The 72,089-nt window shown below is 39.5% G+C and overlaps 4 protein-coding genes across 6 annotated transcripts in view; 2 read left to right on the plus strand and 2 right to left on the minus strand.

Moving 5' to 3' along the window:
• The first annotated feature begins 11,014 nt into the window (after positions 1–11,014).
• rock2a (rho-associated, coiled-coil containing protein kinase 2a) lies at positions 11,015–48,754 on the plus strand. Of its 3 annotated transcripts, XM_058614847.1 has the most exons (33): positions 11,015–11,898; positions 31,075–31,156; positions 31,260–31,360; positions 31,515–31,652; positions 31,834–32,094; positions 32,930–33,074; positions 33,180–33,318; positions 33,529–33,620; positions 33,825–33,984; positions 34,113–34,167; positions 35,067–35,155; positions 35,244–35,292; positions 35,712–35,847; positions 37,162–37,253; positions 37,563–37,809; positions 38,881–38,987; positions 39,740–39,899; positions 40,401–40,561; positions 40,767–40,951; positions 41,055–41,124; positions 41,589–41,692; positions 42,010–42,196; positions 42,650–42,743; positions 42,821–42,915; positions 43,039–43,230; positions 43,369–43,537; positions 44,007–44,077; positions 44,164–44,252; positions 44,372–44,450; positions 44,539–44,806; positions 45,329–45,542; positions 46,206–46,335; positions 47,092–48,754. In XM_058614847.1, exons 1-32 carry the CDS (start codon positions 11,800–11,802, stop codon positions 46,267–46,269), a joined length of 4,194 nt encoding a protein of 1,397 aa, XP_058470830.1. In that variant the 5' UTR covers positions 11,015–11,799; the 3' UTR covers positions 46,270–46,335; positions 47,092–48,754. The 3 variants fall into 3 exon arrangements, with proteins under 3 accessions (XP_058470830.1, XP_058470829.1, XP_058470831.1); XM_058614846.1 differs by lacking the exons at positions 46,206–46,335; positions 47,092–48,754 and adding an exon at positions 45,957–46,199; XM_058614848.1 differs by lacking the exon at positions 46,206–46,335 and having other exon boundaries at positions 11,016–11,898.
• Positions 48,755–49,682: 928 nt separating this feature from the next.
• slc66a3 (solute carrier family 66 member 3) lies at positions 49,683–57,725 on the minus strand. Its single transcript, XM_058614849.1, has 7 exons — positions 57,453–57,725; positions 53,358–53,440; positions 52,544–52,613; positions 52,400–52,457; positions 51,452–51,572; positions 50,271–50,312; positions 49,683–50,158 (listed from the first exon to the last, which is right to left on the minus strand). Exons 1-7 carry the CDS (start codon positions 57,596–57,598, stop codon positions 50,058–50,060), a joined length of 621 nt encoding a protein of 206 aa, XP_058470832.1. The 5' UTR covers positions 57,599–57,725; the 3' UTR covers positions 49,683–50,057.
• Positions 57,726–58,826: 1,101 nt separating this feature from the next.
• c18h2orf50 (chromosome 18 C2orf50 homolog) lies at positions 58,827–61,274 on the minus strand. Its single transcript, XM_058615758.1, has 3 exons — positions 60,782–61,274; positions 60,662–60,701; positions 58,827–59,465 (listed from the first exon to the last, which is right to left on the minus strand). The coding sequence occupies exons 1-3, from the start codon at positions 61,003–61,005 to the stop codon at positions 59,268–59,270; spliced, it is 462 nt and encodes a 153-aa protein (XP_058471741.1). The 5' UTR covers positions 61,006–61,274; the 3' UTR covers positions 58,827–59,267.
• A 2,462-nt stretch (positions 61,275–63,736) lies between these two features.
• LOC131445171 (CAP-Gly domain-containing linker protein 4-like) overlaps positions 63,737–72,089 on the plus strand; it is a 27,467-nt gene continuing 19,114 nt past the window's right edge. The window contains exons 1-6 of the mRNA XM_058616076.1: positions 63,737–63,826; positions 65,753–65,899; positions 66,751–66,890; positions 67,399–67,492; positions 67,746–67,907; positions 71,536–71,654. Coding sequence (XP_058472059.1) covers positions 65,773–65,899; positions 66,751–66,890; positions 67,399–67,492; positions 67,746–67,907; positions 71,536–71,654 — 642 coding nt within the window. The 5' untranslated portion in view covers positions 63,737–63,826; positions 65,753–65,772. The remainder of the gene's footprint in view (positions 63,827–65,752; positions 65,900–66,750; positions 66,891–67,398; positions 67,493–67,745; positions 67,908–71,535; positions 71,655–72,089) is intronic.

Consider the following 72,089-nt stretch of genomic DNA (forward strand, 5'->3'; position numbering starts at 1 on the left):
AAGATGCACGGAGGTATGTAAAGGTAGTGACGGAGATAACATTTAGGACACAATGGATAATGGAGAATAAACGCTGCACTATTGCTTATTCACCTTGTTGTGTTAGGCATTAGTGAACAAAACAACTTTCCAAGTGGTAGTGCAAGTTATAGTCTAGATGCAGCACATTTTGATGCTTTTAAGCTAAGTTGCTACACCACCCAAATGGAGCTCTTAGCAAGGCTGGTGCTTTTGTCAGATTTGCACTAAACAACTGTGGACACCATGACGCCATTGTTTGAACAACATTAGCAACCTTTGCTACAGTATGTGCTACGTAGTCAGCCATCCCAGTCACTGCTAAGCTAACTTCCAATAGCAGCCTCCAGCACCAAGTGTCAATTTTTTCTTATTTTTCTTTTCTTTATTTTTTATGACATTTGTAGTAAATACAGAGCCACAGAACCGACAAAAAATACCAGACACTTCACTATCTTCTTGGCCTTTGCTTGCCACCATTGTTGTGCGCACTTTGTCCAACAAAAACATGACAAAATCCCCAGCCACAAGGAAAACGTCCTTGTCCAGGAGGTCTGTTTGGACAATGTTAGAGCTTAAACGCATAGATGTGATTTAATTGGATTGGAAAGGTGAAGATGTCTTGCATAATGACACAAAAGATCCACAGTGCAGTTTACCGATGCGTGATGCAGCCCCATTCAAAGTGAATGAGCAGCAACATTCATGTGGGTACAGCATTAGCGTTCAATTATTTCTCTGGTTATAGACAAGCAAAGGCAAGGAAGATAGTGAAGAGTGTCTGTTTTTTTTGTCACTTCTTTGGCTCTATGTTTACTACAAATTTCCTGAAAAAAAAAAAAGGAAAAAAATTGACACTTGATGGTGGAGGCTGCTATCGGAAGTTAGCTTAGCGGTGACTGTGATGGCTGAATTTGTATCACAAAGCAAATGTTGCTAATGTTGTTAAAACAATGGCGAGTTGTTGGGGACAGTTATTTTGGTACTATTCCTAATAGAAACGCAAAAAAACAATACGTACTGTATCAAACTGAACCGCTCCACTCAGTGGAAGCATGGCTTTAAGCAACATTAGTGTCTCAGCCATGTCATGCGCTGCTTTGGTTACTTCCAAAAGCTGCCTCCAGCACCAGGCATCGGCCGCACCCATCGTCAAGCATCAAGCATCAAAGCAACATTTGCCCCGTGAGTGCAGTGTAAGTGATGTGGGTAATTCTGATGAGTTGTAAAAACGAGCACAACAAGCACTGAGCAGGTCATGCGAAGCACAAATGGAAGAGCTGTTTCAATCAGAGGCTAGAAAACTGTCCTTGGACATAACATCATTAATTGTGTTCTTACTGAATCAGCAAACTGGAGGATAAAATATTTACCTTCACCATCAAATGACAATGCATAGACACAATGAGTCGCAACCCACAATCTCTACCATTCTCCCACAACATTGATTTGTTTGTTCATGAACTTGTATTGAACTTATTTTTAAAAAAAAAAGAGAAAGAGCTCATGATCATGTTCCCTCTCTCGGAAAAACAGCCTGAATCTGATGGTAGCTGTAATACAGACATCTGCTGTTACAGAACATTTCACTGCTTATACGTCAGCCATATAAGAAGTGGGGTTGCATGCCACTGTAAAAAAAAAAGCCGTAACAACCTGCAATAGGTTCTCACTACTGCAGGCTACCACTTCATCTTTTCTATAATACATTACCAGTGACGTCTCTGTCATGGACTAGTTTAAGACTGACTGCACTGAATTTAGAGGGAGCAAAGAGAAGCCAGCTCTTTCATAAATAATTCTTTTGGGATCTGGAGGGGGGGGAGAAAAACACTGCAAAAAAAAAAAAGACGACAGAAATGTTTCAACAAGAAACAAGGTTTATTTTTAACGGACACATTTCCCTTTGCTTGCCCACTGGAATGAACCTGCAAAGTCACGCTTCATTTGTCGCCAACTCTTAGTTGTTTCAAGCCAAATTGTCCTTAATTCAGTGTTCAGATTGATCTGATTCAGTTTCACTGTGGCTTACACCTGTGAGTTCTTACACCTGTGAGTTCTGACGCCATCAAACAAAGCCAGCATTTAGTTTACACTCCTATGGAGGAAGTGCATTTTACCAGTGCAATACAAGGTAGCCTTTGCCAATGGCCCCAAAAATCTCTCACCTCGTTTTCATTGGAAATTACATTTTAAACGCAAGATTTGACCAGATTGTTTAAGGTTGCCAAAGTAACAAGCACTTAGAGGATAGAGAACACAATCAGTATTAACCTTGTTTTGTTTTTGTTTTTTTTTGTTATTTTGAGTGACGTTTCAAATGAATCAATTCTCAATCATCTCATTTGTTAATCGCTCACTGTCACACTGAGCCACTGTGATCCATTTTTCATCTAAATGCGGCCTGATTACACACATGTGTGCATGATATGCATATACTGATCAGATGCAGACGCACAATGCACTAAGTTAATTTAGCTGTGTGCGTGTGCGTGTGTGTGTGTGGCAGGTGCAAGCAGAAAGCCCAGTTGAGATTACAAAGTGTTGACTCAGAATAAGCAGTGTGCAACTCTATCTGTTGCCTGTTAGTCAGGCATTTAGGCTTAGCTTGCCATTTGCCAAGACCCAGCTTTGGTGTCACTTTAAGTATTTTCTCCAGTGCTACATTTCGCTCCAAACAAAGGCAGTGGAGTGGAAAGAAATGCCCTTTTTAAACAGGTTGCTTTCGCCATTCTTTACCTTTTGCTGAATTGCATTTGGCCAAAAATAGAAATACTCCTTTGTGTAATCCCAGATTTCCACAAGCACTTCATTTCCTACATTTAAAAATAGAAACTGCGCGCAGTTACAACCCGCCCGATTCCCAAAGAATGATTTAACCTTTAATCCATGAGTTGTCTCACCTCAAACTTTGAAATTGAAAGCACAAATGATGTAATGTCGAAACCAGATACTGCACTGACAAATACATGTAACAATACAAAACACCCAGTACTATGACCAGTAACCATGTGTTTTATATCATTATTTATTTAGTGGGTTACTCTGCTACGCTTCTATCTAAAAAGAAATCACTTGAATGATTTGTCTGTAAAAAAAAACAAAAAACCCACAAATGTAAAATATCATTTTAATTACTTAGAACATTACTTCCTCAGCAGTTGCTGCAACCCTACATAACACATGACCCCCCCCCCCCCCCCCCCCATACAGACCTGTCTTTTCTCTGAAGGGTTAAACAGTAAGATTTTTGTAATTGTTAGTGTTTAGTGGTCTGCCCATTAATCTGTGCCACATTGTTTAAAACGTACGGTCAGAATCCCGACGGTCATCTCAGCTCTTGGGTGAAGAGAAAATCATCAGCTCATTTGTTTACTGCTGTGACCTGGTGACCTGCCAGCGTGTGCAGACGAGGCCGAGGAGTGAGGTTGAAAAGTTACTTTGTGGCATGCAGAGTGATCATTTTCACCCTGTTAGCGACAGAGATTAATGATGGCCGTGCGGTCAGGTTGCCATTAAATGTACTTAGCGCCCTGGTGCTAATCAGAGCATGAGCACGGTCCAGTGTGGACTCTCCATTAGCTTTTGTCTAGTGCCACCCTCAGGACAAAATACCAACTTGACTCTGTTAAAGTTAAATGAATCATTAAAATAATAAAAGGACATGCATGTGTTGCAGAGTGGGATGAAATGGTTGACATGTGATGGCCAACGGTGAAAAAAATGCATACCAGCACATCTGAAGTTCACTTATGACACCACATGTCTTGTCTGCCTTCTGTCTTTATGCTAAGCTAACTAGCTTCTGGCTCTATCGTCATAAGAATATTTCTCAAAATCCAGGAAATGTTTTTTGGTGACCTTTTCCTGAAAAGCTGGCTCAGGCTGCAACTGAAGATTATTTTCATGATCGATTAATCTGTTGATTATTCCCTCAATTAATAGAGTTCTTGTTTGTAATGTAAAATGTCAGAAAATGTTCATCCATGTTTCTCAAACATGGAAATGATGATGTGTCACCAAAATGATTTATTTGTTATATGGAGCAAAGAAACCAGAACATTTTTTTGAATAAAACTTGTTTTATTCACTCAAACAATTGATTATCAAAATAGTCAACGATTAATTTAGTAGTCGATTAATAATCCATCAATCAAATAATCGTTGCAGCCCCAAAGCTGGCTCCAGCTTTTCTTTCAAGTTTTCTTTAAAGAGAAACTGTCAAAAATTCATTACTGTGTCTGTTTTTTTTTTCTTGCTTGACAACGTTACACACACACACACACACACACACACACACAGACAAAACAACATGCACATTACATTCGTGTGCACCATGTTGTATTGACGTTGCAAACGGTATGATGTCGGAGACGGATACCGAGGATAAGAAACACGAGCGCTCACGTGGAAATCCTGGACCACTGAATCAGTCTTTTGAGAAGACGAACAGACTCATGACAAATCTCCAGCATTCCTTTTTTGAACGATAGACTACAGGCCTGGTTAGCAGCCTGAATTATGCAATGACAACTTACTCCAAACCTAATAGAGGCAAGTGGTCCACAGACAAAATCAAACATGAGATGATGATGATGATGATGATGATGATGATGACGACGTCATGTTACTTTTCAAAAACAACAGAGAAGTTGCCTTAACTCTTGCTTGTATAATCTCTACAGTTAAGACAATGATGCTTGCTTGTAAAGAAGAGTCTCCCTTCTTTGTACAAAATATGAAATATACCAGAAACAACAACTTTGTTATCTTGCTAGTGTCAATGTATAGATGATCAGCTTTTTCTGTAACTTGTATGGACATGTCACATTTTTGCTAAGAAACCTTTCCTCCCAACTTTCTTCTTCCTAAACATCCGTTCTGTTCAGCGTTTTAACTCGTGGTGGACTGTCGATCTTTTTGTGTACATTTTATAATATTATTTATTGTTGACAAGTTTTTTGCATTTGCAAATAATAATAATAAAAAAAAAGTAAAGATAGTTTGATCCGAACATTCTGTTCCAATGTTACGGCCTGGTGATCAGTGTACATGATTTTTTTTTTTTTTTTTAACTATTGAAATGAAGAAAACATGATCTTCGGTCGTTTTATGATGACACTGTAACATGTACATAACAGGTGGCCAAAATTGCTTTGGAAAAATGATATTTTTTTGTGTTGTAACAGTATTTGTTTTATCCAGTGAATTGCTCATGAAGACAAATAAATAAGAGGAACACACAACTCAGTTTCACATGTGTCATATCTGTTCTAATAACACACATGTACAGGTGAGATGCAGTGCGATAAGACTGAACTAAATCTTTTGGCACTGCTGTTTGACAGCTGTTCATTTTTTTGAATCATCAGATTTCATTAATTGATGTATAGGTTAGCACCCAAGAAGACCCGGGTTCGAGTCCCAGTTGGAACAAGGGCCTTTCTGCATGGAGTTTGCATGTTCTCCCTGTGTGTGCGTGGGTTTTCTCCACATTCTCCAGCATCCTTCCACAGTCCACTTTTCCCATTGATCCAATTAAAGAGGTTTAATACAATACATCATTTCCCCACGTAACTTAGAATCTGACAGACATGTGAAAAGGGGATTATTCTGTCAAAAATGACACATCTGTTTAACATTATTAATATAATGCTATAATGGCAGCCCATGGCCAAGTGGAAAGGAAATTTGACTTGGTCCCCACCAGGTCAAAGGGCTGGTGGGGACCCTGAGCAAGGTGCCCGGGCGCTGCTCAGTGGCGGCCCAATGCTCCTTCTAGGAAGGTTCCTAGTAGAGGATGGGTTAATTGCAGAGAAAGAATTACCCCAAGGGGATTAATAAAGTATATATATGTATATATATATATATATATGTATACATACTGTATATATATATGTATATATATATATATAAAAAATGTTTTATATACACCTTAAATGGCTATAGGATTTTTTGGGGGGAAGCGAGAGAAGAACTTGTAAGATGAAAAAACCATAATGACATAAGACCTACTGGCCAAACACTTACATGGTAAAATGTCATTAATATTTAATGTACATTAAGTGTTTAAACACATTTTAGAATACTGAATCATTCACTCAGTTAAGCTTTGGTTATACTATTTAAATATTTATTGCCACGGCTGAGTGAATTGGAAAAAAGGAAACTACGCCAGCTCGGGCTGTAACAGTTATTTTCATAAACGATTAATGTCTCAATAATTAGTACTTGTTTGGCTCATAAAATGTCAGAAAAGTGCGAAAAATGTTGATTGGTGTTAACCAAACTTGGATGATATTTAACTATTAAAAAATACATGCAAAATGAGTAACCAATTTAGTAACTAATTGATAATCAATTAATTGAATAGTCGTTGCAGCCCTAACACCAGCAATTACCTCAGTAATAACCACTTATTGATTTATTAATTATATTCATTTATCCCACTAGTAGTGCTGGTTATTGAGAAATAATTTAAAAGTTCAGCTAACATGGACGGATAGTGTAAAAATATGCTTTTTTTTTAGTAGAAATAAATCACCAGTGTGACAATGAGGTATTATCTATCAAATTATGTCATATTTAAGTAACTTTGCTGTTCATACAAAAGCACTGCAGACAAATTGTGTATCCATAAAATATGAAAATACAGAAAACACTTTAAAAAATCACGTCATCACAATTAAAACACTGCAACAGCAGTTGCATGACAAAGTGACAGTAATAAGGTAATAAGTAAGATGCAATTAAAAAATAATAAATATACACACTCTAAGAGATGCTGCCAGATGTTGTTTTGATTTCATTAGTTCATGTGCTAAATTGGAAGGATTTCTATTTTTCTGCAGATCAGGACTGTGAATGCAATGGTTTATTGCACCATCTTGTGACCGTTGCAAGTATTACCACTCTCTCCAGGAGGTAGGTCATGGAAAACAGCTACGTTGACTCATAGGTATGATAATACAAATAAGAGGTGCATGCAGTTAAATGCACTCACAATAAAACAACTCCCAACACAGCAGTCGCACAACTACAGAAAACAAAATTCCTCTTAATTTATCAAATATTTCGTCGTTATCAAGCCAAGGGCAGTCCAAAAAAAGATTTATCAAATATTTTGTTGGACTGCCCTTGGCTTGATTACGACAGGTATTCTCCATGGCATTGTTTGGTTAAGCTAATATGCAATGTCGCAACATTTATCTCAATCCACAGTTGCATTCATTTTCAGTCATGGTCTAAAGGTAAGAGTCTGGACTCTGTGGTGGTCAGTCCCTGTGTGGAAATGTTGTCTCATGCCCCTGAACTGTTCTTTCACAATTTGAGCATGATGAATCCTGGCTTTGTTATCTTAGAATATGCCTGAAACACCTGGTCGTTCAGTATATATGTCGTCAGCTGACCTCATCTTTTTGGCACACGGTGTTGCTGAACCTCATGCTGATCAACTGAAGCAACACCAGATCATAAAACTGCCTCCTGGTATTTTTTTTTTATGTTCCCTGCTCTCCAACTGGCTCTGCTGTTGAGAAACACCTTTGAGGTTCACCTCAGCCAGCATGTCCATGCTCCAAAATGGTAATATTTGGCCTGACAATATGGGTCCCAAGCGGGGTTTGTCCATAAACCATAAATGAACCTGAATAATTTGCCTACTTCAAGCCCATGCCCAGGTAGCCTGGAAAGGGTACTCAGTGGGCAAACACAGGTGGGGCCACCATGGAAACCGCAGACAAACCAGCTTGGGACCCACGTTGTCAGCTTCAAACCCCAGTGGACTGCTGTCCACTCTAAAACAAACAACAGCAAAACCACTCTGCTCCTGTCCCCTTTTCACTCAGCCACTCTGAAGACTGCTCTCTGTCATCCTCTGGTGGTGATGGGCGATATCACCTGAGAAGCTCTTGGCTGACATTAACGACGTTTGGAAGTCGGCTTCCTCAGCTGGCATCACCAGGTTGATGCAGAATCCTGGTCCACCTGGTCCCAGTAGACTCATGCCAAGGTGAAGTCCAAGCCATGAGACGAGGAGGACGAGGAGGACGAGGAGAACTGCAGCATGTCCAAGCCAGAGCTCTCAATAGACAATCTGTCATCCCACTTTAACCATTTTGACAACTTCACTTTCCTCCTCGACCTCTGGCAGCTGCTGACAACTCCACAACACCACCGTTCCCTCCTTCTCCTCTGAGCTGAGCTGAGCGCAGCAGGTTTTGGCGTTCACCTGTGCTTATATTGTCTTATATAGACAACATGAAAAATGTTCTAACATGATCTTTCATCGTCACCCTTACGTGTCCAGGGAAGTGAATGTACCCAGCTGACCCTGCGATGAGGTGAGGCTGGTGTTTGTTCTGCATTAAGTTCAGGTTTTCATGGTTGGGCCAGGATTGGTGCTGACTCACACAAAAGGCTTCTGTGACCTAACGCAGGACATCCTTGATTTTCTGTAGAGGTTCATACTGTATCCACAACGGAAGCGTTTGCAGCAGTGATTATTACCAGACATGATGAATGCAGTCTCCCCTTTCCCACTTCTCCTGCAGAGCCAACCCAAGGCCTATGGGAACTAAGTAGTTAAAATCTAGATATATTTAGATATAAAAATAGTGTTGAGCTTACGTTATTTGGTTTGATTTTGTTCATTTCATTTCACGTTTTTAAAACTTCAGTCATTAAACTGGTTCACTTGTTTCATTCAAGTTCACTAAAAACAACACAGTGACACTGGTTTGGTGTAAATTACACAACTATAATTGAAATGAAATTTATAATGTAACAGTTGTATAAATAACAGTCAAGCACTGGCTACTCTAAGGTGGTGGGAGGGGGGGAGTGCAGTCATTACAACTTATATTTGGGTGAGTACAAGGATCTACATGTGGTGTTGTGCTGGAGCCTCACAGGGTTAAATCAGGGGTGTCCAAAAGATTTCTGGGGGCCCAATGGTCCCTTCATACTTTTTTGTAACAGTAAAAGTTACATACAAATGCACTGTTTTGTAATAATTAAATTTTCATTGTCACAATTATCATTTTTAAACATCAATGTAACCCAATAAAAGTCATGCAGGAGTGGAAAAAATGAAAGAAATCTGACTTTGTTTCACATCTGGAGTCAAATAACAACATAATATGAGTTGAATGCATGAATCTGGCACAGGTGGGTTTTTAAACCCAGGACCCAGGTTTCAAAAGGAAACTTCTTATCAAACGAGCTAATCAGGGTGACATGTAGAAGAGGCCGATTTTCTGTCCCAGTCCCTCCCTGGCCATACAATAATACATTATAAATCCAGAGCTGCGGATGTATGTTTTTAAAGGTGTTTTAATAATTCCACTTTGAATTTCCCAACAAAATATAAAAGAATTACTCCATCTGGCTTTATTACTATTATTAGAAGCTTGTGGTCCTTTCCATATATGGATTATGAAGTGATCTTGCTTTTCAGGGGGCAAAAAGCTTAATGTGGGTCCCTTTTGCCCCAGGGGGCCCCTAATTTTTGTTGGCAAGCCCCTGCCCATCACATCTTGACTCATTGGGACACTAGAACAGTGTGGAGTCACTGTTACTGTAAGTGATGATGTTCCCACTATGACAAGTCACAATAAAATTATTCAAATCACCTTTCAAACAAACAGAACATCTGCTGCGGCACAGAGTTTTCCTTGTGCTGGTGTATATGTCTGGCTGTTGCTCCACATGCAAACAAACTGTTCCAAACAAAGAGCATGTGAAATGCATCACTTCCTGTAAATGACACAGAGATTTTCCTTTGAAGGACCGTGCACACAGCAGGCTGTGTTTTTCATGGATACAAGTAAAAGGACTCCTAAATTAACAAAGCTATTCATATTTAGATGCTGCAAAGGTAAAGTGATGCATCTGTGGTCCAACTGCACCCTCTGTTGTGTGAAACAGGAGGGGGTTTGACCACACATACTCCCACATAGACAAATATTTCACACCCACACAGTTCATCACATTCATCAGTTTTAGTTTTTTTGCAACATAATTCATTCATTCATATTCGTTCTGACTAATTCTGGTGAAATGCAACTGTACATTTTGTTGTATGGTGCATATTATCCTAAATATCATTATTACTGGGGATAGGGCATGTATTAGTCTCAATGTTATTATTACTTCTACCACTGTTTTTATGTTGATTATAATAATCAATCACCGTGGAGAATATAGCAGAAACAAATTGAGGAGATAATGTGGGCAAACTGTCTTTGGGCCTGGGAAATATTAGTTATTATGTATTTTGTTGATGATTTTTAGATATCATTGCAACTATAATTATAAAACTTATTACAATTGGACATCTCAAAATCCAAATGCTACCATTTTAGTTACATAGTAATTTTAAGGGAGTTTGGGGGGTCCTGGGGTTCCCTTATCAAACAAGACTGAATCCTCGTTCCGCCCCAAAATTTAGTTGTTGTTGTTTGATTTATCCCTTAGATATGATTTCAAGCATAATTATAAAACTTTTAACACTTGGACATTTGATCTAAATCCACAATTGGTTTAAAATGTAGTTACAGAGTCATTTCAATGATATTTGGGGCCAGAAATTGGGTGGTATAGCCCATATATTTTATGTTCTTGCATCTATAGTTAAGACACTAGTTCTTTTTCTGACAAACTATCTGTTGTACAGTAAGTATTTCACTGTGTACTTTTGTGGAAATTCTCTGTCTTGGTTCCTCAGGACAATTTCAGTAACTTCCTGCTTTTTCTACCCTGTGTGATTATAAGAATGTTTTGGAACAAACAGCCAGTCAAATAATTGTGTTATTGACTTCAATGCAGTCATATTAAATGATTATATCAGCAAATTGTTGTTTTATTTTAATATTTTTTATATTCATATTACACATGATGGGTACAGGTAGAGAGATTACAGAGAGGTACAGGAGGACAGCACCGGTGTCTTATGGGAAACTGAGTTCTCTGAGTGTCGATGTCAGGGGGAGGGAAATGACTTGAGACTCCAGTGTTTGTGTGGATGTGAAGTCTCTGAGTGTACAGACAGGAATTCGGCTGCTGCAGGACTTTTCTCCGCGACTCAGACTTGTGTCTTTTTGGCGCCTGTCGCGGACAGCGTAGATAAAACCAGCGTGACAGATGCGAAAATGCGAGAAGAAACCCAGGAAGAGAGCGTGTGCTTATTAAAAATTCAGCGCGGGAGAACAGACATTATCGCCGTTTCAGACGTGTGGCAGCACTGAGGAGAGACTAAAGCACTGGCGGACTTCAAACATCTCTCAACGGACGGAAACCAAGCGGGGTTTTTCCTCGAAAAGACGAGCTTTCTCTCAGCGTCCAAACCCCAGAGGGAAGGGGAGGAGAGGGGGGCTAAGAAAACGCCCTGCCGCCGCCGCTGCTGCTGAAGCCTGTTGCTGCTGTCTCCAAATTCAAACTTTGTCGCTGAGTTGTGGAAAAAAAAAAAATGCACCCTTCATTTACCGGGAGGTGAAAATTCATGTGTACCGTTTCGTGTTTGTGTGTTAGCTCAGAGTCGCTGGCTAACCGAAGGCCCCCTCACTTTTGTAAGTTTTTTTCCAAGTCTCTTCGCTTTGGGAATATTTTCATTGTGCACACTATTCCTGTTGGAGGCGAGTTGGGTGGGCTGAGAGCCCAGGGCTGCTCCGCTAGGCCCACGGCCATTAGCGACGAACAAAGAGGGTTCATGTAAATTCAAACACTTTGGAAACCTGCTCCGGTATTAGTCAACTGTTTAGAACCATCACTGCCGTCGCAGTCATGTCGCTGGGCGCAGAGAGGAGGATGGAAACCCGGCTGAAGAGGCTGGAGGACATGATCAGAGACCCCCGGTCCTCCGTCAACTTGGAAAGTTTGCTGGTAAGTCCAGTGAGATCCACCTCATAGATTATTAATGATGCCATGTTGTGAGTGTGTTCACTGAAACGCTATACACACACATCCCGGTAACGTTATACTATTTATATCCTTTTAATTCTTGTGTTCGAGTTGTTACCTGCTGCGAGCTGTTAGCTTTGTTTTTGTCTTTGTTTTTCAAAGGCAAAGTGAGATGGTGCATGATGCTTCCATTTTTAGATAGCATGCTATCGTGTCACCAGTTATAATAGTGTTTTGCAATGGCATGGTTAACTGTAATAAGGTATTTTTAAGGAGTTAAAGTGAGATCCTCATGGTGGACAGACTGCAGACAGGCCTGATGCACACGATGCAGTGTGGGGCTCTGTGAAGCGTGTCCACAGATTAGGATTAACTGGCCTCACTCAGTGTGTTTATAGAGACTAATATTTCTAATAATACACTGATCAGCCACAACAATGACACAGGTGATTGGTTTCAATGTTTTGGGTGCTTGGTCAGTGTGTTTTTGACTGTGTTATGTAATGGCGAAGGGTTTAAAGTTCAAAATAGATTTTGACATTGCAGATTTTTTTTTTTAAAATGGACTCTGCAAAAACCTTTAAACCACTGAGACAACTTTCAGTTCTCAGATGATTAGGATGATGTTGCTCGGCCCACTATCTAACAGTTGTTTGGATGAATAAAAACATCATTATATGAATATTTCTTGTCTCTTATGAAACCTGTATTAAAAAAGTATTCATGTTTACATATGACTAGGGCTGGGCAATATGGATAAAAATATTATCATCTAAAAGTTACCAAATTTATCATATTGATAATCATTGCGGTTAATGTCAGATAATTGAAGTTTTACTCCATAGTGAAAATTATGGATTTAAACCTCATCGTTAGTATAAAATAACTAACACTTGTTAAACTGAGAAACATAGTACACATTTGAGGTTAAAAAAATTCTCTACATATTTTGTTATATTACAATTGAAGAGATATATATTGTGATGTTTATGATTAATAAATAATTGCTCAGCCTTTTGTTTGTCATAGCTTAATGTGTTAATATTCAGATCTGTGGAAACTGTGACCACTTGGGAAATCGTCCAAATCATCCCAACTCTCATGGTTACTCACAAGTTTTGTAGATATCCCGACTGATGCTCACAGCATGTGAATCATGCTGGTTCTTGTGTAATGCAATGCATGACGTGAAAGGTCTCTCTGATGATCACAGTGTGGACAGACCAGTACTTTGAAACTAATACTGAGCTTTATACAACGCCTATATAGAATAGTGTATTTTGGTATGTAACATTATTTCCTGCACTGATACAATCTAATGACAACCTTTATTAGGGGAAATCAATCTTAGCTAATTTATTATCAGTTATGGAGAAAAAAAAGCCATGTTATTTGTCTTGATACTGCAGTGGAAGTGAGATTGTAATATTTAGTTTGAACAGTGTCTACAAAAGAAGTTGAATGAATCAAGTGCTTGGCAGGGAGGTGTTTTGATGACATAAAGGTAAACAAGGCAGTGGAAACATTCTTCCATTTTACCCGTCACCAATGACACTGGGATGAGCTAGGGAAGAAGATATTGGACACTGGATTACTGTTTTTCAGTAGGAACAAACCCATTTGACTTTGTGACTTTTGGAAAACTGTGACATGGATGAATGAGAATCTACACAGACAATTAGTCGGAGCATTTTCCTTCTGCGTGTGTCACTTAGTGCCCAATTTCTGAACATAAGCTGTCATAGGAGTATCTTTCACTTTTGTAATTAGGAGCCAGCACTGTGTAGTTGTACCACTTAATCCATGCAGTTATATCTGTTCTGGAGTTGGCGTTTGAATATTTGGGCCCCTTAACTGGATCTGACAGAGGGCTAACACACTGTCACGTCTGTCTTAAAAAGCATCACCTCACCCCTTGTAACGGGCCTCATCCAGCTTGGGCCTCCCTGCCCAGTCCATCCCCTCCCCTTGTTCTCCCTCCATGCAGCTTGAGGCTCCCCTTGTCAGTTCCCTCTTCCTTTAAAACATTTAGCAGAATATTTGCTCTAAGACCAGTGGTGTTTACTTCCTGCATGCAAGCCGGAGAGAGGGAGAGGTGTTGAGTGTTGGAGACAAAAGTTGAGTGGGAAGCATGCGTAGGAGAGAACAGGCTGCAGTTTTCCATTTTTAGCAACCTCAGTGCTGTCACTGGGATCAAGAAGTTTTGCTTCTCGGGGTGTGATTCACGCGCACACACGGACACTAAGAGCTCAGAAATGTTCTTTTTTGCAGGTGGAATAAAAACATGCATACTTGAAGTGCCTCAATAATTGCACACAGGCTCATATTTGGTAAACAGTGAATCACATATATCCCCTGCTGCCATTGTGGCATAGCTACAGCCAAACAAAACCATAGAAGCTGTTCCATTGACTTTTGTATAGACTCTTAAATAACAGCGTCTTAAGAGGAACCCAGTAGTTAATTTCAGGAGCAGTGTGCTGTCTACCCAGCGGATGAGGGAAACTGACAGGGAGGAATCTGCAGCATCATATCAAGTAAACCAAGTGACATTCCTTTTAGAAGAAGAAAAAAAAAGAAGCCGAGCTTTTATCAGTTAGCAGATACAGCATTGTACTTGAAATGTTATTTGAATTATGGAGCAGACGTTTCCCTGTAAATAATACAACCCTCTCTCCCTTTCCAGAAAACAGAGCAGCCATTAAACAAATGGAATTTTAATGCCAGCTTACTCTGTGGCCAAAAAAGCTGTAAGTCACTATACTGCCTCTATTAGCCTTTGATTGGATCTGACCTGAAGTCTCATCCAACTTCCCCTTTTGCAAACTGCAGTGATCAGTATTTGGCAACACAGCACTGCTAACTGAAGTTCCTTGGCAGCCTCAAGTACCTGAAGTGATTGTTGAGGGCGAGCAAAAGAAAGGGCATTTTTTTGAGACAAAAACAAATATGGACGCTTGATCGAAAGTCAAATAAGTTGCCTTTCTGCCGTCTTAAAGGAAATGACCTCACTGAGTAAATAGTTGGCAGCTATATATGGGCTCAAAGTCCCAGTGAATGACTGCACTTTCCCCTTTCACTTTTCAGCCTTATCTCTCTTTCTCTGGCTCTGGTTCTCTCTCAGACTGCAGCCCGGCCCCTCCTCCCCAGCTTGTTAAACACACTGCAGGTATTTTAACTGACGCTTCAGTCCAAAGCCTTTCGATTCAGATGTAGAATGTTGGTACAGCCAGAAAACTTCATGCACAGCACCCAAGTGTGAAGGATATGAGATATGGGTAGCTTAGAGTTGGACTCGCACATCCTCTGTTGAGGGCAATTCCTGGATGTCTCTTCTATGCTCATTCAGTGTGATGTTGCCCATAAGTGACAAACTATTTTGCAAAATAATACTCTTTGTTTTACTTAGTGTTGGTATTATTTTATTCCCCTTATTCCCCAACCAGCTTTCTGTTTGGGTCATTCTCCTTGCTTTGTCATCTTACCTCTCACCAAGGTAGAGGTGAGCTGATGCGATACTTGGTGTTGGTCTGATACTGGTTAAGTAAAAATAAATTATTTTTTAATTCTTGAAACTGATATAATTCATCTATTTCACATACATGCCTCACAAAGCACTGACTCTAAAAGTGTGAGCTGTTTATTTCTTCTTTACACGAGCAGAATATTTGAATAGTTGGAGCATTATGGTTTGAAATGGCTGGAAGTGGTGAATGCATCAGCACTAATGTGTCATTAACAGCTAGGTAGTTAGAAGTTGTAAAAGCAGCTTTATTGGACTGATATCGATATTGGTTGATGGAACATTTTATATCCTAAACATTTGTGAATACATGTTAAGTGAAAGTGAAAGAGATCATGGCATCATAAGTCCTGCATGTGCAAAGGGCCGATTTGTATCACTGAATTAGATACCATAGATATCTTAAGACTAGATTTGCAAATGATTGAATGTTTTAAAAAACATGGGAGACCACAGATACAACACACTTCAGAATCGATTTTCAATGTTTTAATCCAGAGAAAGCACAGATTGGACGATCCAGTCAAGATGCAGGACCACACACTTTAAATCAAACCATTTCAGGGAGGAGATTCCAGGGATTAGGGATCTCACAGAAACACGTGTGATTTGACTTGACTTCAGAATTTAAACAGACACGGAGGCGGACTGTTGGCATCATCAATTATTTCTTCGTCAGTTTGTGATATGTCTTGCACACATTAAACAAGCAATCATACTGTTGCCATAGATCCGCAAGTTTGTCCTCTTTCTCTAACGTCCCCCGAGCTTGGGAGGTCTTCACATTCGTCCTCGTCGCACTGTGGGCAGCCACGTTTTTCATTCTAAATAACCAGTACGCAACATGCGAGTTGACCGGGAAACGGACGTTGCTTGCTTTTGTTTTTTTGCGTACAGATTATCTGTTCTAACCAGCCTCAAAGTGGAAGGCCCGCACGATTGTCGGAAAGGTCAGATTGGGACTGAAGTATCCTCTAGTGCAATTATTATTATTATTTTAATATATATATATATATAAAACATAGAAATGTAATTTGACACATAGCCCAGTGCAGATGAATGTGATGACAATGTAAGTGTCAGACAGAGTAAGATATTACAAGAGTTATCAATTAGCTTTGTTGTAGTGCCACAAATCTTTTCAATCATCGTAAAAGACAGCATCCAAAAAAAATGCATTGAGATCATACACTATACTCATGATGAACCTACATAGTACTGCTTAAAGTATTGCTACATCTGTTAAATCAATGATTGTGTCATGTGTAACTGCTTATTACAACTTGAAATAAGTTTAAGTCAGGGCTTCATGAGCGTTTTTTTTTATTGTGCAATTGGAGAATTCCCTAAAACGGAATCGTGATGGATGAAAAAACATGTCATGATTGTTTGTAAAAGAGTGTGATGCGTTTTATTATTCATTTTAACTCCCATTTAGCATGAATCACTATTATTCTTACCCAACATGTCCAGTCTTAATTTTTCTCCACCATCTTTGTTTCTTTCCATTCCTTCTCTCATGTATTGCCTCACCACCACACACCCATACAGGAATTCCTTCCTTTAACATGCAGTTATTTTAGTGAGGTGGGGAGAACCCCGGTGTGTCTTGTTCTATATCTTCACCCGATAGTCAACCTGAGTGTCCGCTTTGTCTCTGGAGTGCAGTTGAGTTGCTCTCAGGCAAGCAACAGCACTCCTGGGTTCAGTGTGCTGGCTGGACAGAAACACTGCCTTATAAGGCACTGGGGACGGTGGCCACGGCCAATTTTTTTTTCCTGCAAAACAAGCCAGTCTCTCTGCTCCACACCTCCTCTAGTGAGACTGTGTTTTTAAGAACTTTTATTTGGTTATTTGGTCTAAGCCAGTAAGGAAGCCCTGGTGACTTCTGGGTGTGCGACCCCTCAAATGTCTCACACTCTGTTACATGTGGTGTGATCTTCAGTGGACAGAATCAGGAAATCTGAGGGAAACTCTGGGTTTTTCCTGTTTATGTAAGCTATAGATGGTCCTCTAGAAGTTAATGATAATATTTGTGTCAGGGCTTTAATTTGAGATACATATTTCTTTTACCTTACTTTGGTTAGCTCTGTTAAACTAATTCTAAAATCTGTGTTATTAAAGGAAAGGTCGAATAGAAAAGTTCTAAACATGTGCAGCTGTTTACACTCAAACTGGGAATGATTAACCTGCTTCTATCTCATCTTTATACCAGCCCTTCTAAAACTCATAATACACATTTGAATGAAGGCCCATAACCAACGATTGTTTTCATAATCGATTAATCTGTAAATTATTAACTTGGTTATCAAGTACTTGTTTGGTCCAACATCAGATAATGTTGAAAAATGTTGATCAGGGTTAACCAAACCTGCAAATGATGATGTTCTTGAATGAAGTTTTAATTATTTCATTGTTATATGGAGCAAAGAAACCAGAAAATATTCACATTTAAGAAGCTGGAAAATCAGAAAGCTTGTTTTAATTATTGAAAATAAAACCCCCTTCAAACCAATTAATCGATTATCAAAATAGTTAATAATGGATTGAAATTGAGCTATGGTTTTTGTCATGATAATGATATTATTATTATTATTATTATGTGCTAATCCCACAAAGTCATGAAATAAAAAAAAAACTGAAATCCAATTTTGATTACACATCTCCTTTTAATTATTATAGTGCCATTTTTCACAGCTTGCACCTAACCTGCACTGCCCCTGTGACAGTGATGTGGATAGCTGAGCTCAACACATTAAATTAAAGTAGGAACTGGTGTAGGGCTGCAACTAACGATTATTTATATATTTTATTTATATAATCAATTATGCTGTCGATTATTTTCTCATTTCATCGATTAGTAGTTTGGTCCACAAAATGTCAGAACGTGTTGGGAAATGTTGATCAGTGTCTCCCAAACCTCAAAATGATGGACGCTGTTCTCAAATGTCTTATTTTGTCTACAAGTTTTAATGATCTCTTTGGTATAGAGCTATAAGATATATAAAGCATATTATACTGTAGAATATTCACATTTAAAAAGATGAAGGTGTAGTAGTGAGTAATTGATTTTATTGATCTTACTGCAGAAGTTTGCTTCGTAGGTTATGCTGTACCTTGGTTTACGTTTGAGCTTTTTCATACGAGCAAAGCAGTCCTTTTCACTGAATCATTAGAATCAGTTAATTAAAAGATAAGTTCACTGAATAGTTCAGTACTTCCTGCATGACCGGAGCACGGACTCCATCGGACACAGTTGCTGATTTAAAATACGGCGGAAGGGGTTCTGATTCAGCTCACGATCACCGGCTTTTGGCAGGGCTGTCACAATACACCAGACTCCTCTGTTATATGTCAAGATTTTAGAAATGATGGAGATTAACGCATGTTTTCGGATTTTTACGTCATTTTAACTGATCTACTGTTCAGCATTGTTGGTTTGATTCTTGTGTCGGACATCACGCTCATGACTCTTCCAGTGACGACACTCTGAGCAATCAGTGTCTGACAGTCTGTTGACATCACATTTAGTATTGGCTCAGCTCACTTGGAACCTCACCAGAGCAGGTACTAAAAAGTACCAGGTACTATCGCTGATGGAAAAGCAAACAAAAAAACAAGTGGTGTAGAGCCGTGCCATGCCGAGCCGTGCTACAACTCTATAGTGGAAAAAGCCAATAGTGATCACGGCTATAATGTAAGCCGTTAGCCTTGCTTGCTACACTCACTCTCAGTGCTCTGCACTACATGAGACATGAATGCATGGACTCTCACAGACACAATGTTGTTTTATTTAATTTTCTTTTGGTTTTTGATAAGTCCATGACAGACTTGATAATGCCATTTACATTGTTCATGTTTATAAACAGGGAAACTGAACAGTAACCATGGTAACAATTGCATGTCAGGAAGAGGTAAAAACAAACTAATGTTACTATGTTGACTAAAGCTGCAGTATGCAGGATTGCTGGAAAAACAATTGAACTGGGGCTGCAACAACTAATCGATTATTAAATTATTACTAAATGATGTTTACTATGTTTATAATTGATTAATCTCTGTTTTTTCAATTATTATAAGAACTGCCCAGACTTTTCATCCTCTTAAATGTGAATATCTTCTGGTTATCAAAGTTTATATAAATTAATATTTATTGCATTACATACATATGTGTGTGTGTGTGTGTGTGTGTATTAATTAATACATAAAAAAAAGAAAAAAAGAAGATTCATGGTTTGGGAAACACTGATTGATACTTTCCAACACTTTCTTACATTTCTTGGACCAAACAACTAATTGATTGAGAAGATAATCAACATAATATTACTCAGTTATGAAAATAATTTTTAATTGTAGCCCCAAGTTGAGTTTCTTTCACCGGTTTTTACAATACTAAATAGAGCTGCAACTAACAATTATTTTCTCAAGTAAACGTTTGGTCCAAAAAATATCAGAAAACGTTAAAAAAAATGTTATCAGTGTGTGTCAAACCTGGAAATGATGATGTTCTCAAATGTCTTGTTTTGTCCACAGACCAAAATGATTCAGTTTCAATAGGGATGCACCGATTGCCATTGTTTGGGCCGATTCCGATTTCCGGTTATTCAATACCGATTTTAGCCGATTCCGATTTCATTTTTTTCAAAATACTTTACAGCATTACATTTATTTTCTATCTTTTCTTTAATATAAAATTCTAACATAGAAATACTTTTCAGTCATGTAATGTCTGTTAAAAGAAATGGTACAGGTTAACAGATAAAATCTTCAAGAATAACTTGAGGTGCACACACCTTGAAAGTGCAGTGTTATGGAATAACCATTCTTTTCAACTTTAAAAACTTCTGCATGAAAACAGATGTGAGAATGAATAAATAACAAATAAAATTATAATAAATATAGCCTGGCAGCATAAAGATATTTCTCAAAACACAAAGGCAATCACTTGTAAATCAATGACAAGAAAATAATCGACAGATTACTCGATTATGAAAATAATCGTTAGTTGCAGCTCTACTATGAACTTGTTATTGGTCAAAGCCTCCTTTCATGCTACGCCTACAATACCTTTAATTGCATTGAGTCAGGTTCAGACACAAAACAGAGTGTCTGCCAGGTTCATGTCAGGCTAAGCTCTCTTGGGCTTGGGCTAGGTACAGACACAAAAATGTAGCCTGCACTCTAGACCACATGACGGTCTTATAAATTACAAAGCAAGGAAGATAATTGAAAAGTCAAGTGTTCAACTCCGAAGACCTAATTTTGTTCTTGTGTGGATATAATGGTTGGTTTCTCAGCATCAGCATTTCAATTTCTTTTTAGTGGTTTTTATCCAATACCTCTGCCTTTCTGTGTGGAGTTTGCATGTTCTCCTGTCCGGTGTGCATGGTGTTTTCTCTGGGTTCTGTTTCCTCCCATAGGCCAAAAAACATGCCAAGGCCAATTGGACACTCTAAATTGTGAATGTGAGGGTGAATGATTGTTTGTCTCTGTATCTTGGCCCTGTGATGAACTGGTGACCTGTCCAGAGTGTACCCCAAATTTCATCCTGTGTCAGCTGGGATTGGCTCCAGCACCCTGTGGCCCTTATGTGGAGGATAAAGTGGTTGACATACAATGGTAGTCTGAAATACATTACTCCAGACTTTGTATAAGGCAGCCATTCAGAATTTGTAATGGATGATATTGTGGTTTGTAGGGCTGTAATCAACCAAAGAAATTCATGGTCGACTGAAGCCCTGAAATTTCGACTAGTCGCCTGCAGTTATAAAACGAATCGATGATTATTAGACTAAAACATTGAAATATGCCAATTCTGATATGATCATGTACTCAAAACAGACTGAGCAACATATTGAAGACAAGTTAGCTTTCCGTTTTTATATGATATGTTTATAGTCGAGCTGTGATATGCAAACTGTTGCTGGCAAACTTTGCATTGTACTTTTTTATTGCCGTCTATTTTTGTAAAATGCTGACCCACTGCCGATGTCTTTGACATGGATGTTAGAGGAGGACTGACTGTAGCTCAAAATTAAATAAAACCACCGGATGTTCTGTAGTCTTTCTGTCTCCTGTGGGTTGGGCTAATCCAAAATACTGAAAACAAGGGGGTGTTCTCTGAAGACACACTGTGATCTGTGGAACAGGGCTGCTCTAAAAACACCCCCATTAGCACTTTGTACAGTGCTAATGGGGGTGAAATCAAATTAACCATAGACTGTATGAAATTAACATGGCAAAAAGTCGACTTTGAATCGAACCAGAACGTTTGGACTGATAAAATCGACCAGTCGACTGGGACTTTACAGCCCTAGTGGTTTGGTGATTTGCTGCTGCATCAAATACCTGTTTGCTGTATCACTGGCTGATAGTTCACAGCAAAAATATTTACTATGGCTACAGTGATTTCTTTATCATTATTCAAGTTGTTTAGCTTGAAACTGTTAAGCAATTCCCACAGCTTACTGGAGCACATTCATGACAAATTGAGTAGAAATCCAACAAACACACACACACACACACACACGAAAACACAAAATAAATATACACATATTTCTCAGCACCTTGATTACTTATTATATAATACTCTGGACAAATAGCATAGTTCATGGCCAGGTCCAAGATCTACCTCACAGAGATGTGAGAAGGAATGCAAAAAATGAGGAAGAAGTTCAAGTGCAGAGATTTATGGATGTGGCGTTTGTCCAAAAAGGATAAAGAAATATTCCATAAACTCGTTTGTTATTACTCGCTTCAATTGAGTTTTGATGTAGTCATATGAAGGATGTATATGTTCTCGTGTGAAATGATATGGATACACCCTTAGATTTGTCTTAATCTGGTGGATCTCCGTGTCTAGACGCAAAGACTCTGCATATATATACATCAAAGAACTGACTGTACAGTTTGGTTTAAGATAAACCATTTTACTATGTGAACATATTTTTTAACTGAAACTGCACCCAAACTTGACAAACAGCTCATTCTGGAAGGGTAAATTTCCCATAATGATCAAAGTGACAGAGACATGAACACATTTTCAAATCCTGCTGTTAAATACTGTTCATTTCAATATACTGTCTTCACCCTGCTGTTTGTGTCTTGAAGGGTTTGATACCTGTGTCTCTGTGTATTTTTAGTGTTAAAATGTGTGTATGAGTGAGTGGAGCTGCGAGGAGAACAGGAGTCTCCCACACATAATGCATAACCTATCCATCTGGCCTCAGCAAATTATCATTCCATCACAACCTGCTGGTGGAACACAACCTCCCACATGTAGGCACACACTTTCTCATACAGATACAGTGCGGTGTACTCAAGGCACACATTTGTATTCATTTTCACAAGCAAATTAATTTATGTGATCTTAGCAACACACGAGCTGCAACCAGCAGCAACGACGGGACAATATATCACATTACCAAACAGCAGTAGATTGTGTGCGAGTTCATACTGCTTTCATTTCCTCCATCAAACCCAAACAGGACAGGTTATGTGTGTTGTAAATGTAAGATGAGCATTGGCTTGAAGTTGGCAGTTATAATTCAACTTTTTTGTGTCGGTACAAAACTCTTTGTATACAGATGTGCATTATGTTACATGTTACATGTGAAAAAAAATCAATCATTTAAGTTCATCTTAAGCTATTTTGGTAATCAGTTAATTACGTAAGTAATAAACAGCATAGATCTGGGATCTGTCCTCTGCTTAATGCTTTTTCTCAGATGTTAATATGTTCGATCTTATCTTTAGTTCTCTTAAACACATGGTTCACTGATTATCTTTAGATTCTGTTCTGAATCTGGTTATTGGATTATCTTAACATTCTGTCCTGTTGGTCAGACAAAAGCATTTTAAGAAGTCGCCATGTGCCTTGTAAACTACTGATAATCATTTTCTACTATTTTCTAATGTTTTACAAACATGACAATCAGATGTTTATTTAAGAAAACAATCAGTAGGTTAATCCAGCAGTTTCTCCAAACCCTTTTAGCCCTTGACCCCCTGTAAGATAAGGCACATATCTACTGCACTTGTGAGTCATACTCACTGGTTGTGGCATTAATGTGTTCTGGAATTTTGGCTTTTTCTTCTAGGGCTTCTAGGGCTGTATATGTTTTAGCAAAACTAAATCATAACATCTTGACATAAACATGAATTTGTTTTACTGAAATACTAAATGATTTTATTTCTGTTATTATTGTCATCTTTCAACCCCTCAGATTTATCCTGGGACCTTGTTGGAACTAAAATCCTGTCTTTTGCAACTTACAATTCATATTGTTGCACAAGCCTTGGGTTGTGCACTGTGTAAATTCATTTAAATAAAAAAGAAAATATATATTAGACAGCAGGGTTTGATGTCAACTTTAGCCTGTGTTGATTTATCAGGATTTTTTTCTCAGTAGAACTTCATAAGCATTTAAAGAACAAGAATCTGTTTTGCCCAATACACATTCCTCAACATACTATATAATAAAATATAGATGCCAAAAATGTGTATTGGGCACAGGAACATGGGACAGGAATCTGTCAAACATAAGACAAAGATATACTCTTGGCATTCCCCGTGGAGACATTAGCTGTGCTATTTGTGAACCTCTACAGGATTCCTGCTGCCACAACTTTCTCTGAGAGTTTACGGGCTCAGCCTGGCACGGCCCCCTTGTTCTTGCCTGGCCCACAATTCATCCCCACAACTATTTTTAAAACAGCTGGAATTCAATCAAAACATTTACTTTCTCCTCAATCCTTTTAAAGCCCAGAGCAGTGCTGCTTGTTTTCTGTTCCCCATGCTTAGTGATGAGATGGTATTGGGCTAGGCAGAGTGTTATTTTGAGGAAAGGCTGCAGATGGAGCATGCAGGGTTTACTGTGTTGAACATCATGACATTCCTCACTGGTGGATCCACGTGGCTTTTTATAGGGTGATAAAGAGTGGAAGCAGGCACAGGGAGAACGACGGCTCCGTAATGTCAACAAGCAGGTTGGGTAAATAAAACGGAAAAGAATAGGATGTGCGTATAAAACTCCTGCCTGCTGCTTCTCTGTAGCTTCAGCTGGGTTCAACTCTTTGTATTTTGCAGCAGTTGCTAAGCAACCAGCCATAACCCATTGGCTGGATTACAGTATAGCAGAGATACAATGCTGGAGTGGTATCTAATAGATACATAGCAACTTATGATTATAAGCCTAAGTGGAGAGATACTCTTATGTCTTATCAGCACAGGAAGACATTAGTGTATGCTTGCTGCTGAAGCTATATAGGAAAGTGTCCTATATATGAAAGTTGGCTACAGAGACTGACATCAGTGCTTATTTAGATCGATTGCTTCAAAAATAACTTTATTTATTGTCTATTGCCAACCTTACTGTGGACTAGGAAAGGAGGATCGATGGTTGTCTGGAATTGGTCCAGAAACGTCGGATGCATTCAAGTTGAAATCGTTGATCTAGCGTCACTCATCCCCAGACACTTGTCAGTTATTTAATATTTATAAATAGCTGCTTTGACTGAGTAGCTGAGAAATGTCCCCCAGAGTCTTGTTTTTTTTTTTTTTTAAATACCATAATGCTAATGGAAGCAAATTGGAAGAACTGCATGCAGCCATTTCTCTCGTGTAACTCCAAAGCACTTAGCGGCTTATTATGTATTACCTGCGGGATTTCTGCTAACCTGATGTTATAAATGTGCCAATGGAGTTCAAAAGACAACTTGCATTGATAATACTATAAAGGGATTTATAAAGTGCAATTATTTTGAGGTGTATTTTCATCACAGACTAAAGGATTATTTACATCCCAAAAAAAACACCACTCGGCTCTTGTCCTTTTTCTGTCTTCATCCATTGAAGCAAATAGTACAGTTTGATATACTGTACATCTTAACAGAGTGCCTCTCACTGTGACTAGGACAACATGTATGTATATATCTTTATTAAGAGAGATATAGAAATGACATAGCGGGATAACATGTGGCCATGAGGTCCTGTTTGCATCACAAACACTGCTGCTGTATTTCAGTCCTGTGACTGTGTCAGACGGAGTCTGTGCTCCTGTTATGGAGGAAGTACTGAACAAATACAAACAACAAACAACTGCTTTACAAGTCACTCGTTTGTGTGTGTGTGTGTCACAAGTCACCACGATTTCACGCAGCCGTGCAGTGATGACTCTGCCCACGTTAAGTAGTTATTTTTTTGTAGTCGAGATGCAACCTAAACCGTGCCGTGCCGTGCCGAGGCGTGGCGTGCCGGGCCCATAGTGGAAAAGGGCCATTAGTGGCCGCTTTGCTGACAGCATGTGAATCGCATCGGATAGGTTGTACACAGACTAATCACTTACCAATGTTGTAATAAGCTAGAGAGAACATTGGCAGGAAAAATCTGTTTTGAGTACCACATAATCTTAAATCGAATCAGGACATAGAAATATTTCGGTATCATTAGTTTATCCCATCCCCACTTGTGGAATTTAGTACCCTGGACTTGGCATAAAATTACATTTTGAAAATGTATACTGTGTGAGATTGAGCAAACACTCAAAGTATTATTAACATGCGAATAAAACCAGAATTGTATATCATATCACACTTGGTGCTACTACAGCAGTATTGCCTTTAAAATTGACCTCAGAGAAAATGGCTAAGGTCATGGCCCTGCATTCTGTGCATATGCATAAATTATGCCCAAGACATGACTGACTACACTGCTGGTTTCAGCCATGGATCTGTCCCGGCTGTTTGAAGATACATCTTCCATCTACTTGCACATAACTTGTATGTAATCGATGGCCACTTCTGGAGCTGCTGTGCATATTTTTAGTTGCAGACAAATGTAGTGGCAGGAGCAGAGAATGCTGCCTCAGAGGAAATGACTTGCACTCAGGGACTGGCTTCATGACACACCAACATTATCTGCCAGCCTCGGGGTGGGGTGGGTCATTTCCTGTACTGTCTGCTCGGAGGGAGATCCTTATGTGTGCGTGCGCGCGTGCATGCATGTGTTTGTGTGGGTATGTACACACACGGCAACCTCTCTCCACCTCCTGGCGTGTGTGTGTGTTTTTTTCCCTTAAATAGTAGTTTTGTATGAGGTCAGTCCTTTAATGGGGAAGTGAAGTTGAGATGATGGAACAGAGTGCAGTTCGTTGCATACTGACTGCAGCTGAGCGTGGAACGATGGAGAGACCAGGAAGAGAGGCAGATAAGACTGAAGGCCGGGGAGACTTTTAACAAATTGTGCTACCCTGTCTCTTATTGTGTCAGTGGGAGGACTTGAAGAGAAAGATGAGTTTGAAAGGGACCAGTTTAGAGCTCTGGGTCAGAGCTGTCGTCTTGTTTTCTCTGTTGTAATAATATTTGGCCTAGTTCAGTGTTTAGAAAGTTCCTTATTGGTGGTTTAGTAATGCACAACTTCTAAATGTTGATAGACTTCCTTGCCTTTACACATTGTAACAATTACATTAATGGCTTGTCTATCTTTTCCTCATTTAAAGTATTCCCTACACTGTCTTAGATCCCATTATAAACGACTGATTGAGACAAGTAATCAGTGTTCAGTTAAAAGAACATGCTGCTGCTTTGCAGATTAGTTCCAAACCTATGAAGCTGCAGGAGTGAGAGGTTAAACTAGGGCTCCTACCTGTAGTTATTTTCATTATTGATTTTTCTGCCACTTTCTCGATTCATTGAGCAGTTGCTTCATCCATGAAACATCAGAAACATTTATAAAATGTTGATTGGTGTTTCCCAAACATTTTTGTTCATAATGATATTCACTTTATTATCACAGAGGAGTAGGGATGCACCAGCACCGAAATAAAAATTGTTGGCCGAAACTGAAAAAAAAAAAATGAAAGAAATGATCATCCCAATTCTGTACCATTGTTGTAATTTTGTTGTTATGGCTGGGACTGTGTGTACTTATCTCACTAAAGCCAAGGCATTGCAGTTGTATAGATTAATATTCATGCTTCCAAGAATAAATAAATTTAGAATCTATGATTTCTTCTGTAATGCATGTTTATTACTTATTATCTTTATCTTTACTGTCTTGCTGCTGTAACAATGCAAATTTCCCCACTGTGGGACAAATAAAGGACTATCTTATCTTATCTTATGATAATATTTAGGAGGATCTTATGGAACAAGGGTGCATGCCCCTTATCTGGAGCAGACAGACAAGCCTTTTTTTGTCTGTGCTCCGCTCTCCCTCTCATGCGCTGTGTGCTTCTCCGTACCCAACACAGCCTGGATCATTTCTCTACGCGTTGCTTTATCCCCACATCCAAGTAATGATGAAGTGCATGGGATGCAGATTAGAGAGTAGATCTTAAACGTGTTGACTGACTCTTAAGAGTGCACTTATCATTGCAGCCAAATTTCGCTTTTGCGCGAAGAGACTTCCCAGCATTTAATAGGTGCTGTTCCAAACTGATCTTAGACAGACTCTAAGCGGGAATAGACAGGTTCGTGGTGGCTGCAGTTTTTGCATGCGTCATCAAAACATCCTGTTTTGGTTGTGTTGTTTCGGTGTTAAAAGTCTTGCCCCCGAAAATGCCTTTCTTGGCCATATTTTTTGGCCAATTTTTTGGTGAGGGTTTACTCGTCGTATTGGATTTTAACTTTTTCTTTTTCCAATATCTAATTAGTTAATTTTGACTTATATTGTAGGACCAACACTTAGTATTTGATTGGCTTAACCCTGCATAGAAATATACTCCACTGCAGATATTATTATTAACATCATCCATATACTGCATATTATTGCTTGGGATGAACCAATACGATACAATACAAATACAATCCTACATATTGATTGCTTCATTATCCATTACACAAATGTAAATACAAATCAGCAACAGCATTTTAGCTGAGTCATGTTGTGGGCTGAGTATTCCTTCTTGATAGAAGAAGAATATTTATTACAAAGTTGGAGGATTTCATAGTTACAGTTACAGACCTTTTCAACTGTCTAAAATGACTGTATTAGACTGATATCGGTATGGGCAGATAAGTGTCTGATATTGGCATTGGTATTAGTATCGGACACAAAAAAGTAGTATCGGTTCAACTCTAATTATTGAAGCATTGCTGTCAGCTGACAAGCCAACACTAAAGCTTAAATATGTGCTTCTATTATAACTCCGTCTTTATGTCTCTGCATGTCTTATGCATTATCTAGACACAAAATGAACATATTTCTTAGACATATTTTGTAACTAGTTAGATAAGATATTAGACATTCTTGTGTGTTGACTTATTGCATCATCTGTCTGTCATGTTATTTCCTTTAAACTGTTCATAAGCCATAAGAAGCAATGTTTCATCTGTAGATAGTGCTATGCCAGTGGTGTGTTAGATGCAGTCTCTAACTACTGACTACATGCCATATGGAGGTGGCTTAATCTTTTTACACCCACTGCCTCACGAAGGTCACAGAAACTGTGTGTTCCATCATTTGTCAACGAATATCGTTGAGGAGGCAGCTGTTGATAGAAAAATGATTCATCATGCTTCTCTCTCTTTCTCTCCTTCTCTCTGGAGGAGAAAAATCTGTCACTTGAAACCATTTTCTTCACATGTTGTTTAGGTAATCGGTCAGTCAAGTTGAATGAACTGAATGAAAAGTTTGCACAAGGGAAGGTGTTGGTTTAAATACAGATTTGCTGTGTGCAGTGACGTGGAACTGCTTCTGCTCCAGGCAGTGGTGAGAAAACATAGAGAAAATAAACTTCTGAGAAATGCAGTTGTTGATATTCACCCCCTCATACTGATGTCCACTGTATTCTTCATTGTTTCATACAGTGGAGAGTTCAACCCCCGGGTATGCTCTGCAGCGCAATAACACATGCAAATACATAACACACAAGCTTATTAATTAATTAACACTCACAACACAACCAAGTACAGATTCCCACTGCAATCTCAGAGAGAAGGTGTTTCCTGGAAATGCAAATAACGGATGGACCCATCTGGAACAACATTGATGTTGTTTTCAGGGGGATGTTATGTTGATGTTTTAATGAACCAAACAGTTTTGCAGCCAGGATCGTCCCTGTTTCGGCCTTAGTTAGACCTTGGATCAACATGACCGGCCCACAGTGATTCAAATTCAATCTCGAGTGGGAAGAAAGAGGAAGAGTACATGTGTGGACACACCCAAATGTGTTGTGAATGTATCTTCATGACTAATGGCTCAGACCAGAGTAGGGTTAGTAGTCTCTCTCCACAACCATTTTGGAATTTCATCCCTCATTAAAATATTAGAATGTAATCAATTTGGTAACATCATCAAATGAAATGAACATCATCATTTCATACATATTTAGGAACATTTTTCCTGTTATCGTTACATGTCATCATTTGGTTGTTTATACATTGTGTCCCATGGAGGGCAGACTAAAATTTGGTTGCAACCAATCATTCGATATGACCAAGTGTGTACATCACACGTATATACTTAAATTAAATATATAGACCTCATACCAACAGCTGTTGTCATGACTTTGTGTCCCACAAAACTAATTGAATGCACAGGAGCATGTAGACACTGATGTCTCACAGACACAGATGCACAGGCAGAGAATGCTGTACAGTCAGACTGGTTAAAAACCTAATTTGATCTTCGAGGACATAATTATGTTTGTCTGTATTTACAGAGAGTTCAGGGAAGTGCTCGTAGAAGATGCGTTTTAATACGAGGTGAGAACAGATGGATTTAGAGCTGTCCACTTATGATGAGCAGATGTTGGTACCAGGTCTAAACAGGGCCTCTGTGGACCATGGAAACATCTCTGATGTGATGAGTGCAACACATTTGTTTTTGTGTTGTGTGTATTTGCATAACATTACATTACATTACATTACATGTTATTTTGCAGACGCTTTTATCCAAAGCGACTTACAATAATAACCATTCCCTCTGTAGGTGGACAGCATCTGATATTCACACTAGGGTTGGGGAAAATAACAAATTATAACTACAAAGGATTACTCATTTATCTTCAACTAATTATAGATAATAACGTTTTTTTCTGACAGCTATTGAGATTTGGTCTGAAATATACTTATTTTTTTAAATGAATTATTACCCATATGCTTGGCTGCTCATTTTCCCTATGTTCAAAATGTAATGATTTTGTCCTTGGACCATAACCCAGTTTCCCAACCGCTTTAACCTAGATAATGGACTGTTGCCTTTGTGATTTGCTAATTGCATAGTTTCGAACCATTAAATCTTCTAATCAGCACATGTTGTTTCTTAGTAATGTGTTATATCATTGTCTTAGCTTTTGGTACAGTACACTTGAAAACTGGGGAGTGAGCAGGTGATGCTGTGCAAATGAAGACAGCGGTTTGCCTTTTGTGTACCGCTGCATAGTTTTTTTTTTTGCTGTACCTGATGTCTCTTCTGAGAGGGAAGATTTGTAGACGACACACCCCTCGATGCTGCTCTCACTCTCAGTCCTCCGTGTGGTGTTGAAAAACTGCCATTTGAATGTGTATTTGTTTCAGATTTTTTGATTGTGGTGGTCATTCGTGGTCCTAATTAGTAACAGAAACTGAGATAACGGGTGGAAATGCTTTCACATGATGGCATGACTCTTGATGTTTTCATTTTCTCCATGTAGGACTCCATGAACGCCCTGGTCTTAGACTTGGACTACCCTGCACTACGCAAGAACAAAAACATTGAAAACTTCATAAACAGATGTAAGTAGTCTTCTGTGTGCCAGTGAGAATTTGGGGGGTATAATTGCGGTAAATACGACACATTTAACTGATTTTTTATTTACTTGATGCTGTTGATACCCAGATGAGAAAGTCATAGGACAAATTCGAGACCTCCAGATGAAGTCTGAAGACTTTGACAGAGTGAAAGTCATTGGTCGAGGGGCATTTGGTGAAGTTCAGCTGGTGAGTATTAAGCCTCTTTCACACTAAACGTAGTCATTTTACTACTAAAAAAAGGTTTAACTAGTAATTCCTAACTTTGTCAAAATGCCTCAGTGTTCTTGCAGATCCCAAATTTTTATTTCTCTCTGACTGAAATGTTTCCTTCACCATACAGGTCAGACATAAAGCCTCACAGAAGGTTTACGCCATGAAGCTCCTGAGCAAGTTTGAAATGATCAAGCGCTCAGACTCTGCCTTTTTCTGGGAAGAGAGGGACATCATGGCCTTCTCTAACAGTCCGTGGGTTGTGCAGGTGAGACCAGTGATTGTACTTTACAATCTTTTGTTACATTTTGCTTTATTTACATTACTTTACAGTTTACAGAATGTACTCGATTAACATGAAATTGATGGGTATTTAATTTCATGGTCATTTTCTGGATACTGTGACAGAAAAATGTCCTGTAATAAGAGCTTGTGTTTGCCTTGTTCAGTTGTGCTGTGCCTTCCAAGATGAGCACTACCTCTACATGGTGATGGAATACATGCCAGGAGGTGATTTGGTCAATCTGACCAGCACCTATGATGTACCGGAGAAATGGGCCAAGTTCTACACAGCAGAGGTTGTGATGGCCTTGGATGCTATTCACTCCATGGGCTTCATCCACCGTGACGTCAAGCCAGATAACATGCTCCTGGACAGACTTGGACACCTCAAGCTGGCCGATTTTGGCACATGCATGAAGATGGACTCAGTGAGTTTTTGTACAATTTTGTCACATGACTTTTTGCCTTTCAGCCCTTCTTAGCATTGTCCATTATTAGGATCTACACCCAATTTGTTTTACCTTTTTCTTTTATTAAGCACTGTATTCTGTGTGAAAAGGATATCAACATCATTTCTTGAGAAATTCATGAAATTGTCTCCCCAGCCATCTTCATCTTCTTGTTTAGGCCATACCCCACCTTCTCACCAAGTCTCAAGAAAATGGGTTCAGCAGTTTTTGTGTCATTTTGCTAACAAACACAAAGACTGACAAATGAACTAATAAACAACATTTCTGGGTGGAAATAAAAAGCACAAGTGTCAGATATTTCTCTTTCTTGTTTCTCTTATGGAGAGAAACTTAATTTTGAAAACAAATCTTGTTTATATCAGTGGACAAGATTTCAGCAAAGAGGAGCAAAATTGAATTTGAAAATTGGGACTGCTGTTTCACATGTCTCAATAGCCTGCTTTTCATTTACTGGTTTGTAGTTATTTTGTTGTGTATTACTTAGAAAAAACAAAAAAACCTAATTAAAAAGTTCTAATTAGCATAATACACGCTCATGTTTTGAGCAGGACATGGCTTCTTATTCAGATTTAAGGTATATAGGGTTGAAAACTTTCCATGGAAATGAACAGGAATTAATAGGAATTAACTGGATTATTTTTTTTTTTTTTAATTGAAGGTTGGGAACTTGAATATAATTGGTAACTAATATATTGTAGCGTCGTCTTGGCTAAACAATCAGATTTGATGCAAATACAGTTGAATATCAGTGCTGTTCCTCAATCACAGGCACTTATAATCTTTTCCTCTGCAGACCGGCATGGTGCATTGTGACACAGCAGTTGGGACTCCAGACTACATCTCTCCTGAGGTGCTCAAGTCCCAGGGAGGAGACGGATATTATGGGAGAGAATGTGACTGGTGGTCTGTAGGGGTCTTCATCTTTGAGATGCTTGTTGGTGAGAAAATCATCTCATTAAGTCATCGTGACTGGATAAGACCTGAGCTTACAAACATGTTTGGCTGACACTTTTTTTCCACTAACTGGCTGTAATTGCTTTCAGGTGACACGCCTTTCTATGCGGACTCTCTGGTGGGAACGTACAGTAAAATAATGGACCACAAGAACTCGCTAAACTTCCCAGATGATGTAGATATCTCCAAAGATGCTAAGAATATCATCTGTGCTTTCCTGACTGACAGGTATGAAAAGTTACAGTTACCAGAAAATAAAGCTAGATATTACCTAACAGAAAGAGCTGGATCTAGATGTGCTCATATTTCCCACTGGTGTTATTTGTTAAGCTTTAAAGAATATTCAGGAAAAAGGCTGTATTGTGCTGACATCACTGATACTGCTGCAGTGTAGCCTTGATCACTGCTCTACATATCATTCACTGTCTTTGTCCTAAGGGAGGTACGATTAGGCAGGAACGGCGTGGAGGAAATCAAACGACATCCTTTCTTCAAGAATGACCTGTGGACTTTCGACACCATCAGAGACGGTTAGTATAAGTACAGTGTTCAAGAGCTTCATCTGGTCCCATCAGATTCTTAACAGGAGCCTCTTCTGAACAGCAGCTGCGTCATAATAATAATAGTAATGATGATAATAATAAGCTAAAAACTGAAATTTCTTTTATTATGTTTACCCACCATTCTAATCTTTATCCAGCATTTCACCTTGACCTCCCTCTCTCCTCCCTCAGCGGTTGCCCCTGTGGTCCCAGAGCTGAGCAGTGACATAGACACCAGTAACTTTGACGAGATTGAAGAAGACAAAGGTGATGTGGAAACATTCCCCACACCTAAGGCCTTTGTTGGAAACCAGTTACCGTTCGTTGGCTTCACTTACTTCAAAGAAGACCAGTAAGTCCTTAAAGTCGTCATTTTGGTACCTTGACATATACAGTACATGCATTTAAAGATGAATTATAGATGTTTTTTTTCTCAGATGTCTTCTTGACTGTGTTGATTTTGTTCATTTACTTCTTCAGATTATTAAATGCCTCCAACAATTCTTCAGTGTCCCATGAGAATTCAAAAGGAGAGGTGGGTACTTTCTCTTCCTGTTCAGCAAATGCAGTAACCCAGACCAATTTGAGCTCCTCAGGAAATAATCCAGGCTTTGGTTTACATTGTACATCATATTGAGTAGCATTAAGGATTATGATAGAAATGACTCCGAGGAGGATTTCCTTTCCTGATCCTGTGATTTATTAGCACTTTGGTGGAATTTCTATGTTCTGAGCTGCAAAGAAAGACTTGAGCAGTGTTCAGTGTAAGTGGCTGAGCTAATCAGAGAAAGTCTTAGTAAATCTGCCACCGTCACAATTAAAGTCACTGGTGAGATGGTGTCATTGCAAAACTGGCTTTTTTTGAAAAGTATCTCTGTATAACAGGAGTTATTATACTTATTTGAGGGTTAATCGTTTTCTAATCTCCAGAAAGAGCTTATTCTTCAAGTTAAAACGTTTAAGCTGTTTTTGTATATATATTTTTTATGAAATAAGAAAAAGATTGTGGCCAGAGTCATGACAAATATCATGATTATTGATGCCTTGTCTACTTCATGTTAAAATGTTTTTTAGAAAGTCACATTTAAAATTACTTCTGCAAGCGATGCGAGCGAAGACAGGGTCGGTTAGCACACATGTAATTGGACAACAACAAAAATAACATCATACTACAATAGATAAAAATTAAATAAATGGAGAAAAAAGCACAATAATTCAATTTAATTTAAAGGCACTAGGAACTATATTTTAGATGTTTGTGTTTACACTATGTAAACTGCTTCACTGCATGGTGCACATTACATACTCAGGAAAGATGGATGAGGGGCAGTTTTTTTTTACTCAAGCATTTGATGAAAAAAAAGTCAGTAAGTATATCACTCTTCATTCAGTCTTGTGTGAATGACTGGTTTTCTTTTTTTTTTGTCTTTCCAGTCAGTAGCACTACAGAAGAAACTTCACCACGTAGAGGGGCAGCTCAATAATGAGAAACAGGCCAAAGATGATCTGGAGCACAAATACAGGTACAGTCACTGTTACTCTAGTGATGGTGACAGAGTGCAGTGGCTTTAATTATTAAAATCTTATAAATGTCCTGTTTCTTTTCTGCAGAACTGCCACTAGTCGTCTGGACAAAATCTCTAAAGAGCTTGAGGATGAGGTAGGCTAATTACTTTTAAATCACAGTAAAGAATATCTATATTCTGTTAAGAATATCTACACTGAAGACACTTGCTCATGCAGCAACCCAGTTTTCTCTCAGGCATTAACTGAGTCTACCTTCCTCATCCATAGTTATGGCTTTTCCCAAGACCAGCATTTATTAGTCAGAATAATGGCTTCTTATGATCCACATTTGAACGTGTTTCGCTTGACTACCACCATGTCATATTCAGTAAAGCTGAGCCAGAGTGCTTGCAGTATTCTAATAGCTTCATTAAAATGACTGTCTGGATTGGGATTAGTATTAAACCCCAGTTGAATTCTCATGAAGCATTGCTTATGAAGTTATGGAGTCACTGCACCGTGAAACCAGCCCTACGAGACATGTTGTACAAAGTATGTAATGATCAATTTTAGGTGAGTGGAAGGAAGAACCTGGAGTCGAGTCTGAGGCAGCTGGAGAGAGAGAAGGCACTGCTGCAGCACAAGAGCCTGGAGAGCAGCCGGAAGGCAGAGAACGAGGCTGACAGGAAGCGCTGCCTGGAGAATGAAGGTGACAAGGAGAATATTTGATCATGTATCAATCAAATTTTTTTGTTTGGTTTGTTTTTTTAAACGCATTTATTTGGTTTCTGATGTGAGCCCTTGCACAACTTTGTCCTGTTCAAAGTTTAAGGGTAATATATACAATGACAGACCTTTTCAGCCAAAATAAACCAAATGCCATACTGTTAACACAGTATCACTGATCTGTTAATAATGTGATACTGTGTTAAACCAAACGCTTAACTGTTTTTGGGATGGGACTCATTTTCATTTTGAACAGTCTTGTGCGTTTTAAAAAATCTCTCTGATAAATTACATTTTTTTCATCCTGCCCAACACAGAATGGACAATTAAAGCTCTTTTAGCTCCTTACGCTTCTATTAAAAGAGTAATGGAATCATAATATAATGTTTGTTTTTCTATTTTTCCCCCTTACAAATAATACAGGTGACTTTGTACACTTCCATGCAGTTTTTGAGTTTGACCACTGGGTGGTGCATTAGCCTCAATAGTGTATGCAGGTTTGCTTCAGGTAATAATGAGCAGCAGGTTTGTGAGATTTGGGGAGCAAACAGTTTTCTGATCCCTTCAATAGCAGCGAAGTGTTTGTGCTGTGGTGAACCAGACGTGGAAGATTGTTGTGATTGTTTTGAACCCTGTTCATGTGTTTACTGCGCACACAAAAATTTAATGAAGCACTGAACATCGGCATTGGCACCCAAAGCAAGTTCTCCTCGTCCACAACTCAAAGAATAAATGAAATGTATGGTGCACTCTTCATTTATGTCACAGACCTTTGACACTTTTTATGATTACAATATTGTTATTACAATCACAATTTCCTCCACTGTGCTCAATAATATTACCCATTTCAGGTATATGGCATCAGTCCACAGCACTTATACAATAACAATGTTTTTACTTAAATGGGCATAAAGACCGTCTCTTATTTTTCCCCTTGTTCGTGGAATAAATTACAAGTTACCTTAAAACCAGAAGATATAAAATCTCTTTGAAATCAGGGGAAAATGGTTTAGGGAAAACTTCAAGTTCATAATAGCACTTCTGATTTGACTGTCAAATCCAAATCCAACACACCAGTCCTTTCTTTACAAAGCAGCATTATCACATCTATACTGTTACTTACTGTTGGACAGTTTGGGATGCACATTGTAATTCTGTTGTCTTTTATTTCTCTTATATACCTTACATAAGAAATGTCATGCAGGCAACATCTTTATATGGATTCTTTATTTATATCAGTCAGAGTTTATATTGATAGATGGTTTGTCTTTGGTCTGTGTTCTTCTGTGTTGTGCAGTAAACGGCCTGCGAGACCAGCTGGATGACATGAAGAGAAGAAACCAGAATTCACACATTTCAAATGAGAAGAATATTCACCTACAGAAACAGGTCAGTGGAGTTAAAGGTCAAGAGGTTTGGATTCGTATGAAAAGTAAAGAACATTTTAATACAAGTTATCAGGGGTGATGCAGGAAGTCGTTGTGAGAGTTTTTCTTAGGTAATATAATGGAGGTGTTAAAGCCATCTATGACACCAGACAACTTCATTTTTTGGTGACTTACATGATGTGAAGAGAATTACAATAAATAAGATTAAAAAAAAGTGTTTCACAAGTATTCAAACTCAGGCTTAACAAAGAGATTTAATAAACTGATGAGAAACCAAGTCAAACTCCATCACTCCACTTTCCTCCATTAGCTCGAAGAGGCCAACACGCTGCTTCGGGCCGAGTCTGAGGCAGCGACGAGGCTCCGTAAAGCCCAGACTGAAAACAGCAAGCAGCTGCAGCAGCTAGAGGCCAACGTACGCGAACTGCAGGACAAATGCTGCCTGCTGGAGCGCAGCAAGCTCAGTCTGGAGAAGGAATGCATCAGCCTGCAGGCGGCTCTGGAGACGGAGAGGCGAGAGCATAGCCAGGGCTCAGAGACCATCAGTGACCTTATGGGTGGGTGAAACACAAACATGTTATGCAATACAGGAAAAAAAAAAATCTTCTCTGGCCTGGAAAGTCTTTGCATATATGAACATTCTTTTGGTTGAAAACAAAGAAGCAGGGTCTTCAAACATAAACCAAACACAGCAAACGTTGTGTGATCAGAAAAAAAACACTGTTGTAGTGAATATGAGGAATAGTTAATAAAATGTTCCGAGTCGCCGCAGGATTGTTTACTTATTTCGTTTTTATGAGTTGAAAATTCTGTGTCTTATAAACAGAGAGGGCGCCAAAGAGGCTTTCCTGGCTTCAAGTAATAGTTTGCCGTGCAGAGTGGTTTTTATTAAAGCCCATTCAGAAAACCACACATTCACTATCTGTATTTGTATGTGTGTGAGGCTGAGGAATGAGTTTATAAGAGCTTTTATTTAAAGAGGTTTTTGTGGATGTGCTGCACAGAGCTACAAGTCTGCATCTGAAGGTTTCTCATCACTGGTTGAACATATCTTGGTGTAGAGAATGAATGTGAAACACCATCTAAAGTGATCCATGTGTGACAGTTGTCGATAGTGGACTGTGGTTTCCTTTCAGCTCCCAGGATGCATTTGTTTGTTTGTTCAAGGGAGTTTGTTTACTTCAGGTCCAATAATTCAACCATAAGTGAATTAAAGCAGCGCTCAGACTATTTAAACTGCCTGATTAAAGCATTTATCTGATGGTGTGAAGTGAGGGGAAGATCACATTTGAAGCAAACACAGCTCAGTTAACACCGGATTCCTGCTCATTTTTCATCTGCTTATGTCAAACTGCTCCTGTAATTGAATCTGCAATGAACCAGAATACTGGATTAAAAATATAATTACTTTTAACCATGTAAATAGTCAGATTCAGTAATGAAACACATATTATTGAGAATCCTGAAATGCATTGATTGCTGGCTGGTGATTTGGGTGGTTGGATGTTTTGTGTGTGAGCACACAAAGCATCTAACAACCAAATTGATTAGTTTTGTGTATGGTAGATGCTTGAGTTGGACTCATTCCTGCTTTTGACACATGCTGCTCTGATGAATGTATCCTGTAGGACGGATCTCTGGTCTGGAGGAGGAGGCACGTCAGCAGAGACAGGCTCTGTCCAAAGCTGACACTGAGAAGAGACAGCTTCAGGAGAAACTCACTGATCTGGAGAAGGTAAATCAGTAAAAACCTGATTTATAAGCGTTACTTAATATTAAGGCGGTCTTTATTAAACCCCCTTTTTTTTGTGCTTCTGAGTTCTGACAGTAATGAGCTGGAATATACCAGTGTATACAATCTTTTTGGCAGTGTGAGGGTATTTGAACGTTACCTAAATTTGCCAGCTTACTTCGTCTGTGTTTCTCGTACAGGATCCTGTACTTACTTATTTTATCTCTGTTAAAACCCAGTTTCAGACTGTATATTTGGCACACTGCCTTGGTCTGGTCATCACTTTATTCAATGTGTTCCCTCATAGCTGTACTCAGCATTTTGTTTCCCCTTCAGTGCATTTTTTGTAGATGGTGCCATATTAATCACAAGACCTAATGTATAGATTACCTTGTAGAGTGATGGTCGCCTTCATATTTCCAGAAATGTATCCTAAGAAAAACTATTTCACTAGTGGTGATTTCTTGCTTTTAAAAATTCAAGCCTTTTTCATGGAAACCATTGTTCAGTGCCATGTGGCCTCCTGATGGGCTGTGAAACTACTGCATGTGGGCTGTGGGAAGTCATTAAAAATAGATTAGAATTTAAACTCTATCATTAAAATGATCATTATGTGATTTACAAGGTGATATAGCGAGTGAGCGAGTGTTTGAGCATGAGAAAAGGGCGCAGTGGTTTTGCGATGTCCATTTAATTGTTGCTCCTGGTGTCCACCACCTCACCTCTGCTCTTGCACTTGTTTCTTCTCTGCGTAGGAGAAGAGCAACAAAGAGATTGATTTGACCTACAAGCTGAAGGTGCTGCAACAGGAGCTGGAGCAGCAGGAGACTTCTCACAAGGCCACCAGGGCAATGCTGGCAGACAAGAGCAAGATCAAGGTGACCATTGAGGGCGCCAAGTCAGAGTCCATGAAGGGTGAGAGCACCGACCTTTTGTTTCCTGCGTGTTGTTCTCTTGTTTACCTCAACACAACCCAGTCTGGACATTATATCTAGTGAAGGGAAAGACTCAAACTGTGTCTGCATTTAACTGCAACTTAAAATTCCTGTGCATGAAGTTGTACGTGAATGTTACATATGTACATCAGTTGTTTTAAATACTTTTTTTTATACACATTTTGACTCAATTTCTTTATTATAATTATTATTTACTGCATTACAGTAAAGAGATGGAATATTTGGTAGTAATGCTGAATGTTATAGCAGCTATGAAGGAACAGAAAATGCTAGTATGTATGTTTTACTCTGACTTCCTGGAAACTAGAAAAAAAAGAATTGTGTTCAATTTCCTATTTATTGTAAATAATTCTTTTTACACACACACACTCCAGCTGTCACTAAGTATAAACCTAAATTAAAAGATCCAGTGCCTTTTTCACATTGTACAAATCTTATCTCATCTTTAATGTCCATGCAGAGATGGAACAGAAGCTGGCGGAGGAGCGAGCAGCCAAACTGCGCCTGGAGAACAGAATACTGGAGCAGGAGAAACACAGCAGCATGATGGACTGTGACTATAAACAGGCCTTGCAGAAACTTGATGAGCTGCGCAGACATAAGGACCGTCTCACTGAGGAGGCAAGTGTTTATCATGTGTGCAGGACATCAGAGAAGTGTGTGTTTTGTTATTAGATGTCACCCACAACAGCTAACCCTGCAGCTTATGTAGCACTGAGTGGAAGAACTGTTATTCATTGACAGCTTAAAAAAACAAAAAACAAAACAGAAAGTGACAATATAAACATTACAAACGCTTTTCTCTTCGTTTTGTTCACACTATCAGGTGAAGAACTTGACGCTGAAGATCGAGCAGGAGACACAGAAACGCACGCTGACTCAGAACGACCTGAAGGCACAGATACAGCAGCTCAATGCTCTGAGAACCTCGGAGAAACAGCTCAAACAGGAAACTAATCACCTGCTGGACATTAAACGCAGCTTGGAGAAACAGAACCAAGAGCTGCGCAAGTCAGTTTCCTCTTCCCTTGCCCTTTTTTTTTTTCTACTCGAGCCTTCACAGTGTGCCAGAGCGAGGGCGATAAGTGATGCAACTTTTCCTTTCTGTCCACAGAGAACGGCAGGACACTGACGGGCAGATGAAGGAGTTACAGGACCAGTTAGAAGCCGAACAGTATTTCTCTGTGAGTCTTAATTCTCCCTGGATGTAAAATGACAACACATAATGGTTCTCAGGGTTCTCGCCAGGGCAGTTGAGCATAGGGGGCCCCTACGCTGTGATTTTGGCCCCTATCTAGAGGGGCTTTTCTGTTGTTTTTTCCCTTTTTAATTGGTCCCGTCGTAATAATAGATTAACTTCACAAAATTTGGCCCTCAAAATGCAGTAAATAGTGTTTCAGAGGGTTATACATTTCAAAATGTTCCAGTGGGGATGCCCAGGGAACACCCTACAATACTTGCTTTTTAATTCATTACTGATCTGTGTTTTTGGTTATTCTAACACTAAACAAAACACGAATGAGACGTCTTTTATCAAACTTCTTAAATGTACTGTAGAAAACTGTCAGTTTCATCACAATGTGCAGCATATGTTCCTGTATTATTTGGAAGAGTAAGCTTTCTCTGACCTGTTTCCCGTGTCTCCCAGACATTGTACAAGACCCAGGTTCGTGAACTGAAGGAGGAGTGTGAGGAGAGGAACAAACTCCTTAAAGATGTTCAGCAGTCTCTGCAGGATCTACAGGAGGAGAGGTGCTTAATATGCTGTTTGAAAATTGTTTTTCCTTTTCTGTTTTTCGATTTAAACACCAGTGACAAAGCACAGTAGCTTTTGTTTAAGGTAGAATGGTTTGGAGTTTAGAGCAGTGGTTAATTTTAGGCTAATATGTCTGAGAATTGTTCATACATAAAATATGTCCTCATTCCCAACACATGCATGAAATAAAGACACCGTAAATATCAATCAGTCAGTGCACCCCTTAAAATAAGAAGGTAGCTGTGGGTCAATTTACACCATATGAATGAGATGCTCTGGCCCGTGTTGGTGAGTAACAGTTGCCTTGTTTCAGGGACTCACTGGCGGCTCAACTGGAGATCACTCTGACAAAGGCTGACTCGGAGCAGCTGGCACGCTCCATTGCGGAGGAGCAGTACTCAGACCTGGAGAAGGAGAAGATAATGAAGGAGCTGGAACTGAAGGAGATGATGGCCCGGCATCGCCAAGAGCTGGCTGAGAAGGACATCACCATCGGCTCAGTGAGTTGCATTAAAGTAATAGTTCATGTACAGAGACACTACAGCCTTTTAGCTTGTAGGGACACACAAACCGCTCATGTCCTCTTTGGCGCATTTGTCACAAAATAACACATTCAAACTCCCTTTTGGAGGCAGCAGTGTGGATCCTCAACTCTGGTATGTGGCGTGAGCAGTTTAAAAGGGGACATAAAGATGAAGCAGCAAACATATTCCTCTATTTACTGAACATAATCTAAGACTAGATGTCGTAGACTTGATCTGGCATAGATTTTAGTTGGTGTCTAAAATCTGTTCAGTGCTGGCAGCCTTGTTTTCAGTGAGTGCGAGTGTCTGTGTCATAAGTTGGTTCCTGAGAGGTCCAAATCCAGTGCCCACTCAGTTATGTTTGATTGAACATATGGCAGTGGCAGACAGTTTAGACTGAGCTCATACTTCATTTCTTGCTTTGTGCAGCTGGAGGAGGCCAATCGCACCCTGACCAGCGATGTTGCCAACCTCGCCAATGAGAAGGAGGAGCTGAACAACAAACTGACGGAGGCAATTGAAGGTATTAAAAATGTCTGAATGTCAAAGGTTAGACAAGCAAATGGCATGTCGCTTAATTCCCTGTCTTTCCTCATTCAGAGTCAGAGAAGTCAAGGGATTGGGAGCAGCAGATCAGCCAGATGAGGCTGGGATTTGAGAAGCAGCTGCAGTCTGAGAGAACGCTGAAAACACAGGTACGTTTTTAAACAACATATCACAGATTTTAAAGAAATAAAAGCTATAGCCTAGAAAATATCTCTTCACATCCACTCTCAAGACATGTTGAAATGTGACTTGCCCCTGTGTCAATCTTACAGGCCGTCAATAAGCTGGCAGAGATCATGAACAGGAAGGAGGTGCGTGGCGGAGGCAGTCGCCGCGGTAACGACACAGACATGCGGCGAAAGGAGAAGGAGAACAGGAAGCTGCAGTTGGAGTTGAGGTCGGAGAAGGAAAAGCTCAACAGCACCATCATCAAATACAACAGAGAGATCAACGAAATGCAAGCAGTAGGTGGCACGGTCGCACAAGTTCCACTGTTGTGTTTCCATTCCACGAGAAATTCCGTCCTGCTTCTTTTTTGATAAACGGTTGCTTTAAACACATGCAATTCAGTATTTCACACACCATTTCCCTGTTCCTTGTAGCAACTGGCAGATGAGAGCCTGATGCGTATCGAGCTGCAGATGGCCCTGGACAGTAAAGACAGTGATATTGAGCAGCTGAGAAATCTTCTGCAGTCGCTCAGTGTTCAGTCAATGGACTCTGCCAGTGTGAGCAGTGGACCAGAGTTTGATGCTGATGATGCGTACACAGGTAAGTGCTTGACCACTTGCCTTAAAATGTCGATTCTTCTACTCAGCTTCGTGCTGTATAGATTTATTGTCCTTCAGGTTAAAATCGATCTTTAATAAATATAAAATGTAGAAGTGGGAAGAGCTGCTGTAAAGCTGATTCCTAAAATGTCCTAAGAAGTATACTGCACATGGACTTTTCAAGTATTCATTTTTAATTTTTTTTGAGATTTTGATCAAAAATATAATATTTCCTTATTTTCTGGGATTTTCTAAGACTACCTCCTGATCATGTGACCATGACCCTTGCTCACTGCATTCGACATCAGCTCACACATCCACTGGTTTAGATCAATACACAACACTGGTTGACTGGGGATCGTCAACAGCCGTTGCTTTTCATTTATTTGTATTCAATGTACAGTGATACTGGTGGATTATTAATCTGTTTATACTCACGTTCCATACTCTCTCCTTCTCCCACTAAAAAGAAACAAGGCTTGAGGGGTGGCTCTCTCTCCCCGTGAGAAACAACACCAAGAAGTTTGGATGGGCGAAAAAGGTATGAATAAATGAAGGGAGGCTTTGTTACTTTGCTACAGCAGTGCTCGTCTTCATTTTCTCATGGTATCTGTTGTGTCTCTGCAGTATGTTGTCGTGAGCAGCAAGAAGATTCTCTTCTACAACAGTGAGCAAGACAGAGAGCAGTCTATTCCCTACATGGTGCTTGACATAGAGTGAGTGTAACCACACTGAAGTTCAGTATAATTTCCTGTAAAGCTGTTCCTGTGTGCGCGTCAACCCCGATGATGTGGTTTGAAAAGAGAACGTAACAAGTTTCATCTCCGTCACACAGCAAACTCTTCCATGTGAGGCCTGTCACTCAAACGGATGTGTACCGTGCCGATGCCAAAGAAATCCCCAGGATATTCCAGGTCAGTCTCATCTGGGTAACATGAACAATATGTGAAATCTGATCGGTCAAGCACACATTTAGACTAAAGTCCTCCCACGTTTTTTCAGATTCTTTATGCCAATGAAGGTGAGAGCAAAAAGGAGCCAGAGTTTCCTGTTGAGCCACTGCCCATCGGAGAGAAATCCAGCTACATCTGCCACAAGGGCCACGAGTTCATCCCCACACTCTACCACTTCCCCACCAACTGTGAGGCGTGCACCAAGCCACTGTGGAACATGTTCAAGCCGCCGCCTGCTCTGGAGTGTCGACGCTGTCACATCAAGTGCCATAAAGACCACATGGACAAGAAGGAGGATATCATTGCTCCCTGCAAAGGTTAGAGGCTTTCAACAAGAGACTCCTTTATGCACTAAGCTTAGTGCAGTTTTAACTTTTTCTTAAATCATCTGCTGAGATGATTGAAGTTGCTGCTGCTTCACTATAATAATCAACACATTAGACTAAGAAAAAAAAAAACAAAGACAAGGACAGTTATCTGACTGATCGATACAAAAAAAAAACAGCTGATTCAGGAGCTTCATGTGGATGATGGAGGTTCAAAGACTCGTTTGTCCCACTTTGGCCCTGAGTTTTAAAAGACTCCATTTGGCTCCACTCCAAAAAGTTAAAAGATGTTTTATTATGCAATTGAGACACGCCCAGAAATACAGGCACAACGTCACACCCGTTACACCTGTACATTGAAATACTGTGTTTGTACGGTAATATTTCCTTGGCATCATGTGGTAACGCTCCATCACGTCTTAATCGATTACACAGTAAATATTGAACAAAATTGCATAAATTAAATGTTTTCTTGGTGACTGATTGATGAACTATATCCTCTTTTACCACCAGTAAACTATGACATATCTACGGCCAAGAACCTGCTGCTGCTGGCCGTGTCCCAGGAGGAGCAGCAGAAGTGGGTGAGCCGGCTGGTCAAGAAGATCCCCAAGAAGCCTCCGCCAGCAGAGCACTTTGCACGCTCATCGCCACGCACCTCCATGAAGGTCCAGGCCAGCCAGTCCATGAGGAGGCCCAGTCGACAGCTCCCCACCAGCAAGAGCAGGTAGAACGGAAGACGCGAGACAAGTCGCAACTTACTTTTTGCTTTTCAGAATTAAAAAATAAGATGTTTTTTTTTAACATCTTTGCATTTGTGTCATATCACACATAGGGTCACAACTGATGTGTTGTCACAGCATCCACTTCCATAAACACTTCAAAGTTCCCTAAAAGCAAGAGTTGGTGTTTTTTTTTTGTGTGGGTTTGAAATGCAGGGATAAGAGATGCCGTTCTTTTGTTCTCGGCGTGCTTCATGATGACGAGGGGTCAGCGGCGTTGTGTCGTGTGACGTCTCTTTGTAACGTCCAGGCCCTTTTAGAACACGAGAACAGCTGCGAGTCAACACATGGAAAGAATTGACTCTTGTTTATCTGCAGTAAAATGTTACCTGGCCATCAGAACTGATTTCCCCTTTCAGATTGGAGGAATTTGGTCTCCAGGACTGGCACTGGGCGTTGGATGATATCGATGATGACTGTTCCTCTATTCATTTCTGATGACTACATATGGTAACACTGTGTGTGCTGTGCTGTGCAGTGATTTCAGCAGCATAGACCCCTCGAGTGTTTCAATACCCTCTTAAGTCTTACGGCGGCTCTTTAACCTCGATTCTGAGAGGATTTCAGAAATGTCTCCACCTATGTGACCGTGCATTCTTTGACCTCAGCCCTCGCAGGTCAAATGGCTTCAAAGTGAGGCGAGGAGACTCCAACAGTGAAGGGTTTCAATGACGACTTTCCTCAATCCTTTGCTTCCTTCAGCCAGATGTTTACCCGTAAACAACTAAACTCCGGAATGTGTGTATTTTTGTTTAAAGAGATCTTTTTGCACTAAACGTGGAGACAGTGCTGGACACAGTGTTGTGATGGTGGTGGTGATGGGCTGTGTGAACACCCTCATTTTTAGAAAACTGCTATAGATATAGATAGAATAGATTCTCAAGTGTAGTCCGAATTCATGAAAGCAAGTTTTTGAGTTAGCACAGAGTTAACCTGCTTATAGCGGTCAGTTTTTTGATGAAGATGATGGGCTGTAGTACCACATGTTCTGACAAGCACAATATTCAGCTCTAAATCAGCTATATATCCCTCACATATATTAGTCATTTCAAAGGAATAACATTTCTGTTGATATAATAAATTCAGCAAAACATCTGAAGGCGCACACTTTCATCATGTAACGTTTCAAAACATTCATCAATAAAATGTGAGGCAGATTAAATATGTAGGTTGAATGTCAGATTTTTAGTAATCCCTCTTATTGGCCAGAGAACCGTTCTGACAGTTTGATAAATGAGGTTCCTCACTGTATTTGCATGTGCCACTTTGGTGTTTCACTCGATAACTGGGATCAGTGACTGCACTACAGGGGGTTTGAAAGGGAAGCCGGTCTGTTGCTCATTGTCTTCTGGGTTACAATAAGATTCATACGTAAAAGTACCTTTTTAATCAGACATTTAGATGTTTCACATGTTGCATTTCTTCTTTCATCTTGACATGTCATCCAGGATTTGCTGAGACTAACCCTGCCTCTGTTTGTCTCTCCTCTTCCAGTTAACCTTACTTGGGAGTGTGGTGCATCTTCAAGGTGGTGGGATGTGTTTCCTCCTAAATCAAAGACTATACACAAAGCTCTGTTTGCAGATCCGCACACTGAACTCCACGTCACTCCTCCACAACCTGTCCTGCTTCAGCCTGTGAGAGCTACACACACATTCATTTTTCCCTGTCGTTGAACTTTATGGGTTCAGTGTTTTCCGGTCAAAGCTAAACCCGCTCGTGAGCGCGTTAGCTTGGAGGTTTTCTCACCGGCCCTCGATTAGAGCATGTCGGTGTGTCTCCGTGGGGGCTGGAAATAGCACATTTAGCCCCCGGCAGAGCACAAGAGAGCCCTTTTTATATGCTCGACTCGAGATGGAAGGAAGGGGGATACACTTACCTCAATGGTTCTCGCATGGAAACTCTGCCTGATTTATGTCTGGACCCAGCAGAAAAACTCTTCACTCCACCTTTGGGAATTCTTGTGGCCAAATTTTTTTTTGTGTGTGTGTTGAATGATGTTGAACAATATTAAGGGTTAAAGGGGAACACTACACAGAGAAGATGGTTGGCTTTGTCACATGTTGGCTGAATACAGTTGAACTTGATCCCAGCTTATCAACATGGATCGTAGCCGCTCTGTTTTCAGGTGCGTGTCCACACAGGGTCACAGAAATGTGAATGAGGTACTTGAGAGAAGGAGCGGTGTGGCTTCATTCAGTTCTTTTTCCTCTGAGTGCCTGTTATTCAGATTTCTGACTGTGGCACGCTCTGAGTCACTGGTTTTTGTCGTTGAAGGACTTGCCAGTCGCGTGTGTGAGAAACACAATCCTGCTCTGAATGCCGATCGATGGACGACCAGCCGGACACGAGATCCTCGCCATCCCATAATCAGAAGTACTTTGTCAGCTGTGAGGGTTAATGTTTACTGAAATCACGGGGCGCACTGTTCGTGCTTTTCTGACCTGTGTGTTTGGTGTTTTGTTTTTTTTGTTTTTTGAATGTACATCTGGGCTTCGCCAGAGACATCACACGAACATTGTCCTCCTTTCCAAATATACTTGACTGAAGTGCTCTTTCATGACCAACTGCTCTGAGTGAACGTGCATGTGTTTGCCTTTTCAGGCCTCACACTTGAGTGCTGTCACCCACAGACCTCCACCTGTTCACTAATGTGCTTTTAAGGTCATTCCTGATGATGATGATGATGATGGTGATGATGAAAATGAAGGGGAAGTAAATGAATGAGAACAATGAAGGTATGCAATCATATCCCAGCAGTCAAAATACTGAGCAGCACTATTCCATTGAAAGTTTGTTTTTTATAATTGTCCTGATATTTTTGTATTAAAAGTAACCAAACTCTGAGTTTGGGCACATTGTTGTATGTGTGTATGTGGCTTATATAGCAAATGGAGAGTAAACTATGTGTGTGAGTGCGTGCGTGCGTGCGTGTGTGTGTGTGTGTGTACCGAGTGGTCTCCTTTAACCATGAAGCATGTTTTATACCTATAAATATACACAGTATATATATTTTACATGCCATACAGTGCACATTATATTATTTATACAGCCTTGTCCACTTTGTATTTAAGGGCTTTACATCCAGATTGCATGTTTGCTACCAAACAGCTCTATAATAATAACCACTTCAATAAAGACATGGATGTGCTTTTTCTTTTGGGTTCTGGATTATTTCTCCGTCTTATAATATCTGTGAGGCTGTTCTAGATGATTCTTATGTGAGACTGAATGTATGGAAATAAGAGCTTCTGCTTTCTAAAGTGAAGCCTTGTACGTCTATGGGAAAATGAGCTTTCACTTCTCACTTGATCTATAACACGAGTAAACATTAGTATTAATGGTCTTAATTATGAATGCATAATCCATTCAAGAAGTCTGGACTTTTTTGCCAATATCTGATATGTTCTTAGGCCGATAACTGATACACATACGATTCTTGCTGCACCCAAACACAGGTCAGTTTGTCTTCTATGGTGAAATTAGCATTTTTCATACTCGTGTCACAGAGATGCAGACATTTTCAAAATGAATAAACATAAAAAATCTAAAGTTGGTAAAGGGCGCAACTAAGCCGACATATCTTTAGATACATTCATGTATCTAAAGTGTTTTTATTGCAAGTTATTTAGTTTTATTTTGTAGTTGAATATTGTGCATTAAGAGCAATGTTGCTCCAAGTTTTAAAAAACCAAGGCCATTAAATTGGTTTACTAGTTTGCACTTCAGTATCTTCGAAAAAATAGGCCATTTTTGTGACACTTGGTTGTTGAAAATAACGTCTATAATAAATGATATACTGTATAAAATGTTACATACTGTATTCAGTCTACTGCTAGTCATCAGTCATACTGAGGTATCTTGGCGTGTTTGCCGACAGCCGATGTTATATTTTAAAGCCAATATTGGCTGATAATGTTTTTGTGCGTCCATAGTCTCACTCGTGTCTTTCAGGTCTTCTCCAGTAGAACGTATTCATTTTGTAAATGATGTTTTTGCCATGAAGAGGAAAATAGACAGTCTTTGCAGCTGAAAGACTATGTCCACTTTTTATGTAAGAGCCATCGATTATGTACGACACAATGTAAAATGTTGAAATGTTTGGTTTATTAATAGTTCATACTTCACATTTTTTTAAAAAAAAATACAATATTCAAAATACAGTATTTTTTCAACCTGAGCGGGAAGACCTTGGATATTCTTGGCTTGTGCTAAATTTAACCTAACTACATGTTTTTTTAACACTTGCAGTATTAAAATAACATTGATCTCTGCTCTGACAGGACTTGGAATGTATTAAAAGCATGTGGATTTAATACTGAGTTAAAAAAAAAATACACATGATCTGACAGAATCATAGTTGCCCATCAGTTTCTCTTTGTCAGGAGTGGCTGTGGCCAAAGTAAACCTAAAAACCCTGATAAACCTCATCGGCCCCAGGACGGTGCTCCACCACCAGCTTACTCTTCCTTCTTGGGGCTTCTGCTGTGTTTTTGGTAGTAAAGCACAGTCAGCGTCACCCACAGGTTCAAAAAGGTCATGGTGATGAACCGCACCAGAACTGTGACAAACAGAATAAGAATAATTATAATATCCAGATATATATACCTTGTATAAGTTGTAGTAACCATGGAAACGTATTAGTGTTGCATATGTGATGCAGTGCGTCTTACCCTGCGTGTCTCCTGTTGACACTGTGGTGGTGTAGATCCGCGCTGAAACACAGAGGCAGCACAAGTTAATGACTTCCTCATTATCCAGCAGAGTGCCTGATATTAAATTAATGAGGTGTTGAATTGCTAATTTTTTATTTATTTATTTTAAGTTAATAGGATGATTCATATTCATGAGCTGAAACATGACAGCACAACGTGCTACAGAGGGAAGGGACAAAATGGAACGGTTAAATCGTTTCTATAAATCATTCCGTTATATTTTTCTTTATTATCATAGGCCATGTTTACGTTTAAAAACTCAAATGTGAAGATGCTATAGTGAATATTTATATAACTGGTCTCTGTAGCCTTTTAGCAGCTATTGAACACCGTTACATTTACAGCTACACATCACTTTGAAAAGGAAATAATTAAGAGAAACATATCACCAGCTTCTACATTTTAAAGTAAAAGCTCATACATCTTAGCTCTTAGCTTTTTATTATGTAACCAGGGGTGTCAAACTCAGTCAATTATAACGTGGGCAACTGTGATTAAACCACCAAACATGCCCGATATATGTCATTTTGTAAAGTGTTTTCATTATAACAGGAAACTTTTACAAAATGACGAAGAAAAAGATTGTTTATGTTTCTGAAGACGACTGGCAGCACACCTTTAAGACTAGAATCAATAACATGCCCTGTAATAAATTTAAAAACTATAGGTCAGAGAATCTAAAGGTTAAATTGAATTCATTTTCATTTCGTGATGTGAATGTTTATGCATTTACTAGTGCTTTACAGCCTGATGCTTCCTTCAGGAACAAACCAGAGCTACATTTAGGAACATAAATGCTGAGAGTGAATATTAAACATTAGATATTCAAATAGTGCCTCTTGATGCTTCTGCGTTGGCTAAAAGCTTCATCATTTTGGTTTAGAGCTCGTTTCTGCTCCTCCATAGCAATCTGTTAATATGGGCTTAAAGGATATTTACACTGGAATGACAACTTCTCCTGTTCCATTAGAATTAATCCTGAGCTCTCCAAAAGAGCAAGATAAGTTACAGCCGTGGGAAAATAAATGATGACTGTGCAGCAGCATGAAGCAGGAAAAAATGCTTTAAAATAGCTTTAATCTTGGTCATCAAATCCCCTCCAGAGGCTGAACATTGGTGTTCAGCTGCAGTACACTCACCCATACACGTGTAGGTGGCCATTCCCCAGGTGAGGGCGCTGATCTGCCCGGCGTCCTTAGAGCGCCACAGACACTGCAGCTGGGCAAATTTACTGGCCGCACTGATGAGCGTGCACAGGCTCTGAGAAGAGAGTGGGAAGGAGGTTTCCGTGAGGTCGGAGGTCATAAACACCCTCAGGATTCTCTCCTCCTCCCTGTCTGGAGAGCGGAGAAGAACCTATGCTTACAGTCTCTCTCAACAGACGAACCACAGTTTAATGCAAATAGGAGTACACTAGATTCCAACCAGCAACCCTCTGGTTACAAGCACCATTCCTTTCCGCTTCGCCATGGGCTGCCGCAATACACCTTATAATATACAATATTGTGTATGTTCCTTTAATCCAAACCATTATTTTGAGGGAAACACATGAGGTAGTCATCGGACTACATTTTATCTTTATCACTTCTATTATCCCCTCCTGGTGGGCCATGAAGGTACTACAGGTAGCCTTTTTTTCAGTTTGATAATGAAGTCTTTGAATATTAATATTAATATTTGAATGATGGAGTTGTAAAAGCAGGCAGAGATGAACTGAACACTCTAAATTGTGGAGGATTGAAGGCGTTTCCAGGACTGAGAACATTTGATTATTATGGACGGTGGATCCTCCTCAGTCCTACACACTTGCCCTTTAGTCAGTTCATAAACTGTTATAGTTAGAGAAGCTGAAATGGGGAACACTGTTGTGGGATCACTGCTCGCACTTATGTTAGAGAAAACTTTCTCACGCCCCCCCCCCATCTCATTAACTCCTGTGTGTCGACCCGAGAACAAGCAGGTGCAGTCGATGATGATGTGTGGGTAACTTTCCGCTTCTGATGTCCACCTCATTACTCCTGACTGACAACCCGTCTCTCCTCTGCTCACTCTCTGACATACTGACGTTACACTGATTTATTTATTACCATGGCCAAATCTATGATCCACTTGTCCACAGTGAGGAGCCGCCAACCTGCGACAAACCTGAGCACATCATGTCAAGGCAATAAGGCGGGATGTACGCGCCGGGTCTCGCTGAAGGAGGTGAAAACAGTGCAGTGGAAGGATACACCAGGATGTAGATGAGGCTCTGCTTCAGGCTGCCGTTGTAGTGAAGAATGAGGAGCAGCAGGAAGACGTCTGAGGACACAGAGCAGGTTACAACACATGCACCCACTCCACTAACACCTGCTTTTGAAGGCATCATAAATGTCTGATCAGGTCGTTCTAGGTGTGAATGTTATTGTGGCTCCCACTGGTTCTAAATACAGATCAATACAATTCACAGTGTTTGAGGTTCTACACGTGACTGTGGGCGATATTATAGCATTGACCGCGTCGATTTACCGTCACCTGCTGTATGTATTTATAATCAACTGTGAGCATGTTGTCAGTTTGATGCTCTGCGTCTCGCTAACAAGGGTCAGAGTCTGCAGAGGGAAGGAAGTATGACAAAATATCAGCAGCACAACAAAACACAGTGTAAATCCAATTACTGTTTACACTGTCTGTCAAGTCTATTCTCAATGAAGAGATTAGTTGTTGTTAGGTGGTGTTTTTTGAAGAAACAGATAATATTCACATTTAAGAAGCTGAAAAATCAGAAAACGGATTCATCGATCGTCAAAATAGTTGAAGATTAATTCAATTCATAATCGATTAATTGATTAGTTGTCACAGCCCTAATACATACGACAACTTATCAAGTTATTTTCATTTGTTTACCAACTACCAAAGATCATTTGTTCACTGAACAGAAGTCTTCCTAGTTTCAAATCTTAAGTATCAAACATATGAATGAATGAATTTTTTTAAAAATTTTTTTGGCAAATGTCATCAAGGTTGTGGAAAGTGCCGGTGAAGCATGCGACGATGGTGACTCACCTTGGGCGATGAGGATGGGATACTCCAGGTACGTTGGTGGCGGGTAGTCATAGTACATCTGGTATGTTACAAAAACAATGAACCTGCAAAAAATAAACAACAACGCATAATAAACAACGTTATTATGTTGTAATGTTCCACACAAGGGACAGTACGATGTGTAATAATCACATCACACGTCGCAATTCAGTAAAGTCAATATGGATGAATGAATATGGTCATAATTCAGCACGATCACACACACACACACACACACACACACACACACACACACACACACACACACACACACACACACACACACACACACACACACACACACACACACACACACACACACACACACACACACACACACACACACACACACACACACACACACACACACACACACCTTGTGTCAACATTTGACGATGGGCTGCCCTGACGTCTGCAGCTGTCGTGGCTAAATATTTATCAGGAGTGACTTGAAAATGTTTACTTTGTAAACATACGGTCATTACCTGAGTGATTTATAATGATCTTATTCACAAGTTTTCATTTTAAAATGTTCATTAACAAATCTGTATCCCATCCAGGGCTGCAGCAACTCATCCTCCTCCTCGATCATTAATCGCTGACTCAATTAATCAGCAACTACTTTGATAATCAATGTAATCGGTTTGAGTGTTATTTTCAACAATTATGTCAATACGTTTTCACATTTTCCAACTCCTTAAAATGTGAATATTTTCTGGTTTCTTTGCTCCATATAACAAAGACATTTGAGAACACCATTATTTGGAGTTTTGGGATAACACAAATCAACATTTTTCAACATTTTTCTGGACCAGACTACTAATCCACTGAGAAAATAATCCACAGATGACTCGAATATGAAAATAATCTGCAACCTGTTTGTTAGTAACTAAAATGTAAGTTTCAGTGATTTCTGTGTGTTTTCAGAACCACGTCATGGTCCCATGCCTGCTGAGTTTTGATGAAGATGAAAAGCAAATACATAAATATGAGAAAAGTTGAAGAAGGCTTGGAACAAACAAGGTTTGATGAGGTGAGGAGGATCTTCATGTGTCATTTATTCTATTCTTCATGCTCATTATAACCAAACACTGGCAGTCACTCTTCAAGAAGTGGACTTGATGGAGTGAATTTTGAAGACATTTCACTTCTCATCTAAAAAGGCATGCTCAGCTGTGACTCACTGGTGGAGAACTCCAGGTATTTAGCCCCTGAAGGCTAGATACCTGTCCAAAGTGTTTTCAAGTTCAAAATGCAGGGGCCAGTTTCAGGTTGTTAGTTTCACCGGGCTCATCATTCACATTCAAGCCCAGTTCCCTACATTATCTCTCTGCTCCTGAAGATACGAGGACGTAGACGAGTAAGAACCTTCACAGACAAGTGGCAGTGTACTCGTTTCACTCCTTTGAGAGGCTTAGACAAATAGGAATATAAACACTATCGAAACTCGAGAGGGTTTTTCCTTCAGTAACCACTCAGATTTTATTTTCATCTTGAGTTTCGTCTCTCTGAGACTCCACACTTGAAGATCCTGTTCCCCCCGAGCTGACGTGCAGCTGTGTTTGCCCACGGGCTGTTGATGTGAGCGGATTTCTGAGGCGGTGGCTGGGAAATTGGTACGTGACGAGTTTGCCGCGATGATACACAATCAAAAAAAGTGAAATTCACATGTTGGGACGACTCTCTGTCCTCAGAGCCTGGAGGGCAGCGTCAGACATGTCCCCGTGTGACAGAGCAGAGATCTCTCTCACTGATGGGGATCATGACGTAACCCATAAATCATATTAAGGTTTTTATCTGAACAAGGACAAGCTCTGACAGCGAGGACATCAGCGAGTCTGATTTAAAAACTGATTTTAGCCTCTTAACAAAAGGCTCACCGAATAAAATCTGGAGAAAATCACATAGAGAAAAATCAGTGATTTCACATAACGGCACACAGGAGGTGTTGATCCACTGCTGCTTCTGTCAATACGTCTTATTTTGGGACTTAAAAGTAATTTCATGGATTTAAAAAGTGACACAAACGTACCAAATTCGGCAGCTCCTGTGTCCCTGCCCGTAAAAAACCTTTTTCTGTGGACTTTGGTGCAGGAGAGCGAGTGGTTTATAAAGTGATACAAAACTTCAAACGTGGCAAACAAATGTTAAGAGCCATGTTTTCATGGCTGAATGAGCGCCTTCTCCTCCTTCTCCTGCTGCTTCTCATCACTGGGAGCGTGCAAGATGCTGACTAACAAAAAAACCAAAAACTCAACTCTCACTTTAATTTGGCGGCTCTGAGAGACGTAGATCTCAGCAATCGGTGGAATCATTTCACACTTCAGATGTATTGATCCAACACAAACCAGGTTTTTCGTGCTGTATGAAGCAATACAATAAGATTTACTGCCCCTTTAAGACGTGTTCACGTGCCGTAAATGGACATTCTTCAAACTGATGACAAAGTTTTACACCAGAGATTCCATTCGCGATGACAAGGGTGAATGTATGTATGATTTAAACGTGCTTTTGTGCTTCTCTGGACTAAAGCCAAACTTTGTAATTTAGCCGCATAAAACAGATGTTTTAGTGCCTGGCTGTTTCACCCAAGCATGGACAATGACAGCATGCAATCGCTCACCAGCACAGAGGAGACGTTTAGGGCGGTGCTGCTGCTGCTGCCAGGCACCGAGGACACTGAGAAATGAAACACAGTCACACGGCAACAAATCATCCCAGTAAACAACGCCAGTTCATGACGATCCGCTCCTCCTGCTCAGCACAGCAGCACAGCAGCCTCACGCAGGTGCCGAGGGCAAACGCATCCGACTGACGACGGTTTTATTCGTGTCCTCACAAACAAAGTCTTCAGCTGTGCTAATAACACACTGTTGTGCTAGTGTTACGCCTTTTCTTTCCATGAGGAGGCAGCTTGTGAGGCGAGGGCCACAAAAACTCAGCCAGGAAACAGTCTCATGGTGGAATGAAAGGGAAGAATGTGCAGTGAGCACAGATTATCCTCAAGCAAACACAGGGAGAAGTGGATCAAATGAGAATTGATATTATTTTATTCCAATGACAGGTGACTCCGATTTCAGCTGCATTTACCACAACGTCTTTGCGATTCAGTAACAGTTACTATCAACTATTATCAGCGGGTGAAAACTGCATTTCACTGACTGATGGGATGAAGTCATTTAGAAGTAGAAACAATAGTGATAAGGTCAAAGGTAGAGCTGCAGTTACTTGTTGCACATGAAAAATTGCATTGTACTGTTTGTATTGGCACTTTACACACATTTCACAACACCTTCAAATCTATTGCAGGTGAGGTGCAGTCATCTTAAGGGCTGTGATTATTAATAAATTCACCGTCAACTATTTTAATTATTGATTCATCAGTTTTGAGGGTTTTTTTTCTTCTGATTTTTCAGTTTCTTAAATGTGAATATTTTCTGGTTTCTTTGCTCCATGTAACAAAGAAATCATAAAAAGCATCATCATTTCCAGGTTTGGTAAACACTGGCACTTTACAGACCACAAGAAAACCTTGATCAATTATGAAAATAATCTTTAGTCGCAGTTAGCACCTTTATGCGACATTATACATTATTTTTTTTCACATGACCAGACTGGACACTCATTGGACACACAATCTGTGTGAAATATAACCCTCATGAATGAAAGTAAATCCTTTTGAGCTGGAATCAACCAACTAGTTCATCACATTTTAGAATGTAGTAAGAAAGAAAGTAGAAGAAGAAGAAGTGGGATTAGAATGATGTTGTCTCATTTGTTATTCACACCACAGGACTTCTCAGTTGAGGCCAATCAATCCCATTTTTCCATTATGGTTATTCATTGGTAACATGAATGATCAACAATATAAATAAACAATAATATATTCCAATATTATATGTTGGACTGCAGATCTGTGTGAGGGCCTAGAGTGTTCTGTCGGATTTGCTCTCCACAAACAAAACAGTCGGTGAGGAACAGGAAGAAATCAGCAGAAGTCACTTAGAGTAACATCACACACACACACACACACACACACAGTGACAGAGTGACAGAGTGACAGGGTGAGTCTCGTACCCGGTGAGCTCCAGCAGCAGACTGTTGAGACTGACTCCACTCGATGTCTTGGCTCGCATCAGCACGAACATCTGCGGGAATTTGAGAACCATACACACGAAGAGCGTGCTCACGTTGGCCGCGTGCAACAACGTGTCGTGCTGCATCTTCTGCACGCGATCACTGACTGACACTGACTCAACTATGACGGCTCTCAGTAACAGAAGAGTAACACGAGTAACACGAGTAACACAACTTCACTAACTTCACTAGCATCCGGATGCTGCTGCTGCTTCTACTGATGCAACGTCACCGGTGTCAAGGTGACAAGGTTTACAAGCTAACTTCCGTTTTACACCTTCAAAGTAAAAGCAGGGGCAACTTCACGATGAAACCTTAACATCTTTTAACTTTTAATTTGAACTGAACATACAATACTCCTTCGTACAAAAGGGATAGACGGTATTTCTGACACATGTATTTAAAATACAAATTCAAAGTTGTTATTGCTATGCCTATTTTTATTTTTTAATTTTTTGCTTTTTGCTTTTCTTTTGGCTTCTCCCTCTCCAGGCGTCGACACAGATTATCCACATGTTGACACAACCCTCCCATTTATCCGGGTTTGGTTGTGGCCCCGTAAGGCTGGGGTCAATTAACAATGATCAATGGGGATTGGGTACCCAATCTTGACCTGACGGGTAGTTAAACCAGTAATCCCCCCACCCAATTCCCTTCCACGTTATTCCCAGTTATCGCTATGCTATTATTACATTGTGTCATTTTGTTTCATGCATAGGGGTTTTATACCTCAACAGCAACACAGGAGATCAATAACCCCATACTCCATCACTTACACGTACACCACTTGGGGGAAGTATTTTTAGTGAGAGGAACTTAGTCATGCCTTAATAATTTAGACAGAATTTAGACTACTGGCAATATAGCAATTCTTGTCATTTATTTTGAAGGGATGTTTGTTAAAAGAGTCTAAAGTCTAAGATGGGTGTAGTCTAGAGCCATTTTCCTGACAAAACATTTGTCAGAAAATAAAGTATGTTGGGTAGTTTGTATAAAATTTGATTAGATAAAATAATCTTATGGGGAAATTGACTGGAGTTCTGGCAGTAGACAGAAAAATCCACAGTGACTTGCCAACAGGTAGTGCAGATCGACCTTTATTTTGAAGGCAAACTTCTTCGATTCCCCTTATCGTTTCCTGTCAACTGGCGCCCTTTCCCCCTTTCTCGCTTCCGCATACCTCAACTGAAATCTGATTGGCTTGTGTTTGAAATCTCGTTGTTTGAAGTTAAATCTTGAAGAGAAAGCCCAACTCTCATCCTGGAATTATTTCAGATTTAACTATAAAAATTAAACATGACACACAGACTCGAACATGGAAAAAAAACCGACACCTTTATTCTAATGATATGATGATTTTGGATGTCATTCTTTTCAGATTCACTGTACATCAACATTTCTATTCAATTTAGACACAGGGCAGTGATTTATGTCAACATACATGATGACATCGTTTTTGGTTTTGGTTTTCGTTTGCAATGTCTTTGTCAAGCTTCAGTACAATGTTATGTGCTTTATAACAGATTTAAGACAGAAAGGAGCATTACCACGTGATATAGCATCTCAAAGCTACTCTATATTCTTATGCAAAGATGAGAAAATATGAATTACCATTAAAGAAAAATATAAACCCTGCATAAACATCTAAACTCACTGAGTTACGGTGAGTGTCTTGGCAAAAATAGACGATTTTTAGAAGCCTAATATGCAAATGTCTGCACATGAAGCAATTAACTATCACCAGGCCTTTTTTCCTTAGCACGGCATCAGCTCTGCATCCTTTTTGCTCTTGTAATGGCCTCCAGACCAGAGTAACAGCCTGTCCAGTCTGACCAGTTCACTCCCCAGTGGAGTGGACAGTCTGCTGCCAAACATCTGGTTGGTGGTGTTGGGGACACGGTCAGAGAACAGCGGGACATAGCTGGGCAGAGGCTCCTCTGTCTTCAGCTGTCCCTGTGACACGGGGGGGAAATATCACAGTCAGTGTTTGCTGGGGACATTTATCAGAGTTGCAGGCGATTAAAGCTGATGATAAAATGATCAAATAAATGAGGCGTTTTAAATGCGTTTACTGGACCATTGCTGGGAATAATAATTAAGATAAATGCTGCAGCATCACACTTACTGCAGGTATTTAAAAATTATTACACTGGTTATTTTTTTGTGCTGAACGTCCCAGTCTTACTATTAGAAATATTGACAGGGATTGGCAACTTTATGGTTTCCAGCCTGAGTCCAGAGCTGTCCCAAGACAGAAGTGAACAAGAGTAAATAACAAATGAGACAGCGTTTAATAATTTAATTTCTTCCCCCTCTCCTCCTCATCCTCCTTCTTCTTTATTGACACACAAGGGCTTTATATACTACAAGTGACGAGCTACTTGGCAATTATTTAATTTCATTGATGAGGGTTATAAATAACACAGATTATACAGCTGTACAACAGTGCTTTTCACCACTTGACGTCCCACAAGAATCAAGCCGAACCATGCAGAACTATAGATCAGTTAAAAAGACTTAACAATCCTAAAAATACTACCAGGGGAATGTCTAAAATCTCAATATTTAACAAAAAAAAAGAAAGACTTATCACCTCCGCCCACGTTGAGGTACTTTTTTTGTAGTGGAAACTGCAAACTAAACCGTGCCTTGCTGTGCCGTGCCGAGGCAAGCCGGGACCATAGTGGAAAAGGGCCATAAGTGACATGACCCGAATCACAACCCTTAGAACACAGCCTACTTTGCTGTGTGGTTCTTTAAGATTAGATAAGATAGAAAATACAAATATCATAGTGCATACTTGACCACATACAGTACATTTAGTTTGACTCATTGACAACTTTATCCTCCACATTAGATGGAATTTAACAGAAAATGATCCCCTAGGAATAACAAACAGTATTATATGTTGTTAGCATTCATTTTTATTTTGTTTTCCTTTTGACTGGATTCTTGAAATTATGACTTTTGTTCATTGTTGTTTATTTTTTTATTTATTTGTTGACTTTTGGACCGCGAGTGGATATTTACAATGGTTTTGCAAAGTGTTATATTTATGTTTTTCTTGCAGAAATAACTATTGCAATATAATGCAAAGAAAAAAAAACATTTTATATACATTTTATATTATAAATGTATAATGTTCTTACCATCTTGTCATAATTCTTGAGAAAGTTCCAGTTCTTCTCCCTGTGGAATAATATAATAAACATAATAAATGATTAGAATCAGCAACATTTCATTCTATAAGGATACAAACGTTTCCTCACCATTCCTGGATGCCTCTCCTCTCTCTCCAGACAAGCTCTTTCCACAGTTGGTCCTGTTTAACGTTATCACTCTTGCCTGGATTCTGCTCCACAGACACCGCGTCTCCTCCTTTGGTCCTCCTCTTGTCCGTCGATGACTGGACAGTTATCAGCCTGGTTCCGGTGGATCGCTCCGGTAAACGGTAACCTGCAGAGGAAGCACGTCTGACGTAGTTCAAGTCCATTATGTTGGTGACAAGCAGAGGCTGAAGTGAACAAGAAAAACGCTCCTCACTGTGGTGTTGAAGGTTTGTGCGTCAGTGAGCGGGTTAACAATCACTGCGTTTTGTTTACGTCGCCATGGAAACGGGTTTCAGGCAATTATGGTTGACAATGTCTTCGCCTCAGTACTTTCACAATACACCGTGTAAACAGAGCAGTCACGGGGAGAAAGTGTGTCTCTGTGGGGCCTAAGCTGAATCTGATTTTGGGAGACCCCTCCCCCTCCACCTCAGAGTAGCTGGTGCTTGACTATTACTGATAAAAAATGGAACAATATTAATGGCATTAAAGTTGTGTCACCAAACCAGTGTCTTTTTTAACCACAGGGGGCAGTAAAATCACAAAAGTGGGCTAGTATTAATTTGCATGTTCATATCCAAAGTATCCTTACTGAAGGTTCACCACACACAGATAGATAGATAGATAGATAGATAGATAGATAGATACATAGATACATAGATACATAGATAGATAGATAGATAGATAGATGGATACTTTATTGATCCTGAAGGAAATTCAAGCATCCAGTAGCAGTAACATACATTGAACATACATTAGAGTTAACTTATAACACAGTAACCATACGCTGAAATTGACCTGAGATAAATGTAAAGCTAAATTTAAATGTGTACAGAAACATATGAAGCAAAATTAAACATTTGCAGATAAATTAAACATTTGTATAGAAGTTAAATATGTACAGAGAAATTAGAAATAAGCAGGAGTTAAACTGCTTTACACTTAAATTCTGAAAGTTAAAAAATGTGCATAGAAAATAAATATGTAACTGTGTTAAGTTAACCCGTGCTAAACATCTATACTAAAACTATATAAAAAATAGGAAGTGAATACACATATATAACATAGGCCTTGTTTAGACTTCAGGCCAAATCAGATTTTTAAGCATATTCAGATTGTAGCTTGATTTTTTTGGCGGTCTGAACAACTAAAATAAAACATGAGATCGGATTCTTCCAAAGCTGATTCAAACCACATACTGAGGTGTGTTTGAATGCCATTTTTTTATGGAACTGTTTCAATCTGAATGTCTCAGTTGCTCAGATAGTGTCTTGGAAGAAAGTTTGCGCTGCTGCTCCACATAACTCATTTGGGACAGATTTATGTCGCCCTTTTGTTTATTTTGTTTAGATTACTGGTCTTCCCAGGGCGTGGCCTGTAGCTATTAGCTATTAGCACATACAAATCCATGTGGAAGACTAGACTAGACAATGTCAGTATAAGGACATACGCAGATCAAATCTGATCATTTGCAATATATGATGTGATCAGTTGGTCAGGAAGATTCTGATCGGATATGTTTATAAATCTAATTGGTCCAAAGACCAATATTCAATCAATGTTTTATAAGTGTATAAGTAAGTACACATTAAAATATTACTTTTATAAATAACTTTCTACTTGCAATCTATCTGCAACCGGGGATCCAGTGCCTCACTGGTCATTTTCAATTCAGGCTTTGCAAAAGTTCATTTTTTTAAGTTTATTACATCATTAACACTGAAACTAGAAAGACCATGTTGCCCATTCATACATTATTTACATACAATTTCAATAAACAAAGTACAATCTGAACATAAATAGATATGTAATGTGAATACAGGTGACAGTAAACACGAGGAAACAAACTGTGAATTCTAACAAGTGAGAAAATAAATGAAAAATCCTGTTATTACACTTTTTTAGCATTTTTCCAGCTGATTTCCCGCCCTGTTTGACACGTACACACATCCTGCCCTGTAGAACCATAGAGAGAAGGGTGACAGATGCTGTGGAAGGAATAAATAGTCGTGACTGCTGGGATCAGACCTTAACATGACGCAGTGACTCTGGTGTCAGCCAGCAAAGAGCAGAGGTCTCACAGTGAGCGCTGCTGCAGGGTCTGCAGCTTTAATAAACACTGACATGATGAATCTGTGTCGCCGCCCTTTCTGAATGACATCCAATGCATTCCCATACTGCCTCAGAAAAATGACCGTGGAAGCATAGATACGGACATAAACACTTGGACCGTGGTAGTAAGTGATGAGTGCCTCCCTTTACTGTACTTGCAAAGCTGACATTGTATGTGTGGATTATTTGAGTGTGTAGAAGTATCAGCAAAATGTCTCTCGGATGAATCCACTGCAACAATAAATGTGTCTGTGACCTCCAGTATTATTATTTTTGGAACATTTAAAATAAGACCCAGTCACAAAATGTTATAGGCATCATAAAAATTCTATGAGCAGCAAATGTCACATCCTTATTTTGTCTGACAAACAGACTTTTATACAACCAGCACTGCTGCCACTGGACCACAGGCACCAAACCCAATTTTAATCCACATATATACAGTATATTAGTGTGCTATGCATGTGCAATTCCTTACACTGTTTACGCTGTACATAATATGTTCATATTATATAATATTATGATCATATTCAGATTACAAAATCTTTACATTGGATATAATTTTATATATTTTTCTATAATTTATTATATTTTTCTATTTTCAAATACTTTCTGGTGTTTATTATGCACAATTTATTACTTGTATATATATTTTTATACATCTTGCCGCGGTAAAGGATTATCTCTCACCGTAGTTTTATTATGTTTATTTTGAAAATCGAAAGTGTTGCATTTTATTCTGAAATCCGAATACTGAAACCGGATGAACTGAAGCCATGTGTGCAGCAATCATGTAATATTGACGAATTTTAAACCAGTCGCTGACTTGGCTTCCTACTCATTTCCTCATGAGCAACGAACACTAATATTAAGGTAAACACAAATATTTGTCATATTTTTACTGCCCTATTAACTACACAGCGTTATATTTGTTCGCCTTTCCAGTCTTTAATTGTACTTTAATGAGCCAGAAGGCTCGGGCCAGTATTTATGCTCGATCATGTTGTCGAGGGAGATGATGCGAGGAGGTGCATCATTTCTCTTGACAACTTTTTCCACCAGGCAAGAGTATAAATAACCTTACGTTTAGTATAAGTCGTCAGGTAAATGCCTATTTTGTCTGCAACAGCCGGCTTTTAAGCATACGCTAGCCTTCTTCGGCTAAAGCTAAAGCTAGGTTGATATAGCAAACAGTGAACTGTGACACAGTGGGTTACGTAGTAAGTGGCCTCTTATAAACACCATATGCAATAATAAGCCACTGTCTGCCATACATGTTGTGTATACGTATGTTTCCGTTGTGTTGTATTTATAGAGCTATTTCTGACAAAGCCTGTAAGACCTTGTTTTCAGTGGAGTGCTGCACACAGGTGTTTTCAATTATTCAGATTGAGTCGACGTCTCCTCAGGTGGGAGGTGACTGTCACCAATCTACAACCAAAGGTAGTAATTAGGCCAATGGACTTCATTTTTTACAGCAGCCATGTTGAAACAGAAGGTAAATACTGGTGATGTTTATGACATTTTAACTAGAAATTTAAGTCTGTGAGTCTGAGAAACACCTGCATTCATTTGAAAAAACAAAACAAAAACCTTTTCCAGCTGACAGTTGATTAGAAACATGTGTCAATTACATTAATAAAACTCTTGTGTAGGGAGATGATCTTAATTAATGTGACTAGAAACACCTGTGTTAAATTGTCTGAATCGGGATTACTCAATCCTGGTCCTGGGCTCCCACTGTCCTGCATGTTTTTGATGTTTCCCTGTTCCAACACACCTGATTCAATTCAAATTCAAGCTCAGCCGTTAGTGTTATGGAGATTTTCATTATCTAGTGAGATGATGGAACCTCTGGAGTCATTGATGAGTTAAGTTGAAAGATTTTATTGAAGACTGCTCATTAGCTAATGTTTAAAACCAAACCTGAACAGCTCCAAAGTGAAACTAAACGGGTAATCCAAAGTATGACACTGTAGTCAGCTTCTAGTCAGTGTTTTTTTTAACTGAACTCCAAGTTATTTTATGATTTATCCATCAAATGAACCAATGCATTTCATTTATACATCAAACTTGTCTGTGTACAGCATGACATTTAATAAGTCTTTCACACTCCCAGTAGTTCAAATGGCTCGTGTGCATGTTTTAAGCAGTGGCTGCCAAAGTTGCTTAGAGACATCTGATTAAAAAAATGCTTGTCAGCATTGTCTTTGCATTAGCTCTCAGAATAGGATGACGTCATTGGTCGGACAAACAAGAGGCTTATGGCTAAAGTAGGCCATTGTCCAGAGTCACTCTGCTCAGTATTAATCTCTACAATGCCAGTCACTGACCTCAGGCAAACAGAGGGAATTTATCTCATTCTTGACAGCAACACCAATTTAACTTGAATGAAAAGAAGGATTTATGTTCTGTTTAAGAGATTGTTTCAGGCATGAGTAATGTTGATTGTTTTTGATTGGTATCATGCTGCAGTACTCTGTGGCTGTAGCTATATGTAGCTTTGAATTAATATTTTCCATCTGCGTCCCAGTTTTTTTTTGAACAGATTTTAGTTCCATATTAGCTGAGCAGACATTGTAAAATATTGTCTTGTCAATATACTGATTTCTAGCCCTAACCCCAACCCAGTGCACAATGTAATAACAAAATACAAGTAACAATCTTATTTTTATTAAGATTGCTACTGGAGGATAGTATCTGATGACCTGGAAACCTCACTGTAGTCACTGAGTAAAAGTGAGTCTTTAATACTAGACCTACTTTATTCTCAGAATAGGACATCTAATATTGTTTCAGCTCCAGGCCCTGAGGGGGAGATGACAAAGGAGGATGTTTCAGAGGCTGTCGAGGTGGACACAGTCCTGGGCTACAACAGTAGGCTATCTTCCCATCAGCGATCAGTGATCCATCAGGTGGCTTCTGCACCCATGCCCTCTGACTATGGTGAGGATTTGTACATATTGAATACCTGAACATGAAATAAAAGAAAAGAATATGATAACATTTTGCATCCCATGTTTTGGCTGGACTTTTGAAATTTTGAATTAATGACCATCACTAGCAATAAACAATAATCATGTTTGACAAATTTATGAACCACAGAGGATAATAAATTGGCCGTCGTGAAACTGCACTCAGCAACAGGTGATAGGCAAAGCATAATTGTTTTCAGCCTCAGTCTGGCTCTCGGATGATACGCTTCGGCAATTTCTTAGATTACCAGGCTGATGTGACACATATGTGATATTTTCTCTTGATGTGACTCGGATCAGGGCTGTGAGGAAATCTGATTTGCGTCATATCATCCTCATGTGGCTTTTTGCCTATTTTGACTGTTGACTCCCCGGACCTGCATCCGCTAGAGCTAAGTTTTACCCACAAATTCAACTCCCTCTTTAATACTGAGTGGTCTCACAAATATGATTTCTGATGATGCATGCAAAAATGATTGGTGCACATGTATGCTGTTTGAGAGGACAGTCATGTTCAGATGCAAGACACTTGTAGCAAATTTGAACAGTGTGGCTGGTAATCTGAACATGTCACTGTCACATCCTATTTCTTTTTTTCTCGGCAAGGATTGCATGAGTATTGACCAATAGTAGTAATTAAAATCAATAGAGCAGTCTGTTTTTAAGTTTTAATTCATGTTAATTTGCATTTTAAAATGAATTTACTTTTTCTTAACAAAATATAGAAGAAAAGCAGCAGCATTAAGGGAAGAGAACAAAAGGTGAATTGCACTGCAGTCAGCATACATAATAGTTTGTTGTTTTCTCTCCTACTCCCTTCAGAGTTCTCCTTCTTTGACCCCAGTGAGCTTCAGTGCAAGGAGGTTCTTCTGGATCCCAGTACCACAATACCAGAGCTGTTTGCTGTCCTCAGGCAGTGGGTGCCACAGGTGCAGAAGAACATTGACCTAATTGGCACAGAGGTAAAAAACTGTTAAAACCCCATTTTTACTGCTTCTGTTACACAATACAAAATAGATATTAAATCGTTCACAAGTCAGGACAATTTGTGCAATCAAAATAAATAAACATTTAATTCATTATTTCAACTATTCTATAATTGGAAATGCCACAATAGTTAAGGGCAAAATAAAATTCTGTTTTTTTGGATGCCCTGAAATTAACCCCAAACCACCTCAAACTCACCCAGACTTGTGAAAGAAGCTGAAATGCAGTGATTTTTTGCAGCCAATTATTTTTCTCTCACTTAATAAATGCCAGCGTTGAGAAAAACATTTCTTGTTTGAATGTCAGCTTGTGCCACATTTCTGATCCAAGTTTGAAGATGAGATGATTTATGAGAGGTTGGGCTTTCTTGTCATTCCACAAACTGGTGTCGTCAAGCATTTTATTGCCTGTTGTGAAATTTCTCTGCACAGTGACACAATTTTTTTTTAGTAGCACACTACATATTATGTCTGCTCTGCACAGATCCTAAAGAGAGGCTGTGGTGTGAATGATCGTGATGGACTGACAGATATGAGTCTTCTGCACTACTGCTGTAAGGCAGGGGCCCCGGGCATTGGTTAGTATTGACAGCAATGTTGAATTAACACTCACGACTGCACTGCACAATATACACTCATCTACTGCCTTGTCTATGTGCTGGTTCATATTGCTAGTGTCACAGTGGAACATATTACTGTAAATCATTAAGCACTGCTATCAGTATTACTTATAAAACCCTTTTTCTAGAGCAGACATCCTGTTTTGTTTCAGCACAAGCCTCAGTCCCTCTTTTCTGCAAACACACATATGCCAACCCTCCTGTTTTCTAGGTGATGCAGACATAGCAGCCAGCTTTGCCCGTAATCTCATCGGCCTGGGTGCTGACCCTAACCTGCGCTCACGCTGGACTAACATGCGGGCCCTGCACTACGCTGCATACTTCGATGTGCCCCAGCTTATCCGGGTGGTGCTGCAGGCATCCCAGCCTGGAGGTGAGTGTAGAGATGCAGCCACAAAAAATAAAAGGGGGGGGGGTGTTCCTGCCCTGAGGATTAGGCCTTAGTAATTTATCTTTTTCCTGCAGTAAATATACTTGAGTTGCCAGGTTATTAGGTGTGCCTGCAGTAGCAGTGTTTAATACCTACTGTCAGCACAATCCAATATATAACACAGCAAGGCAGCCTGACTTTATGTTGCCCATAATATAAAGTTTTGCCAGTAGATGTTGTTGTTGTTGTTGTCATGTCAGTAAAGGTATATGTACTTACTGGCAACTTAAACGTGCTGATAATATTGCTGCAATGAGCACATGACTTTAGAAGAGCGTTGGAGTTTACTCATGGAATGAAATCACAACAGGGTACAAACTGTGTTGAGCTTGTAAATATTAATCACAGTTTGTGGATTATTACATTATTACATGTCATTTAGCAGACGCTTTTATCCAAAGCGACTTACAATGGAATTGAGTACAATCAGCCAGGGGTGGAGTCGAACTTGCGACCATTGCGACCATGATGTCTTTCGCACACAGGGTACCGGTCTTAACCACTGAGCCACTCCACCCCATGTGGATGTAAAACATCTCTTGTAAACGTGTACAATAAATAAGTATGATAAGTTCTAGTAGGTAAATGTTCTGAAAGTATGAGTAAATATGAAGAAACACTAATAATGTATTTGATTGTATTGCAAATATTTTCTATAAATGCATGTTTATGCTATGTTTACAAATGTGAAAGTTCAAACTAGGCCTGCACGATTCGGGGAAAAATATGAATCACGATTTTTTAGCTTAGAATTGATATCACGATTCTCTGGCATGATTTTTTTTTCACGAAGTGTAAAGTTTATTGCACACATGAACCATGACAAAACAAACAAATTGACAGTACCACTTTCAGATCTCTTGCCTTGTACGGCTTCATCATATTGCACTTTGTGGTGACATTTGAGGTGCTGGTAAAGGTTTGTGGTATTACCTTGTGGTGCTGCAACGACGGCAAAGCATGCCTTGCAAATCACATTAGACTGACCCTCTTTGTCTTGCTTGAACCCGAAATACTTCCACACCACCGAATGTGAGCCTTTTTTCGTTACGAGATCCATTTTTAGTGCTGTCGCACTAGTCTAGTTCAATGATGCTACAGACTTTCCAAACTACCGTGCTCGTTCCACAAGGGGAACACGTGTCTAAAAGGCGCTTTGTTATTGGCTGATGGTGAAACCCTGAGCTTTCTGAGAACCTAATGTTCACATAAGAAAGCGTTTTTGAAAAATTAAAATTAAATGAGAATCAAAGTCATTTCAAAATTAAATCGTGCACATGGGTGAATCGAGATCGCAGTTTTATAATGATTTATCGTGCAGGCCTAGTTCAAACTTAAAAGTCCTTGAACACTACATGCTCAATGCGTTAACTGGACCCCATATTTAGAGCAGATTGAGTTTCTTTTGATGGTCTCCCGTTTCATACCAGAATGTTCATCCAGTTTATGAAAACCATGTTGATGGTGTGAGAACTAAGATGGAGGGATAAACATTATTCATTGCCGTCTGTCTTGAAGAAGCTGCCTCACTGAAAGCTTGCCTAAATGAATAAATATTGCACAGATAGTAGTGTGTGGATGTTTCACATCATTGCACATATGGCTGAGCACAATACTGAGCAGCATACAAAGCTGTCCAGGTGTATTTGTTGAAGCACACTGCCCCATTGCTTGAATTCAATTTTTATTGGTTTTCTCAGGTACATTTTGTTATGGATTATTGTTTTGAATGTTGTAACACATGCATTTTTAAATGTGACATTTAAGTGTTGTATGCCAGAATCCTCAGGAAGTGCAATAACATCAAAATATAATTTCCAAATACAGTCCATTCCGTAAATGTCATGACCTAGCACGTTTGTGTAAAGCAGTGTTTCCAAACTTTCTCCATGTGGACCAACTTTTTAAAGATGGCAAACTATCCTGATCCAAATCACAATGTAAATCGTGATGAAAATTTGTCCACAATGCCGAGACTAATTTACAGCCTTATCACCTATCATTTTGAATTGCTTGATAAATCAATTTTAAATCTTAATTTGCAAATTTCTTTCAGAACCAAAAAGAAATCTCCTGCAAGCCACCTGTGGGTTCCTACCTAGTCGTGGGGAACCACTGGTGTAAACTTAACAGTACAAGTTGAATCCATGTTTATAGCAGATATTTGTAACAGTAGCTGTTATCTATGTTCCCTTGGTGATTCTTTACCACTGGTTGTGTCCATGGATTGTCTAGGGCTTGATTCATTCACAAAGCTGAAATCTTCCTGAAAATTAGGACAATCAATTATGAAAATATGAACATTTAGTGTTCAGTTACTAATTGTTGCAGCCATAGTAATGAGTGTTGTTGAAATGCAATGATTCTCACCACTGAATTCTGTTCCATAGTGCAAAAAATGGAACAGAGGCTGTTGCACCCACCACCGTTTACTAACACACTACGGTCTCTCTAAGCAAACATTGGCTTGACTGGAGGCCATAAAATATTTAAAAGGGACACCATGGTGTTGAAAGTGTCATGAACAATTGCTTAAACATTAAAGCGACACTCAGGAAGAAATCAAAGAAGCAAAGGGGTATTAAGACCCCAGGCAAAAGAATAAAAGATGGTGAAGCTACAGAGCCATGCGATGGTTCCTCACATCCAGCTCATCCAGCTTAACACTGCCTAAACTATATATAAACCTAAACTGCACTGCTGTAGAAGTTCAACCCAAAATAAAAGAAAAAGACCAAATTAACAGCCTGAACTAAAAGAATAAATCAGAGAAGCAATGCCACTGGGCTGCTGGGCAGTTGTTTACAGCAATCCTCAGGCTGCACTTGTTCTGATTGCATTAAATGCTTAACTCCAGGTGCTCTTGCAAGAGACAGGTTGACAGGAAAGTGACAACCTTAGAGGACACCAGTGAGGAAAGAAGTGAGTGAAAATCCCCATAAGTAATGTGCAGCGAGGCACATCCATGTTACCACAAGTGTGGGTGCACAAACCTTAATATTGTTGCTGTGCAAGAAGTAGTTCAAACATGCAGCGTTTTATTAGGACTGAGATATGAATACAGACAATGGGCTAAGTGGCTGAATGAAAATTGTAAGATACTGATGTTTTGGAGCCTCTTTGGCCCTGAAAAACAGCTGCCAGTAAGAACCTTGTGCTTATTCGTTTTACTGAGTTAGAACTAAAAGGAAATTTAATTAAATCAGGAAATTTTAAATCTCAACTCTGTTAACTCCTGAAATCTGACTCTCAATATCCCAACTTCTTTCATGTTACTTTACCTAAATCACTCATGTTCTGGTTCATACATTATGAATTGCTTAAACCCTGTAGCACCCATCAACAAGTCAAATTGTATCTTTAGTCCTTTCTTGGCAATCTATTCAGTGTGATGGAGCTAATGTTGCATGCATTTGGTAATGTAGCAGTACTTGAACAAAGAAGGAAGCAGGATTTCATTATTTGTTTGGTGGTCAGTCAGGTTTAACTTGAAGACATTGTTGGAAAATGAAACGTGACAGCTTTTGGTAACTGTATAATGCCACTTTCTTTCGATGTACTGCTTTTGTAGAGGTAGATGCCACCTGCAGTGACTTTGATTTTGGCACCGCCCTGCATATTGCTGCATCCAACCTGTGCGCATCAGCTGTCAAATGTCTCTTGGAGCTTGGAGCCAACCCTGCTTTCAGAGTAAGTGACATTGTTTTTCTACATGCACTAGCACACAAGCAGGTGCAAGCTTGACAAATTGTTTTTTTTTTCTCCTCCATCATTTCAAATGATAATAAATTAGATGGCATGCTGTCACATATGTGCAGACTACAGTTAGGTACTTAGTCAGTTGCCACATTAAGGGAGATGCTGACAAACTGAACCTGAGATGAGAAAATGTTGCTCCTGAAATGTCCTCGCATACGTGTCTGCAGTGCAAAGGGATTATAACCAGAATCACAAGAATATCATGATCACATGACTACACCTTTTATATTTCACTGTTTGTACTTCATCAGTAAAACGTAGGCAGGTTTCTATGGTCTGTTACTTTGGTGATATCTGTTCTTTGTTTGTGAAACACAGCACTAAGACCTCAGGCTAATGATTACATTTAGTCTTAATTGCTTTTAA

This window comes from Solea solea, chromosome 18 (assembly GCF_958295425.1).
Source record: "Solea solea chromosome 18, fSolSol10.1, whole genome shotgun sequence".
Lineage (NCBI taxonomy): Eukaryota > Metazoa > Chordata > Actinopteri > Pleuronectiformes > Soleidae > Solea > Solea solea.

Coding starts and splice junctions, on each gene's coding strand:
- rock2a (XM_058614846.1), top strand. CDS start 11,800: ATGTCGCTGGGCGCAGAGAGGAGGATGGAAACCCGGCTGAAGAGGCTG. Junction 31,361..31,514: donor CATTTGGTGAAGTTCAGCTG/GTGAGTATTAAG, acceptor TTCACCATACAG/GTCAGACATAAAGCCTCACA. Junction 44,807..45,328: donor TATCATTGCTCCCTGCAAAG/GTTAGAGGCTTT, acceptor TTTTACCACCAG/TAAACTATGACATATCTACG.
- slc66a3 (XM_058614849.1), bottom strand. CDS start 57,598: ATGCAGCACGACACGTTGTTGCACGCGGCCAACGTGAGCACGCTCTTC. Junction 52,458..52,543: donor AGCCTCATCTACATCCTGGT/GTATCCTTCCAC, acceptor TGATGTGCTCAG/GTTTGTCGCAGGTTGGCGGC. Junction 50,159..50,270: donor GTCAACAGGAGACACGCAGG/GTAAGACGCACT, acceptor TGTTTGTCACAG/TTCTGGTGCGGTTCATCACC.
- c18h2orf50 (XM_058615758.1), bottom strand. CDS start 61,005: ATGGACTTGAACTACGTCAGACGTGCTTCCTCTGCAGGTTACCGTTTA. Junction 60,702..60,781: donor AGGAGAGGCATCCAGGAATG/GTGAGGAAACGT, acceptor ATTATTCCACAG/GGAGAAGAACTGGAACTTTC. Junction 59,466..60,661: donor TCAAGAATTATGACAAGATG/GTAAGAACATTA, acceptor CCCGTGTCACAG/GGACAGCTGAAGACAGAGGA.